General features: G+C 49.2%; 2 protein-coding genes across 4 annotated transcripts in view; both read left to right on the top strand.

Annotated features, from left to right (window-relative positions):
* LOC308128023 (protein FAM107B-like) overlaps nucleotides 1–9,926 on the top strand; it is a 14,696-nt gene extending 4,770 nt beyond the window's left edge. For 2 of the 3 annotated variants that reach the window (XM_080493697.1, XM_080493698.1), the window contains 4 exons: nucleotides 2,872–2,944; nucleotides 4,725–4,905; nucleotides 8,662–8,815; nucleotides 9,386–9,919. In XM_080493697.1, the coding sequence (XP_080349823.1) occupies nucleotides 2,872–2,944; nucleotides 4,725–4,905; nucleotides 8,662–8,815; nucleotides 9,386–9,487 (510 nt within the window). In that variant the 3' untranslated portion in view covers nucleotides 9,488–9,919. Of the gene's footprint in view, nucleotides 1–2,871; nucleotides 2,945–4,724; nucleotides 4,906–8,661; nucleotides 8,816–9,385 lie in introns of all 3 variants that reach the window. The other variant, XM_080493696.1, reaches the window with a different exon arrangement.
* A 6,524-nt stretch (nucleotides 9,927–16,450) lies between these two features.
* pik3c2b (phosphatidylinositol-4-phosphate 3-kinase, catalytic subunit type 2 beta) lies at nucleotides 16,451–57,475 on the top strand. Its single transcript, XM_080493694.1, has 34 exons — nucleotides 16,451–16,475; nucleotides 19,213–19,380; nucleotides 21,095–21,862; nucleotides 21,940–22,034; nucleotides 22,301–22,461; nucleotides 22,589–22,709; nucleotides 22,831–22,942; nucleotides 23,044–23,123; nucleotides 23,235–23,298; nucleotides 23,397–23,543; nucleotides 23,796–23,829; nucleotides 23,978–24,173; nucleotides 25,074–25,196; nucleotides 25,308–25,475; nucleotides 25,835–25,943; nucleotides 27,625–27,767; nucleotides 30,133–30,321; nucleotides 34,679–34,772; nucleotides 34,843–34,937; nucleotides 35,171–35,351; nucleotides 35,494–35,601; nucleotides 35,687–35,779; nucleotides 36,269–36,398; nucleotides 42,448–42,584; nucleotides 46,346–46,515; nucleotides 46,590–46,746; nucleotides 48,697–48,806; nucleotides 49,413–49,608; nucleotides 49,824–49,942; nucleotides 50,069–50,186; nucleotides 50,302–50,374; nucleotides 53,947–54,050; nucleotides 54,241–54,369; nucleotides 56,853–57,475. Exons 3-34 carry the CDS (start codon nucleotides 21,119–21,121, stop codon nucleotides 57,042–57,044), a joined length of 4,692 nt encoding a protein of 1,563 aa, XP_080349820.1. The 5' UTR covers nucleotides 16,451–16,475; nucleotides 19,213–19,380; nucleotides 21,095–21,118; the 3' UTR covers nucleotides 57,045–57,475.
* The last annotated feature ends 5,025 nt before the right edge of the window (nucleotides 57,476–62,500 follow it).

The following is a 62,500-nucleotide window of genomic DNA, read 5'->3' as shown; positions in this document are numbered from 1 at the left end:
CTTCATCCTTCATCCATCATCCATCATCCTTCATCCTTCATCCATCATCCTTCATCCTTCATCCTTCATCCATCATCCTTCACCCTTCATCTGTCATCCATCATCCTTCATCTGTCATCCTTCATCTGTCATCCATCATCCTTCATCCATCATCCTTCATCTGTCATCCATCATCCTTCATCCATCATCCTTCATCCTTCATCCTTCATCCATCATCCATCATCCTTCATCCTTCATCCATCATCCATCATCCTTCATCCTTCATCCTTCATCCATCATCCATCATCCTTCATCCATCATCCATCATCCTTCATCCATCATCCTTCATCCATCATCCTTCATCCTTCATCCATCATCCTTCATCCATCATCCATCATCCTTCATCCTTCATCCTTCATCCATCATCCTTCATCCATCATCCATCATCCTTCATCCGTCATCCATCATCCATCATCCTTCATCCGTCATCCATCATCCATCATCCTTCATCCATCATCCATCATCCTTCATCCATCATCCATCATCCATCATCCATCATCCTTCATCCATCATCCTTCATCCTTCATCCATCATCCTTCACCCTTCATCCATCATCCTTCATCCATCATCCTTCATCTGTCATCCATCATCCTTCATCCATCATCCTTCATCCTTCATCCTTCATCCATCATCCATCATCCTTCATCCTTCATCCATCATCCTTCATCCTTCATCCATCATCCATCATCCTTCATCCATCATCCTTCATCCATCATCCTTCATCCATCATCCATCATCCTTCATCCTTCATCCTTCATCCATCATCCATCATCCTTCATCCTTCATCCATCATCCTTCATCCTTCATCCTTCATCCATCATCCTTCACCCTTCATCTGTCATCCATCATCCTTCATCTGTCATCCTTCATCTGTCATCCATCATCCTTCATCCATCATCCTTCATCTGTCATCCATCATCCTTCATCCATCATCCTTCATCCTTCATCCATCATCCATCATCCTTCATCCATCATCCTTCATCCATCATCCATCATCCTTCATCCTTCATCCTTCATCCATCATCCATCATCCTTCATCCTTCATCCATCATCCTTCATCCTTCATCCTTCATCCATCATCCTTCACCCTTCATCTGTCATCCATCATCCTTCATCTGTCATCCTTCATCTGTCATCCATCATCCTTCATCCATCATCCTTCATCTGTCATCCATCATCCTTCATCCATCATCCTTCATCCTTCATCCTTCATCCATCATCCATCATCCTTCATCCTTCATCCATCATCCATCATCCTTCATCCTTCATCCTTCATCCATCATCCATCATCCTTCATCCATCATCCATCATCCTTCATCCATCATCCTTCATCCTTCATCCATCATCCTTCATCCATCATCCATCATCCATCATCCTTCATCCATCATCCTTCATCCTTCATCCATCATCCATCATCCTTCATCCATCATCCTTCATCCATCATCCTTCATCCATCATCCTTCATCCTTCATCCTTCATCCATCATCCATCATCCTTCATCCGTCATCCATCATCCATCATCCATCATCCATCATCCTTCATCCGTCACCCATCATCCATCATCCATCATCCATCATCCATCATCCTTCATCCATCATCCATCATCCTTCATCCATCATCCTTCATCCTTCATCCATCATCCTTCATCCATCATCCATCATCCATCATCCTTCATCCATCATCCTTCATCCTTCATCCATCATCCATCATCCTTCATCCATCATCCTTCATCCATCATCCTTCATCCATCATCCTTCATCCTTCATCCTTCATCCATCATCCATCATCCTTCATCCGTCATCCATCATCCATCATCCATCATCCTTCATCCATCATCCTTCATCCTTCATCCATCACCCTTCATCCATCATCCTTCATCCATCATCCTTCATCTGTCATCCATCATCCATCATCCATCATCCTTCATCCTTCATCCTTCATCCATCATCCTTCACCCTTCATCTGTCATCCATCATCCTTCATCCATCATCCATCATCCATCATCCTTCATCCATCATCCATCATCCATCATCCATCATCCATCATCCATCATCCTTCATCCTTCATCCATCATCCTTCATCTGTCATCCATCATCCTTCATCCTTCATCCATCATCCATCATCCTTCATCCATCATCCATCATCCTTCATCCGTCACCCATCATCCATCATCCATCATCCATCATCCATCATCCATCATCCATCATCCATCATCCATCATCCATCATCCCGCCCCACAAGTCCTGTGGCGACAGGCGAGCGGCGAAGCAACAGGTGTGGCTACACCGTCACCACCACCCTGCACACAGGCGGCCCGGGGTGGGTGCTCACTATCCACTGAAAGGAGCAGCTGTGTGTGCGACTGAGCAGAACCTCTTCAGGACCGCTGCTCACCTCCATGGCACGAGGGAGGGGCTAGCAAAGGTGCTCTAAACAGCGCCTGCTCCAGGTCACCCTGCCTAGCTTAGCGTGACTGGCGGGGACGCTACACACACAGTCAACAAGACAAACAAGGACACCTCTCAGTCTTCCTCTGTGGAACGTGGAAACACTCCTTGACACAATGGACTTGGGGAGACCACAGAGACGCACCGCACTCGGCCCAAATGAAGAACCTGAAGAGAGACACGAGTCGTTGATAGTGGTTGTCAATCATCGACAGTAGTAGTAGTAGTAGTTGACAGTTGGAGTTGACAGTTGGAGTTTACAGTCGGAGTTTACAGTCGGAGTTTACAGTCGGAGTTTACAGTCGGAGTTTACAGTCCCTGACAGTCATTGTAATTAATAACCATTGACAGTCATTAACAGTTGACGACTCGTTGTTCGTTCCAGAAGTCCTACAGCGTCGACCAGGAGCCTCAGAAGCAGCCGAGTGTGAAAACTGGGAAACAGCCAAGCATCAGACGTGAGTCTGTTGCAGACTGTGTGTGTGTGTGTGTGTGTGTGTGTGTGTGTGTGTGTGTGTGTGTGTGTGTGTGTGTGTGTGTGTGTGTGTGTGTGTGTGTGTGTGTGTGTGTGTGTGTGTGTGTGATACAGGTCAGATTCTTACATGTTTTAACTGGATTTCAGAAGCTTTAAATCAAACTGTTTGAAACCTGAGAGGACAGACTGAAGACAAACTGAGAGGACAGGCTGAAGATAGACTGAAGACAGATTGAAGACAGATTGAAGACAGACTGAAGACAATCTGAGAGGACAGACTGAAGACAGACTGAAGACAGATTGAAGACAGACTGAAGACAGACTGAAGACAGACTGAAGACAGACTGAAGATAGACTGAAGACAGACTGAAGACAGACTGAAGACAGACTGAAGACAGACTGAAGATAGACTGAAGACAGACTGAAGACAGACTGAGGTAAACAAGTCTAAGAGTTGAATGTGCAGGAAACCCAGGAAGGAGGGGCGGATCATTGTGTGTTGTTTTATACTGAGCTGAAAAGAGGAGCAGTGAGGAGGAGGAGGAGCAGTGAGGAGGAGGAGGAGTGAGGAGGAGGAGCAGTGAGGAGGAGGAGGAGTGAGGAGGAGGAGCAGTGAGGAGCAGTGAGGAGGACCAGTTAAGAGGAGCAGAGGAGGAGCAGTGAGGAGCAGAGAGGAGCAGTGAGGAGCAGTGAGGAGGAGCAGTCAGGAGGAGCAGTGAGGAGGAGCAGTCAGGAGGAGCAGTGAGGAGGAGCAGTGAGGAGGAGCAGTTAAGAGGAGCAGTGAGGAGCAGTGAGGAGGAGCAGTCAGGAGGAGCAGTGAGGAGGAGCAGTTAAGAGGAGCAGAGGAGGAGCAGAGAGGAGCAGTGAGGAGGAGCAGTCAGGAGGAGCAGTGAGGAGGAGCAGTTAAGAGGAGCAGAGGAGGAGCAGAGAGGAGCAGTGAGGAGCAGTGAGGAGCAGTGAGGAGGAGCAGTCAGGAGGAGCAGTGAGGAGGAGCAGTCAGGAGGAGCAGTGAGGAGGAGCAGTGAGGAGGACCAGTTAAGAGGAGCAGTGAGGAGCAGTGAGGAGGAGCAGTCAGGAGGAGCAGTGAGGAGGAGCAGTTAAGAGGAGCAGAGGAGGAGCAGAGAGGAGCAGTGAGGAGGAGCAGTCAGGAGGAGCAGTGAGGAGGAGCAGTCAGGAGGAGCAGTGAGGAGGAGCAGTTAAGAGGAGCAGAGGAGGAGCAGAGAGGAGCAGTGAGGAGGAGCAGTGAGGAGGAGCAGTTAAGAGGAGCAGTGAGGAGGAGCAGTCAGGAGGAGCAGTGAGGAGGAGCAGTTAAGAGGAGCAGAGGAGGAGCAGTGGGGAGGAGCAGTTAAGAGGAGCAGAGGAGGAGCAGTGGGGAGAAGGAGCAGATGGATTGGAAGAGGAGCAGCTCCTCATCCTGGAGCTCCAGTGTGACTCCTGCAGGAGGAGCAGGTGAGCTTGTGGCTCCTCCAGTTTTTACTTGCTTGAATGTTTCCCCCTGCCATGATGATGTCACCTGGTCTGGTTCTGGATCTGGTTCTGGTTCTGCTGAGGTTTGGGTGTGCTTCTTGTCTGATTCTGATTCTGATTCTGGTTCTGGTTCTGGTTCTGGTCTAGTTGTGGCGTGGTTCTGGTCTGGTTCTGGTTCTGCTCAGGTTCTTGTCTAGTTCTGGTTCTGGTCTGATTCTGATGTGGTTCTGGTCTGGTTCTGATCTGGGTCTTGTCTGGTTCTGGTCTGGACCTCACTCCGTCCTCTCTGTGTCCAGCAGACGTCCAGAAGCTCCGCCCCCACAGTGTCCACCGCAGGACTCCCCCTGCCTGTAGCTCCGCCCTTCAACCTGGGAGCCAATCAGAAGATGTCGACCTCATCAAACCCCGGAAGCTGGTGAACCCGGTGACGTCGTCCCGGAGCCACCAGGAGCTACACCGCGAGCTGCTGAACCGCCGGTAACACAACTACACTACACAACTACACAACACAGCTACACAACTACACAACACAGCTACACAACTACACTACACAACTACACAACACAGCTACACAACTACACTACACAACTACACAACACAGCTACACAACTACACTACACAACTACACAACACAGCTACACTCTACACAACTACACAACACAGCTACACAGCTACACTACATAACTACAAAACTACAAAACACAGCTACACAACTACACTACACAACTACACAACACAGCTACACAACTACACAACACAGCTACACAACTACACTACACAACTACACAACACAGCTACACAGCTACACTACATAACTACAAAACTACAAAACACAGCTACACAGCTACACAACTACACTACACAACTACACAACACAGCTACACAACTACACTACACAACTACACAACACAGCTACACTCTACACAACACAGCTACACAGCTACACTACATAACTACAAAACTACAAAACACAGCTACACTCTACACAACTACACTACACAACTACAAAACACAGCTACACAGCTACACAACTACACTACACAACTACACAACACAGCTACACTCTACACAACTACACAACACAGCTACACAGCTACACTACATAACTACAAAACTACAAAACACAGCCACACAGCTACACAACTACACTACACAACTACAAAACACAGCTACACAGCTACACAACTACACAACACAGCTACACAACTACACAACACAGCTACACTCTACAGCTACACAGCTACACTACACAACTACACAACTACAGTACAAAACACAACGACACTACATGGCTACACAACTACACAACACAGCTTCACAGCTACACAACTACGCAGCACAGCTACACTCTACAGCTACACAACTACACAACACAGCTTCACAGCTACACAACTACACAGCACAGCTACACTCTACAGCTACACAACTACACAACTACACAGCACAGCTACACTCTACAGCTACACAACTACACAACTACACAACACAGCTTCACAGCTACACAACTACACTACACAACTACACAACACAGCTACACAACTACACAACACAGCTTCACAGCTACACAACTACACTACACTAGACGACTACACTACACAGCTACACTCTACAGCTACACAACTACACAACTACACAACACAGCTTCACAGCTACACAACTACACTACACAACTACACAACTACACAACACAGCTACACAACTACACAACTACACAACACAGCTTCACAACTACACAACTACACTACACTAGACGACTACACTACACAGCTACACTACAAACCCACACAACAACTACACAACTACATTACTTACCTACAACTACACTACAGAACTACAACTACAGACCTACAACTACACAAATACAGTACACACCTACAACTACACACCTACAGTACTACACTACACACATCTAGACAACAAGCGACCAGGTTCCATTGACCAACCAGCTGAGCGTCTCTAAAGCGGAGCTGTGGTCCTCCAGGAGGGACCAGATTCCAGTCCTCCAGGAAGGACCAGGTTCCAGTCCTCCAGGAGGGACGAGGTTCCAGTCCTCCAGGAAGGACCAGGTTCCAGTCCTCCAGGAGGGACCAGGTTCCAGTCCTCCAGGAAGGACCAGGTTTCCGTCCTCCAGGAGGGACCAGGTTCCAGTCCTCCAGGAAGGACCAGGTTTCCGTCCTCCAGGAAGGACCGGGTTCCAGTCCTCCAGGAGGGACCAGGTTCCAGTCCTCCAGGAGGGACCAGGTTCCAGTCCTCCAGGAGGGACCAGGTTCCAGTCCTCCAGGAAGGACCAGGTTCCAGTCCTCCAGGAGGGACCAGGTTCCAGTCCTCGAGGAAGGACCAGGTTTCCGTCCTCCAGGAGGGACTCTTGATATGCAGGAGACATCTGAGGCAGGAGGATGGAGGTGTTTAGCTTCAACTGACTGGAGTACCTTGTACAGGTCTCACTGCCGTAGACATGGAGGGTGGAGGCCTGGTAGACATGCAGGGTGGAGACCTGGTAGACATGAAGGGTGGAGGCCTGGTGGACATAGAGGGTGGAGGGTCTACTTCTGTGGACCCAGTGAGCCTCTGGTCAGGTCAAGGTGCTGCTCTTCACTCTCAGGTGTGGACAGAGACACGGTACGGGATTCAAACCAACAAACAAGATAGTGGAACTGTTACAAAGAGGATGAGTAAGAGGACGGAGAAGGAAAGGAGGGGAGATGTGACTGAACCACGAGCAAACTAACAAACAAAACCTGCTGAACTAAGCAAAGAACTCCAAGACAGGACAACGTCCAAACTGATCCCAGGACGAGTAGAAAGACAGAAACACTTCTAAGGTCACTGCTGACCACCCTGCCTGCTGTGAGGTGGGCGTGGTCAGCAGTGAGGACGCTGGACGGTGGGCATATGCTGCAGCCTGATGGAGGAGGATCTGATGGAGGGTCTCCTGCAGGCCATGTCCCCATGTCCAGGGTCTCCTGCAGGTCATGTCCCCATGTCCAGGATCTCCTGCCGGTCATGTCCAGGGTCTCCTGCAGACCATGTCCAGGGTCTCCTTCAGGTCATGTCCAGCGTCTCCTGCAGGCCATGTCCCCATGTCCAGGGTCTCCTGCCGGTCATGTCCAGCGTCTCCTGCAGGCCATGTCCCCATGTCCAGGGTCTCCTGCAGGCCATGTCCACATCCGGTCTTGACAGTTCCCTGTCAAGGAAAGCGGTCTTGCAGGCGTTGCCGATCTGATATCATCTGTGAGGTCGAGGGACATGGTCTGGACATTCCAGCGAGCGGAGAGCTGGAGCCTTCCTGTTCCTTTCTTTTCTGCCGTGCAGATTTTCAGCTCGGTTGTCCAATGGTTGGTCCCTGAGCTCCACGCAGCCAGACGAGCTGTGGGGGGACAGCTCCTCCCCAGTTGGGGGCTGTCCAGCATCTGTCATCTGTCCCACCGCAGGAAGTGACCCCCGTCCGGTTTCCTTGGCCAATCAGAAGGAGTGTGTTGTGCCGGTGGTTTGGAATGTCACTGGAGTGTCCTCTCTCCTCGTTCTGAGCCTGGCCAGGCGTTATGGACTTATTACTGATGGAGTCCAAAGGATAGGAGGAACCAATAGAGTCTGGTACCAGAAACGCTCCAGGCCTTGCTGGTAGGAAGCATCAATCCAGAGTGGAGCCTCAGGGGCTCCACTCTGGATTTCTCCTGAAGCACATGCTGAGCGGCGGGACCAGTGGAGACCTGGGTGAGGACGATGGTGAGGATCAGGAGTGAGGACCTGGGTGAGGACCAGGGGTGAGGACCTGGGTGAGGACCTGGGTGAGGACCAGTGGAGACCTGGGTGAGGACCAGTGGAGACCTGGGTGAGGACCTGGGTGAGGACCAGTGAAGACCTGGGTGAGGACCAGTGGAGACCTGGGTGAGGACCAGGGTGAGGACCAGTGAAGACCTGGGTGAGGACCAGTGGAGACCTGGGTGAGGACCAGGGTGAGGACCAGTGAAGACCTGGGTGAGGACCAGTGGAGACCTGGGTGAGGACCAGGGTGAGGACCAGTGAAGACCTGGGTGAGGACCAGTGGAGACCTGGGTGAGGACCAGGGTGAGGACCAGTGAAGACCAGGGTGAGGACCAGTGGAGACCTGGGTGAGGACCAGTGGAGACCTGGGTGAGGACCAGGGGTACAACAATAAAAAGAACTACACAACAGACCGTGTGTGTGTGTGTGTGTGTGTGTGTGTGTGTGTGTGTGTGTGTGTGTGTGTAGGGAGTGTGTGGAGATGAAGCCGGAGCTCCAGAGAGTTTTAGAGTCGAGGAAACGAGAGCAGTTGATTCGTCAGAGAAAAGAGGAAGACGCTGCCAACAGGAAGCTCTCTCCTCTGGAGGCGGAGTTACAGAAGAGACATGACAAGCTGGAAGAGGTAACACAATTACTACACAACCACACAACTACACAACCACACAATTACTACACAACCACACAATTACTACACAACCACACAATTACTACACAACCACACAATTACTACACAACCACACAACTACGACACAACCACAAAACTACATAACCACACAACTTCTACACAACACTGTGTCGGTCTCTGTATATGTCTGTATGTCCCTGTGTCTGTCTCCTTTTCTGTTTCTATGTCTGTCCCTGTCTATGCCTGTCTGTGTATTTATTTGTCTGTGTCTGTCCCTGTGTATCTGTGTCCGTCTCTGTGTCTGTCCCTGTGTCCCCGTGTCTTTGTATCTGACCATGTGCCTGGCCCTGTGTCTATGTGTCTGTCTCTGTATCTGTACCTGTGTCCCCATGTCTCTGTGCCTGTCTCTGTATCTGACCCTTTGCCTGGCCCTGCGTTTATGTGTCTGTCTCTGACCCTGTGCCTGGCTCTGTCTCTCTGTGTCCCTGTGTCTGTCTCTGACCCTGTGCCTGGCTCTGTCTCTCTGTGTCCCTGTGTCTGTCCCTGTGTCTCTGTGTCTGTCATCAGCTGGAGCAGCAGCAGCAGCAGCAGGAAGTTGGAGCTCCAGAGTTCATCAAGGTGAAGGAGAGCCTACGACGGACATCCATCTGTAAAGGCGAGACGCTGTGAAGACTCCTCGTCTTCCATGGGACAAACACCTGCTGTCCTCGTCCTCCGGGGGACAAACTGAGGACACAATATGGAAGTTGTGGACACAACATGGACACTGTGGACACACTGGACTTATGTGGACACATTATATACACACTGTGGACACGATGGACACTGTAGACACAATGGAAACTGTGGACACTATGGACAAACACGATGTCTCAGCAGTTTATGATTGAAATGAAAATGAAAGCAGCAGCTAGCATGAGTGCTAACAAATGTTTAATGGACGATTAACTGCTAAATGATTGATTGATTGATTGATTGATTGATTGATTGATTGATTGATTGATTGATTGATTGATTGATAACTGTTTGTAACTTATTGATAATTGAGGATTAATTGATTACCTGTTCAATAATCACGGCGCCATTAAAAACTTCTGGATCAAAGTTGAAATGACGTCAATAGAAAATGACGTGACGACGACTGATCACCTGTATTGATCCATCCACTGTAACATCAACAAATATCAAACAAACAAACCATCGAGAAACCAAACTAACGACTTTAACAAGTATTTTATTGATCGCTGCGTCTTCATAACATCTCATCACGAAAAACTGTCATAACATCTCATCCTCTAGGGGGCGACCAGCCTCCCTCGCCATATAGAACATGAAGCTGAAGTGATGACGATCATCTCAGCTCTGAAAGGTTCTACAGCTAAACATCTTCATGGTATCGACACAAACTTTGTGTAAAACTTTGCTCATGCTCTTGTATGACCCTGCTGGTTCACCAGTTCATCACTCTCATGGTTTACCAGTCTCATGGTTCACCAATTCATCCATCTCATGGTTTACTAGTCTCATGGTTCACCAGTTCACCAATTCATCTGTCTCATGGTTCACCAGTCTCATGGTTTATTAGTCTCATGGTTCACCAGTTCACCAATTCATCTGTCTCATGGTTCACCAGTCTCATGGTTTATTAGTCTCATGGTTCACCAGTTCACCAATTCATCTGTCTCATGGTTCACCAGTCTCATGGTTTATTAGTCTCATGGTTCACCAGTTCACCAGTCTCATGGTTCACCAATTCATCAGTCTCAAAGTTTACCAGTCCCATGGTTCACCAGTCTCATGGTTTACTCGTCTCATGGTTCACCAGTTCATCAGTCTCATGGTTCACCTATTCACCAGTCTCAGGGTTTACCAGTCTCATGGTTCATCAATTCATCACTCTCATGGTTTTCCAGTCTCATGTTTTACCAGTTCACCAGTCTCATGGTTCACCTATTCACCAGTCTCATGGTTTACTAGTCTCACGGTTCACCAGTTCACCAGTCTCATGGTTCACCTATTCACTAGTCTCATGGTTTACCAGTCTCATGGTTCACCAATTCATCAGTCTCATGGTTCACCAATTCATCCGTCTCATGGTTTACTTCTCTCATGGTTTACTAGTCTCATGGTTCACCAATTCATCAGTCTCATGATTTACCAGTCTCATGGTTTATTAGTCTCATGGTTCACCAGTCTCATGGTTCACCAATTCATCAGTCTCATAGTTTACCAGTCCCATGGTTCACCAGTCTCATAGTTCACCAATTTATCAGTCTCATGGTTCACCAGTCTCATGGTTTACTCGTCTCATGGTTCACCAGTTCATCAGTCTCATGGTTCCCCTATTCACCAGTCTCAGGGTTTACCAGTCTCATGGTTCACCAATTCACCAGTCTCATAGTTCACATATTCACCAGTCTCATGGTTTACTAGTCTCATGGTTCACCTATTCACCAGTCTCATGGTTTATCAGTTCACCAGTCTCATGGTTCACCAGTTCATCACTCTCATGGTTTACCAGTCTCATGGTTCACTAATTCATCAGTCTCGTGGTTAACTAGTCTCATGGTTCACCAGTTCACCCGCCTCATGGTTCACCAATTCATCAGTCTCATGGTTCACTAATTCATCAGTCTCATGGTTTACTAGTCTCATGGTTCACCAGTCTCATGGTTCACCAATTCATCAGTCTCATGGTTCACTAATTCATCAGTCTCATGGTTTACTAGTCTCATGGTTCACCAGTTCATCACTCTCATGGTTTACCAGTCTCATGGTTCACCAGTCTCATGGTTTACTAGTCTCATGGTTCACCAGTTCACCAGTCTCATGTTTCACTAATTCATCAGTCTCATGGTTTACTAGTCTCATGGTTCACCAGTCTCATGGTTCACTAATTCACCAGTCTCATGGTTCACTAATTCACCAGTCTCATGGTTCACTAATTCATCAGTCTCATGGTTTACTAGTCTCATGGTTCACTAATTCATCAGTCTCATGGTTCACCAGTCTCATGGTTCACTAATTCATCAGTCTCATGGTTTACTAGTCTCATGGTTCACCAGTCTCATGGTTCACTAATTCATCAGTCTCATGGTTTACTAGTCTCATGGTTCACCAGTTCACCAGTCTCATGGTTCACTAATTCATCAGTCTCATGGTTCAGATGATGGGTTGATCTCCAGGAAGAGACTCGGTGTCCATCCTGTGAACGTCTTATTGAACTGCTCAGCACCAGAAGAAGCGTCTGCATGATGTTCAGCAGAGAACCTGTGAAGAACCGTCAGTAGAGAACCTGTGAAGAACCGTCAGTAGAGAACCTGTGAAGAACCGTCAGTAGAGAACCTGTGAAGAACCGTCAGCAGAGAACCTGTGAAGAACCGTCAGCAGAGAACCTGTGAAGAACCGTCAGTAGAGAACCTGTGAAGAACTGTCAGTAGAGAACCTGTGAAGAACCGTCAGCAGAGAACCTGTGAAGAACCGTCAGCAGAGAACCTGTGAAGAACCGTCTTGTGTTGGACTCCAGCATCAATTTTACAAAACACATCAAACAGGTGAGCAGAATAAAAACCTTCATTCCACCTGAAGCTGCTCCATCCTCTGTCCACTGCATGGTGGTCTCTCACCTGGTCCACTGCATGGTGGTCCCTCACCTGGTCCAACGCATGGTGGTCTCTCACCTGGTCCACTGCATAATGGTCCCTCACCCGGTCCACTGCATGGTGGTCCCTCACCTGGTCCACCGCATGGTGGTCTCTCACCTGGTCCACTGCATAATGGTCCCTCACCCGATCCACTGCATGGTGGTCTCTCACCTGGTCCACTGCATAATGGTCCCTCACCCGGTCCACTGCATAGTGGTCCCTCACCTGGTCCACTGCATGGTGATCTCTCACCTGGTCCACTGCATAATGGTCCCTCACCTGGTTCACTGCATGGTGGTCTCCCACCTGGTCCGCAACATAATGGTGTATCACCTGGTCCACTGCATAATGGTTTATCACCTGGTCCACTGCATGATGGTATCTCACCTGGTCCACTGCATGATGGTCTCTCACCTGGTCCACTGCACAATGATCACTCACCTGGTCCACTGCATGATGGTCCCTCACCTGGTCCACTGCATAATGGTATATCACCTGGTCCACTGCATGGTGATATCTCACCGGGTCCACCGCATAATGGTCCTTCACCTGGTCCACTGCATGGTGGTCTCTCACCTGGTCCACTGCATGGTGGTTTCTCACCCGGTCCACTGCATGGTGGTCTCTCACCTGGTCCCCTGCATGGTTGTCCCTCACCTGGTCCACTGCATGATGGTTTCTCATCTGGTCCACTGCATGATGGTCTCTCACCTGGTCCCCTGCATGGTTGTCGCTCACCTGGTCCACTGCACGATGGTCTCCCGCCTGGTCCACTGCATGATGGTCTCTCACCTGGTCCACTGCACGGTTGTCTCTCACCTGGTCCACGGCATGATGGTTTCCTCACCCGGTCCACTGCACGGTTGTCTCTCACCCGGTCCACTGCATGATGGTCTCTCACCTGGTCCACTGCACGGTTGTCTCTCACCCGGTCCACTGCATGATGGTCTCTCACCTGGTCCACTGCATGATTGCTTTGAGAATTTTACATTATTTAAAAGTGTCTTTCTATAATACAAATCCATGGTTGCGGTGGCCCCGGCGCCCCGGGTAGTAGTCTTACTGATACCAGATCAACCACCAGGGGGCGCCGTGAGATTACATATAGAAAGTCCCCTTTGGCTGCAGGAACTGGAAGACTAAATCTCCAGTTATCCAGAAAGCTCCATTTTTGTCACTTTTATAAAACAGTCCGATCTGGCTGATCAACAACCAGACGTGATTATTAGGACCATCACACACAAACAAACAAACAAACAAACAAACAAACAAACAAACAAACAAACAAACAAACAAACAAACAAGCACGTTACCGATGTCAGACTGATGAGTCAGCACTTTAATATTTGCATTTTATGCTAGGTTTTTAGGAAGAATTATTTTGTCATTCTTGTCGTTGTTTTAGGATATTATATGTATTTATAGTTTTTATATGTTTGTTACCTTAATATCAACACTCAAACTGTCCAGGAGGAAAGAGAGGAAAGATGAAGGTCTTTTAAGATGTTGTATTTGAGAGGAATCAATAGGTCCTGATGGTCCTGATCAGCAGTTCCCTGGTGACTCCAGCAGTGACTCCAGCAGTGACTCCAGCAGTGACTCCAGCAGTTCCCTGGTGACCCCAGCAGTGACTCCAGCAGTGACTCCAGCAGTGACTCCAGCAGTGACTCCAGCAGTTCCCTGGTGACCCCAGCAGTGACTCCAGCAGTGACCCCAGCAGTGACTCCAGCAGTGACCCCAGCAGTGACTCCAGCAGTGACTCCAGCAGTGACTCCAGCAGTGACTCCAGCAGTTCCCTGGTGACCCCAGCAGTGACTCCAGCAGTGACTCCAGCAGTGACTCCAGCAGTTCCCTGGTGACCCCAGCAGTGACTCCAGCAGTGACCCCAGCAGTGACTCCAGCAGTGACCCCAGCAGTGACTCCAGCAGTGACTCCAGCAGTGACTCCAGCAGTGACTCCAGCAGTTCCCTGGTGACTCCAGCAGTGACCCCAGCAGTGACTCCAGCAGTGACCCCAGCAGTGACCCCAGCAGTGACCCCAGCAGTGACCCCAGCAGTGACTCCAGCAGTGACTCCAGCAGTTCCCTGGTGACCCCAGCAGTGACCCCAGCAGTGACCCCAGCAGTGACCCCAGCAGTGACCCCAGCAGTTCCCTGGTGACCCCAGCAGTGACCCCAGCAGTGACCCCAGCAGTGACTCCAGCAGTGACCCCAGCAGTGACCCCAGCAGTGACCCCAGCAGTGACTCCAGCAGTGACCCCAGCAGTGACCCCAGCAGTGACCCCAGCAGTGACTCCAGCAGTGACCCCAGCAGTGACCCCAGCAGTGACCCCAGCAGTGACCCCAGCAGTGACCCCAGCAGTTCCCTGGTGACCCCAGCAGTGACCCCAGCAGTGACTCCAGCAGTGACTCCAGCAGTGACCCCAGCAGTGACCCCAGCAGTGACTCCAGCAGTGACTCCAGCAGTTCCCTGGTGACCCCAGCAGTGACCCCAGCAGTGACCCCAGCAGTGACCCCAGCAGTTCCCTGGTGACCCCAGCAGTGACCCCAGCAGTGACTCCAGCAGTGACCCCAGCAGTGACCCCAGCAGTGACCCCAGCAGTGACCCCAGCAGTTTCCTGGTGACCCCAGCAGTGACCCCAGCAGTGACCCCAGCAGTGACTCCAGCAGTTCCCTGGTGACCCCAGCAGTGACCCCAGCAGTGACTCCAGCAGTGACCCCAGCAGTGACTCCAGCAGTTCCCTGGTGACCCCAGCAGTGACTCCAGCAGTGACCCCAGCAGTGACCCCAGCAGTGACTCCAGCAGTGACTCCAGCAGTGACCCCAGCAGTGACTCCAGCAGTGACTCCAGCAGTGACCCCAGCAGTGACCCCAGCAGTGACTCCAGCAGTGACCCCAGCAGTGACCCCAGCAGTGACTCCAGCAGTGACCCCAGCAGTGACCCCAGCAGTTCCCTGGTGACCCCAGCAGTGACCCCAGCAGTGACCCCAGCAGTGACCCCAGCAGTTCCCTGGTGACCCCAGCAGTGACCCCAGCAGTGACTCCAGCAGTGACTCCAGCAGTGACCCCAGCAGTGACCCCAGCAGTGACTCCAGCAGTGACTCCAGCAGTTCCCTGGTGACCCCAGCAGTGACTCCAGCAGTGACCCCAGCAGTGACCCCAGCAGTGACCCCAGCAGTTCCCTGGTGACCCCAGCAGTGACCCCAGCAGTGACTCCAGCAGTGACTCCAGCAGTTCCCTGGTGACCCCAGCAGTGACCCCAGCAGTGACTCCAGCAGTGACCCCAGCAGTGACTCCAGCAGTGACTCCAGCAGTGACTCCAGCAGTGACTCCAGCAGTTCCCTGGTGACCCCAGCAGTGACTCCAGCAGTGACTCCAGCAGTGACTCCAGCAGTGACCCCAGCAGTGACTCCAGCAGTGACCCCAGCAGTTCCCTGGTGACCCCAGCAGTGACCCCAGCAGTGACCCCAGCAGTGACTCCAGCAGTGACCCCAGCAGTGACCCCAGCAGTGACCCCAGCAGTTCCCTGGTGACCCCAGCAGTGACCCCAGCAGTGACCCCAGCAGTGACTCCAGCAGTGACCCCAGCAGTGACCCCAGCAGTGACCCCAGCAGTGACCCCAGCAGTGACTCCCAGAAGCAGGAAGGATGATCAATAAGCTCCTCGGTACGGATCCATAGAAGAAACGTCACCGTCACATTGACGGAAGGAAAAAGGTTTCAAAAGAATCGAAGAGAGAAAACAGTCAAACCGGAAACTGTTTCAGTGGCTTTTCTTTTGAAAATCCCGCCGGAAGTGCTGCATGCTTCCATGGAGCTCTGACTGCGCATGTGCAGACGCAGACCGGAGCAGCTCGCGACAGATCGGAGCAGCCCGTTACAGACCCGGTCCAGAGAGCCGCACCGCGGGCCCAGCAAGCCGGACCGAGCCGAAACAGACCAGACCAGACCGGGCCGGACCGGGACGAGCCACGTGACGCTTCTTCCGGCGGCCCGAACCGGACCCGGACTCTCAGGTAAGATTGACCGCAGTGGGCCGGACCCCCCCCCCCCCCCCCCCCCACCACCACCACCACACACACACACACACACACACACACACACACACACACTCCAGATACAACTATAACCGGACCGGCACATCTGGGCTAAACGATCCGGTCCAGCCAAGTTCTGGTTCTGACGGTTCTGCTGCACCTGCTGGTTCCACCGTTTTTATTGGTTGAACTTTTATTCTGAAAAGTGAACAAAACAACCTGTATTAATTCACACAAACACACACACACACACACACACACACACACACACACACACACACACACTTATACACACAGTCACATCTATACACACACACATCAATATATACACACACATCTATACACACACACTCAAATCTACACACACACTCATCTATACACACACACCTATACACACACACACACACACACTTATACACACACTTATACACACAGTCACATCTATACACACACACACCTATACACACACACACATTACACACACACACATCTATACACACACACCTATACACACACACACATTACACACACACACATCTATACACACACACCTATACACACACATACACTCACATCTATACACACACACACACACACACACCCCTATACACACACACACACATCTATACACACGTATACGCGCACACACACCTATACACACACACACACACATCTATACGCACACACACACATCTATACGCACACACACATCTATATGCACACACACACATCTATACGCATACCCACACACACACACATCTATACGCACACGCACACACACACATCTATACACACACACACATCTATACACACACACACACACACACACATCTATACGCACACACACACATCTATACACACACACATCTATACACACACACATCTATGCACACACACATCTATACGCACACACATCTATACCCACACACACACACATCTATACGCACACACACATCTATACACACACATCTATACGCACACACACATCTATACGCACACACACACACATCTATACACACACATACACTCACATCTATACACACACACACACACACACACCCCTATACACACACACACATCTATACACACACACATCTATACACACACACACACACATCTATGCACACACACACATCTATACGCACACACACATCTATACGCACACACACACATCTATATACACACACACACATCTATACACACACACACATCTATACGCACACACACACATCTATACACACACACATCTATACACACACACACACATCTATACACACACACACACATCTATGCACACACATCTCTTCGCACACACATCTATACGCACACACGTCTATACGCACACACACACATCTATACACACACACACACATCTATACGCACACACACGTCTATACGCACACACACACATCTATACACACACACACACACACATCTATACGCACACACACACATCTATACACGCACACATCTATACACACACACATCTATACACACACACACATCTATACACACACACACACACACATCTATACGCACACACACATCTATACGCACACACACACATCTATACACACACACACATCTATACACACACACACACATACATCTATACGCACACACACACATCTATACACACACACATCTATACACACACACACACACACATCTATACGCACACACACACATCTATACACACACACATCTATACACACACACACATCTATACACACACACATCTATACACACACACATCTATACACACACACACATCTATACACACACACATCTATACACACACACACATCTATACACACACACACATCTATACACACACATCTATACACACACACACATCTATACACACACACACATCTATACACACACACATCTATACACACACACACATCTATACACACACATCTATACACACACACACATCTATACACACACACACATCTATACACACACACATCTATACACACACACATCTATACACACACACACATCTATACACACACACATCTATACACACACACATCTATACACGCACACATCTATACACACACACATCTATACACACACACACATCTATACACACACACACACACACATCTATACGCACACACACACATCTATACACACACACATCTATACACACACACATCTATACACACACACACACACACATCTATACGCACACACACACATCTATACACACACACATCTATACACACACACACATCTATACACACACACATCTATACACACACACATCTATACACACACACACATCTATACACACACACACACATCTATACACACACATCTATACACACACACACATCTATACACACACACACATCTATACACACACATCTATACACACACACACATCTATACACACACACATCTATACACACACACACATCTATACACACACACATCTATACACACACACACATCTATACACACACACACATCTATACACACACACATCTATACACACACACACATCTATGCACTCAGGAGCCTCCCTTAAAACATGACTTGGGAATTTATGGGGCTTCTCTAAAATATCATGCAGTTCCTGCCCTCACCATTGAAGTGTGGGGGCGCTAGTCTTAAACGTCACTTTAAATCAGACAGTCGCTCAATTTGAAACAAGGAAATGGTAAATGTTGGATTTCCTAATAAAAATAATGTGGAGGAGCAGGAGGAGCAGCAGGAGGAGCAGCAGGAGGAGCAGCAGGAGGAGCAGCAGGAGGAGCAGCAGGAGCAGGAGGAGCAGGAGGAGCAGGAGGAGCAGGAGGAGCAGCAGGAGGAGCAGCAGGAGGAGCAGCAGGAGGAGCTGATCCAGGTCTGTGGAGGGTTCTGTCTGAAGGTACAGTCCATAAGCTCTCCTCTTCACCTCCTCTTCACCTCCTCATCACCTCCTCATCACCTCCTCTTCCTCTCTTCTTCCTCCCCTCTTCACCTACTCTTCACCACCTCTTCACCTCCTCTTCCTCTCTTCTTCATCTCTTCTTCCCCTCCTCTTCACCTCCTCTTCCTCTCCTCATCACCTCCTCTTCACTTCCTCTTCCTCTCCTCTTCCTTTCCTCTTCCTCTCCTCTTCCTTTCCTCTTCCTCTCCTCTTCATTTCCTCTTCCTCTCCTCTTCCTCCCCTCTTCCTCTCCTCTTCACCTCCTCTTCCTCTCCTCTTCCTCTCCTCTTCATTTCCTCTTCCTCTCCTCTTCACCTCCTCTTCATCTCCTCTTCCTTTCCTCTTCCTCTCCTCTTCATTTCCTCTTCCTCTCCTCTTCCTCCCCTCTTCCTCTCCTCTTCACCTCCTCTTCCTCTCCTCATCACCTCCTCTTCACTTCCTCTTCCTCTCCTCTTCATTTCCTCTTCCTCTCCTCTTCACCTCCTCTTCCTCTCTGCTTCCTCTCTTCTTCATTTCCTCTTCCTCTTCTCTTCACCTCCTCTTCCTCTCCTCTTCCTCTCCTCTTCATCTGCTCTTCACTTCCTCTTCCTCTCCTCTTCCTCCCCTCTTCACCTCCTCTTCACTTCCTCTTCCTCTCCTCTTCATTTCCTCTTCCTCTTCTCTTCACCTCCTCTTCATCTCCTCTTCATCTCCTCTTCACCTCTTCTTCATCTCCTCTTCCTCTCCTCCTCATCTCCCCTTCCTTTCTTCTTCCTCTCTTCTTCATCTCCTCTTCCTCTTCACCTCCTCTTCACCTCCTCTTCATCTCCTCTTCATCTCCTCTTCCTCTCCTCTTCATCTCCTCTTCACCTCCTCTTCATCTCCTCTTCCTCTCCTCTTCATCTCCTCTTCCTCTCCTCTTCATCTCCTCCTCCTCTCCTCTTCATCTCCTCTTCCTCTCCTCATCACCTCCTCTTCACTTCCTCTTCCTCTCTTCTTCATTTCCTCTTCCTCTCCTCTTCAACTCCTCTTCCTCTCTTCTTCATCTCCTCTTCACTTCCTCTTCCTCTCCTCTTCATTTCCTCTTCCTCTTCTCTTCACCTCCTCTTCATCTCCTCTTCATCGCCTCTTCACCTCTTCTTCATCTCCTCTTCCTCTCCTCTTCCTCTCCTCTTCCTCTCCTCCTCATCTCCTCTTCCTCTCCTCCTCATCTCCTCTTCCTCTCCTCTTCCTCTCCTCCTCATCTCCTCTTCCATTCTTCTTCCTCTCTTCTTCACCTCCTCTTCATCTCCTCTTCACCTCTTCTTCATCTCCTCTTCACCTCCTCTTCATCTCCTCTTCACCTCTTCTTCATCTCCTCTTCACCTCCTCTTCATCTCCTCTTCATCTCCTCTTCACCTCTTCTTCATCTCCTCTTCATCTCCTCTTCCTCTCCTCTTCATTTCCTCTTCCTCTTCACCTCCTCTTCACCTCCTCTTCATCTCCTCTTCATCTCCTCTTCATCTCCTCTTCACCTCTTCTTCATCTCCTCTTCCTCTCCTCTTCATCTCCTCTTCCTCTCCTCTTCATCTCCTCTTCCTCTCCTCTTCATCTCCTCTTCCTCTCCTCTTCATCTCCTCCTCCTCTCCTCTTCATCTCCTCTTCCTCTCCTCAGTTAATCTTCAGCTCCATGAATCATTGTTTCTCCTCGCAGCAGCGACTCCTCTGAGGAGACGCCATGTTGGAACCTCCGCCCCAGGAGGAGGGGGTCCAGGAGGTCCAGGAGGTCCAGGAGGTCCAGGAAGTCCAGGAGGTCCAGGGGGTCCAGGATGGCCAGGGGGTCCAGGGGGTCTGGGATTGCATGGAGGGTCTGGGTCTCAGTCAGAAGGAGCTGGTCCTGGCCGAGGCCCTGCAGATGGAGTACGACGCCTTGTCCAAGCTGAGACTAGACAAGACCCCCACCCCTCTCAAGACAACAGCTGGAACCCCCAGACCCTTCATGGAGTCCCCCCCCTCGCCCGCCCCAGACAGTGGCTCACTGATGGGACTCTGTGGGACCAGAAGATCCCGGTCCCCCCCATCCGTCCCTGCCAGGGGGGGTCTGGGACCAGGGTCTCTGTACATCCTGGACGGTCCAGGGCTTGGCCTCGGGGACCCCCTCAGACCCGATCCTCCAGACCCCGTCCCCCCAGCCCTCCCACCAAGAAACCCTGCCCCTCCCCCATCAGGACCAGAGAATCCCCCCTTGCCCCCCCGAGGGTCCCGGGACCTCAACCTGTTCCGGCCTGACGTGGATCCGCCCAAAGTGGGTGGCGAGCTGAACTATGACATCATCAGCGACTCGCCCACTCGGAGGCTCGGCAGTGACCAATCAGGGAAGCCCGTGGCTCGGAGCAAGACCCTCCCCCCTCAGTTGCCTCCCCGGACCTACGTACCCGTTCCCAGGACCAAAAAGACCCAGAGACCAGCGTCCGCAGACCCGGTAAGACCCTCAGAGCCCGCCTTCCTCCACAGCACCAAGTCAGTCTGAGCTCTGATTGGCTGCTGTGTGGTTGGCAGGTGCGCTCCAGGAGAAAGGGGTGTGGCTACCAGTTGTTCCAAGTGTCGGAGGAGAGAGACGAGGAGGTCGCAGCGTTCTGTCACATGCTGGACGTGTAAGTGTCTCCATCAGGTCTCCCATCAGCTCCACCCTCCTGTGTGTCCACCACCTTGTCCTCCACCCTCAGCTCCACCCTCTCCTCCACTCTCCTCCACCCTGTCCTCCCCCCTCATCTCCACCGTCCTCCACCCTCAGCTCTACCATCATCTCTACTGTCCTCCACCCTGTCCTCCAACCTCAGCTCTATCCTCATCTCCACCGTCCTACACCCTCAGCTCCACCTTGTCCTCCACCCTCAGCTCCACCCTCCTGTGTCCATAGACTTCGGGTGTCGTACCCGTGTGCTGACGTAGTGAGGAACTCGGGGGTGGTGTGGTCACCTACGGTGGGCCATGATGAGCTCCACCAGGCGCTGGGCGTCAGCGTGAAGGTGACGGTGCTGAGCCAGCTCTTCAGAGAGCCAATCACCTTCACCTGTGATGGTAGGAAGCCCCGCCCCCAGCTGGACGCCTCTGGTGAGAGCTTGTTATCACTGTGTGTGTGTGTGTGCGTGTGTGTGTGTGTGTGTGTGTGTGTGTGTGTGTGTGTGTGTGTGTGTGTGTCTCACAGGCTCCTCCCCTGTCGACCTCCTCATCCACCAGACTCTCTGCTACGCTCCTGATCAGCTGCAGCTTCTGGACGTGGATCAATACCTGCTGAAGGTCTGTGGCCAGGAGGAGTTCCTCCACAGGTAGGAGGGGGGGTGGAGGGGTGGGGGGTGGCGCTGTGTGTGAGTGAGTGAGTGTGTCTAAACGTGTGTGTGTGTGTGTGTGTGTGTGTGTGTGTGTGTGTGTGTGTGTGTGTGTGTGTAGCTCTCAGACGTTGGCTGGTCTGGAGTTCGTTCAACAGAGTTTGAAGTTCGATACAGATATTCGATTGTTGCTCAGCAAGAGATCTGCAATTAACACGGAACTTTGTCGCACGGTAACACACACACACACACACACACACATACACTCACACACACACACAGAGCCATGTTTATCTGTTGTTACCATGACAACGATGATGCTCCTGACCTGCAGGAAGAGGATGACGACATGGCGTCCAGCTTGAACCACAGCATCCTGCTGCAGGAGCGGCCAATCAAACAGACTGTCACCAGGTGAGGGGGCCATAACCCCCCCCCCCCCCCACACACACACACACACACACACACACACACACACACAGACAGACAGTGCTGCTCTGTAATAACTGTGTTTGTGCTGTTCAGGGAGGCTCTGACGCTGCTGCTGGATACTTTCCACAACGAGGCGGAGTCCTTCCTGCTGTCAGAGGTCTCACACACACACACACACACACACACACACACACACACACACACACACACACACACACACACGTTTTGACCCTGACGTCTCGTCTTCTGCTGCAGGCGGAGCTGCCGCTGCACGTGGAGCGTCTCGTCCAATCAGTGAAGGCGCTGTGCAGCTCGCTGGCTGCTGTGGAGACGCCAGAAGTGACGCAGGCGCTGAGCCAGCTCCCAGCATGCCCCTGTCGTCTGCAGCCCAAAGTCCTGAAGGTGAGAGGTGTGAGGTGCGAGGACGCCTCGCACGTCTTGCATGGGAACGCCTCGCTCGGGAATGCCTCGCACGTCTTGCACGAGGACGCCTCACATGAGGACGCCTCACATGAGGACGCCTGGCACAAGGATGTCCCGCACGGGGACGTCTTGCACGGGAGCGCCTTGTACGAGGACGCCTCGCTCGAGGACGACTCACATGTCTTGCATAAGCACACCTGAATCATGTTTGTTTGTCTTCTGTCCTCCCAGGATGCATCAGTTCTGGCGGTCAGAGAGAACAGAGGTAAGCTCACACACACACACACACACACACACACACACACACACACACACACACACACACACACACAACGAGCTGAGACGATCCAGCAGTACGCTCCTCCTGCTGCGCTCTGATTGGCCGGTCCTCATGCCATGTGGTCTCTCTTCAGAGAAGGTGGTGGAGAAGCTGACGGCAGCCATATTGGACCTGGTGGAGCTCTATTGCTGCACCTTCAACGCCAACTTCCACCCAACACCTCAGACCCACTGCGCCACCGCGCCGCTGCAGGAAGCCGGCCTCGTCACCACCCTGTTGTCCTTCAATGTGTACGCCGCTCACCGCATCCCCATCACCTGGGCCGCCAGGTACGATAAACAAACACTCCCACCGTGAGTCTGGGAGGGAGGAGAGGAGAGGAGAGGAGGGGAGGGGAGGGGAGGGGAGGGGAGAGGAGAGGACAAGGAAGGGAGGGGAGGGGAGAGGAGAGGAGGGAAGGTGAGAGGAGGGGAGAGGAGAAGGAAGGGAGGGGAGAGGAGAAGGAGGGGAGGGGAGAGGAGAGGAGAGGAGGGGATGGGAGGAGAAGGAGGGGAGGGGAGGGGAGGGGAGGGGAGGGGAGAGGACAAGGAAGAGAGGGGAGAGGAGAGGAGGGAAGGGGAGAGGAGAGGAGAGGAGGGGAGGGGAGGGGAGAGGACAAGGAAGGGAGGGGAGAGGAGAGGAGGGGAGGGGATGGGAGAGGAGAGGAGAAGGAAGGGAGGGGAGAGGAGAAGGAGGGGAGGGGAGAGGAGAGGAGGGGATGGGAGGGGATGGGAGGAGAAGGAGGGGAGGGGATGGGAGGGAGAGGAGAGGAGAAGGAAGGGAGGGGAGAGGAGAAGGAGGGGAGGGGAGAGGAGAGGAGAGGAGGGGATGGGAGGAAGAGGAGAAGGAGGGGAGAGGAAAGGGAGGAAGAGGAGAGGAGATGGGAGGGGAGGGGAGAGGAGAAGGAAGAAGAGGAGGGGAGGGGGAGGAAGAGGAGAAGAGAGTGAGGAAGAGGAGAGGAGACCAGGGAGGAAGAGGAGATGGAGGAAGAGGTGGGGAGAGGCAGGTCGGGGCATTAGTCAGGGAGGGTTAAGGGGGAGGAGTCAGGGAGGGGCGTTGCAGTGCCCCCTGCAGGCTCCAGCTGTTTGGAGGTTTTTGGATTTTTGTTGTTGTTTTGGTTCGTTGACCATCAGTGACCCACATTTGAAATATGGTGATGTCACTCTGTGCCGTGCTCTGATTGGCTGCAGCTTCGAGGGCTTCTTCCTGTCTTGCTCTCTGACCCACGGGGGGGCGGAGCTCTGTGCACCACAACACACCTCCAAGCAGCCGGTCAGCAAGTTCCTGTTTCACCTGGTGATGTGGGACCAGAGGTGGGCGGAGCCACTGCACACACACACACACACACACACACACACACACACACACACACACACACACACACACACACACACACTCACACACAGTTTGGTCCCCTTCCCCAGGGTGTGCTTCCCGGTGCAGATCAACCAGTTGCCCCGAGAGTCTCAGCTGACTGTGACGCTGTACGCCAGCTCACTGCCGCCCCCCGGTGGAACGGAGGAGAAGAGCCGGCAACGGCGCAGCGTGGAGGCTCTGGGCTGGGTCACCATGCCCCTCTTCAACTTCAGACAGTGAGTGTGTGTGAGTGCGTGTGCGTGTGCGTGCGCGTGCGTATAAAGAACTTTCTCAGACCACAAGGTGATTTCCAGTGATAAAAACAGGTTAATGAACCATCAACTGTTCAACTGACTTCTAAGTGAACCTGTAAGAAACAGAACAGGAATGAACTGATCAATAACCTCTGATCAATAACCTCTGATCAATAACCTCTGATCAATAACCTCTGATCAGTAACCTCTGATCAATAACCTCTGATCAATAACCTCTGATCAGTAACCTCTGATCAATAACCTCTGATCAATAACCTCTGATCAATAACCTCTGATCAATAACCTCTGATCAATAACCTCTGATCAATAACCTCTTCCAGCATTCTGACCTGTGGCAGGAAGCTTCTGGGTCTTTGGCCTTCGACTGAGAAAAGTGGAACCAGAACAAGTTCGTCCAACTTCAACCAGCCGGACAGTGTGATGCTGCAGGTACACAACCTGGGACACACACTAACACACTGTAACACTGTAACACACTGTAACACACTGTAACACACTGTAACACTGTAACACACTAACACACTAACACACTGTAACACTGTAACACACTAGCACACTAACACACTGTAACACACTGTAACACACTAACACACTGTAACACACTAACACACTGTAACACACTGTAACACTGTAACACACTAACTCACTGTAACACACTAACACACTGTAACACACTAACACACTGTAACACACTGTAACACTGTAACACACTAACTCACTGTAACACACTAACACACTGTAACACACTAACACACTGTAACACACTGTAACACACTAACACACTGTAACACACTAACACACTGTAACACACTAACTCACTGTAACACACTAACACACTGTAACACTGTAACACACTAACTCACTGTAACACACTAACACACTAACACACTGTAACACTGTAACACACTAACTCACTGTAACACACTAACACACTGTAACACACTAACTCACTGTAACACACTCTTAACACACTAACTCACTGTAACTCATTGTAACACACTAACTCACTGTAACACACTCTTAACAGACTAACTCACTGTAACTCATTGTAACACACTAACTCACTGTAACACACTCTTAACAGACTAACTCACTGCAACACACTAACTCACTGTAACACACTCTTAACAGACTAACTCACTGCAACACACTAACTCACTGTAACACACTCTTAACAGAGTAACCCACTGTAACACACTAACTCACTGTAACACACTCTTAACAGACTAACTCATTGTAACACACTAACTCACTGTAACACACTCTTAACACACTAACTCACTGTAACACACTGTAACACACTAACTCACTGTAACACACTCTTAACAGACTAACTCACTGTTACACACTAACACTGTAACACACTATAATGCACTGACTCACTGTAACTCACTGTAACACACTAACACACTGTAACACACTAACACTGCAACACACTCTCACACTAACTCACTGTGACACACTAACACACTGTAACACACTAACACTGCAACACACTCTTAACACACTAACTCACTGTAACATATTGTCACACACTAACTCATTGTAACACACTAACTCACTGTAACCCACTAACACACTGTAACACACTAACTCACTGTAACACACTGTAACACACTATAACACACTAACTCACTGTGACACACTGTAACACACTAACTCACTGTAACCCACCAACACACTGTAACACACTAACTCACTGTAACCCACTAACACACTGTAACACATTGTCACACACTAACACACTAACTCACTGTAACAGACTAACTCTGTAACACACTGTAACACACTAACACACTAACTGACTGTAACACATTGTCACACACTAATACACTAACACACTGTAACACAATGGCACACTTTAACACACTATCACACTAGCACAATGACACAGACTGTAACTCACTGTAACACACAAACACACTGTAACACAATGACACACTGTAACACACTTTAACACAGTGAAACACAATTTTAACACTGTAACACCCTGAAACACACTGTAACAGTCTATGTGTGTGCGTGTGTCCGGTTTTGTGTGTGTGGTTGTGTGTCTGATTGTATGTGTGTGTACATGGTTTTGTGTCCCTGGTTGTGTGTCTGTGCGTAGGTGGACTTCCCGTCCTCGTCCTTCCAGGTTGTCTTCTCGTCTCCTCCAGCAGCAGAGTTCAGTTGTCATGACGACGTCCGGCTGCTGGACGATGTCACTCAGCTGCAGCTGCAGGACATCCTGAGCAAGAAGGCCCTGTTCTGGTAACACAGCTGTTACACACTGCACAACACTGCTACACAACACTGTTACACACTGCACAACACTGCTACACAACACTGCTACATACTGCACAACACTGCACAACACTGCACAACACTGCTACACAACACTGCTACATACTGCTACACAACACTGCTACACACTGCACAACACTGCTACATGCTACACAACACTGCTACATACTGCACAACACTGCACAACACTGCTACACAACACTGCTACATACTGCCACACAACACTGCTACACACTGCACAACACTGCTACATACTACACAACACTGCTGCACAACACTGCTACACAACACTGCTACACACTGCACAACACTGCTACATACTACACAACACTGCTACACAACACTGCTACATACTGCAGAACACTGCTACACACTGCAGAACACTGCTACACACTGCACAACACTGCTACATGCTACACAACACTGCTACATGCTACACAACGCTGCTACACACTGCTAAACAACACTGCTACATACTAAACAACACTGCTACATACTGCACAACACTGCTACACACTACACAACACTGCTACACACTGCAGAACACTGCTACATACTGCACAACACTGCTACACACTGCAGAACACTGCTACACACTGCTACACACTACACAACACTGCTACACACTGCTACACAACACTGCTACATACTGCACAACACTGCTACACACTGCTACACAACACTGCTACATACTGCACAACACTGCTACACACTGCAGAACACTGGTACACACTGCACAACACTGCTACATACTACACAACACTGCTACATACTGCTACACACTGCTACACACTACACAACACTGCTACACACTGCTACACAACACTGCTACATACTGCACAACACTGCTACACACTGCACAACACTGCTACACAACACTGCTACATACTGCACAACACTGCTACACACTGCTACACACTGCTACACAACACACAACACTGCTACACACTGCAGAACACTGTTACACACTGCACAACACTGCTATATACTACACAACACTGCTACATGCTACACAATGCTGCTACACACTGCTAAACAACACTTCTACACACTGCTACACAACACTGCTGCATACTACACAACACTGCTACACACTGCACAACACTGCTACACAACACTGCTACATACTGCACAACACTGCTACACACTGCAGAACACTGCTACACACTGCTACACACTGCTACACACTGCACAACACTGCTACACAGCACTGCTACACACTACACAACACTGCTACACACTGCTACACAACACTGCTACATACTGCACAACACTGCTACACACTGCACAACACTGCTACACAACACTGCTACACAACACTGCTACATACTGCACAACACTGCTACACACTGCACAACACTGCTACACACTGCACAACACTGCTACACACTGCACAACACTGCTACACAGCACTGCTACACACTGCACAACACTGCTACACACTGCACAACACTGCTACACAGCACTGCTACACACTACACAACACTGCTACACACTGCACAACACTGCTACACAACACTGCTACATACTGCACAACACTGCTACACACTGCACAACACTGCTACACACTGCACAACACTGCTACACAGCACTGCTACACACTACACAACACTGCTACATACTGCACAACACTGCTACACACTGCACAACACTGCTACACAGCACTGCTACACACTACACAACACTGCTACACACTGCAGAACACTGTTACATACTGCACAACACTGCTACACACTGCACAACACTGCTACATACTACACAACACTGCTACATGCTACACAATGCTGCTACACACTGCTAAACAACACTTCTACACACTGCTACACAACACTGCTGCATACTACACAACACTGCTACACACTGCACAACACTGCTACACACTGCACAACACTGCTACACAACACTGCTACACAACACTGCTACATACTGCACAACACTGCTACACACTGCAGAACACTGCTACACAACACTGCTACATACTGCACAACACTGCTACATACTGCACAACACTGCTACATACTGCACAACACTGTTACACACTGCACAACACTGCTACACAACACTGCTACATACTGCACAACACTGTTACACACTGCACAACACTGCTACACAACACTGCTACATACTGCACAACACTGCTACATACTGCACAACACTGTTACACACTGCACAACACTGCTACACAACATTGCTACATACTGCACAACACTGCTACATACTGCACAACACTGCTACATACTACACAACACTGCTACATGCTACACAACGCTGCTACACACTGCTAAACAACACTTCTACACACTGCTACACACTATTGTCCCTGTGTCTTTAGGTTGACGACGGAGGACAGACGCCTGCTGTGGGACAAGCGGTGGTTGTGTCAGGGGGACAGCGCAGCCCTGCCTCTGATTCTGTCCAGCGCCCCCTGCTGGCAGTGGGCGTGTCTTCCTGAGATCTACGCCCTGCTGAGACAGTGGACCTGCCTGGGACACCTGGACGCCCTGGGCCTGCTGCACGCCTCGTACGTACCTGTCCCTACCTGTCCTCACCTGTCCCTACCTGTCCCTACCCATCCTCATGTGTCCTCTGTGTGTTGATGACGTTTCATTCCAGAGGAACTTTCCGGAGCTGCTCTCAGTAGGTGTGTCTGGGTCTAATCCACCGATGAACTCCAACTTCTTCACTACCTGCTCTGTGGGGCTCCTCCTCTTCCTCCTCTTCCTCCTCTTCCTCCTCCTCCTCCTCCTCTTCTCTCAATAGCTGAACACCTAGTATTCACCAATGTGCAGGTTGTAGGTTAGTGGGTTTTCCAGGTGCTCATTGGATTTGTCACACCAGGTGTTATGGTTTGACTGGTCCCACATGTGGAATGTCTCCACATTAAGACTGAACGACTGACCCCTACCCAGGGCAATTTCATCACCACAGTTCTCATGCGATCCTTCCTCTCCTTTCATCCAGTTCATCTTCAGCTTCATTATCCAGCAGCTTCCAGTGACATGAACCTTACTGCAACATTCTGAAGGCTTCTCTCACTTCCTGTCTGCAAACTGAGGCTTGGCTGCACAGCAGGGGGTCAGGAGCCATGTGGCTGGCCTGCAATGGAGCCTTGTGTTAGGGTAACCCAAACCCTTGTGTTATAGAGCAGACGGTGTTATGGTGGAGAAGGTGTTATAGAGCAGACAGTGTTATGGTGGAGAAGGTGTTATAGAGCAGACGGTGTTATAGAGCAGACGGTGTTATAGAGCAGACGGTGTTATGGTGGAGAAGGTGTTATAGAGCAGACAGTGTTATGGTGGAGAAGGTGTTATAGAGCAGACAGTGTTATGGTGGAGAAGGTGTTATAGAGCAGACAGTGTTATAGAGCAGACGGTGTTATGGAGCAGACGGTGTTATGGTGCAGATGGTGTTATGGAGCAGTACGGTTGCAATCCAGTTCAGTACTGCACTGAACCGTAGGAGTTAGTGAAAGGTGTTAGGAGGCTTCCTAAAGGAGTTAGTAAAGGTGTTAGGAGGCTTCCTAAAGGAGTTAAGGAAAGGTGTTAGGACTATTAGGAGATAGGAGGACGCTCCCCTACAGTTGGTCCTTGGTGACTCCTCCTCCTCTGGACGCCAGCCAATCAACAGGAAGTCAGTCAAAGTCACTTCCTGTTGATTTGAAAGTCGCACAGTAGACCCAGTAGACCCAGTAGACTATGTAGACCATCTAGACCAGGGGTTCTCAATTCTGGGCCTCGAGGGCCGGTGTCCTGCACGTTTTAGCTCTCTCCCAGCTTCAGCATACCTCGATCTGATGACGATGTCATCGTCTAGCTCGTAAGAACGCCAAGTAACGAGCCCCTTATTGGATTCAGGTGTGTTGCAACCCGATAAACTGGAAATACCAAAATATCAGTCTGGTTTATAAAAGGTTCATTTAAGTTAGTTAATATTTCTGTGTAAAAATATAACAATCTCGTGTGTGTGTGTGTGTGTGTGTGTGTGTGTGTGTGTGTGTGTGTGTGTGTGTGTGTGTGTGTGTGTGTGTGTGCAGGGGAAGCACAGACTCGGGTCAGTGAAAGAGGGGGGGATGAGAGAGGGGGGATGAGAGAGGGGGGGATGAGAGAGGGGGGATGAGAGAGGGGGGGATGAGAGAGGGGGGATGAGAGAGGGGGGGATGAGAGAGGGGGGATGAGAGAGGGGGGAGAGAAGAGAAAGACAGAGAGTTGTGGCGAGGCTCGGTTCTGAACCCTGGTTCCTCCAGTGGGCCTGGAGCTCACTTGGACCTCTGGTTCTGAGGTGGAAAACCCGAGTCCTGGACTTGGTTGGTGTGCGTGAACACGCGTACACAAACATCTGGGCCGCGACGGCTTCATCAGCGGCACATTGAAACACATTGCATGTTAGCTTCACGCTAATCTAACGGTTGCTGCCCAGACAGAAGCTCTTACTGTCCTGCTGTGCTGGACAGCACCGTCCTGTGCTGGACAGCACCGTCCGCGGGGCCGTGCTGGACAGCACCGTCCGCGGGGCCGTGCTGGACAGCACCGTCCGCGGGGCCGTGCTGGACAGCACCGTCCGCGGGGCCGTGCTGGACAGCACCGTCCGCGGGGCCGTGCTGGACAAAGTCCCACAGCCACAAAACAGAAAACATAACGTGATTCAAGCCCGTATCTGCTCGTCCATGGAGGTTCTCTGAATGCTGAGCGCTCTGGAGGGTGTCCACTGTTCAGTAGCTGCTGGGAGAAGAACTGGGGGGGTGGAGTCATAGGGGGGTGGAGTCATGGGGGGTGGAGTCATGAGGGGGTGGAGTCATATACTGTATATATAGAAACCCAGTTGCTGACCTGACCTGTGTCCCCCCCGGTGGAACACCCGCCTCCACCAGACACACCTGAGACGTGGTTCTCATGTCCTCTGCTGCTCCTTCACAGATTGAGCCCTGGGCGGCTGCTCACGTCTCTCACAGCAGAACCCAGATCACCACCAGTGACCCAGAGCGTAGACCCAGAGGGTAGACCCAGAGCGTAGACCCAGAGCGTAGACACAGAGCGTAGACCCAGAGGGTAGACCCAGAGCGTAGACCCAGAGCGTAGACACAGAGCGTAGACCCAGAGGGTAGACCCAGAGCGTAGACCCAGAGGGTAGACACAGAGCGTAGACCCAGAGCGTAGACCCAGAGGGTAGACCCAGAGCGTAGACCCAGAGGGTAGACACAGAGCGTAGACACAGAGCGTAGACCCAGAGCGTAGACCCAGAGCGTAGACCCAGAGGTTAGACCCAGAGGGTAGACCCAGAGCGTAGACACAGAGCGTAGACCCAGAGCGTAGACCCAGAGCGTAGACCCAGAGGGTAGACACAGAGCGTAGACCCAGAGCGTAGACCCAGAGGGTAGACACAGAGCGTAGACCCAGAGCGTAGACCCAGAGGGTAGACACAGAGCGTAGACCCAGAGCGTAGACCCAGAGGGTAGACCCAGAGCGTAGACCCAGAGCGTAGACCCAGAGCGTAGACCCAGAGCGTAGACCCAGAGGGTAGACCCAGAGCGTAGACCCAGAGCGTAGACCCAGAGGGTAGACCCAGAGCGTAGACCCAGAGCGTAGACCCAGAGGGTAGACACAGAGCGTAGACCCAGAGCGTAGACCCAGAGCGTAGACCCAGAGGGTAGACCCAGAGCGTAGACCCAGAGCGTAGACCCAGAGGTTAGACCCAGAGCGTAGACCCAGAGCGTAGACCCAGAGCGTAGACCCAGAGGGTAGACCCAGAGAGTAGACACAGAGGGTAGACCCAGAGGGTAGACCCAGAGCGTAGACCCAGAGGGCTTGTATCACCTCATGTTCTCTGTTTTGTGACTGTGGGCCTTTGGAGGCTCGTTGGTATTAAAGCTGCTGCATGCAGAGAGTTGAAGTACTGATCCACTCTGCTGACCGCTCTGGTCTGCTGCAGATCAAGTCTGGGTCGGTTCTATAAACTAACCGGTTCAGTCCAGTCAGAGTTCAGCTGAAGCTAGTCTGGGTCGGTTCTATAAACTAACCGGTTCAGTCCAGTCAGAGTTCAGCTGAAGCTAGTATGGGTCGGTTCTATAAACTAACCCGTTCAGTCCAGTCAGAGTTCAGCTGAAGCTAGTCTGGGTCGGTTCTATAAACTAACCGGTTCAGTCCAGCTGAAGCTCTTCCTGCTGCAGCTCAGCTTGGTTCTTAGTTTAATGCTGACTCACTGCTGGGTGACGGAGGTTTGGAGGGTGGTGGAACTGAAATCTGAGCGGAGCAGCATTGACGTGATTACTTCAGCTGTGCTCAGACTCCAGCTCAGACTACGGTGTGGGATGAGGATTAAAAAGGTAGAGCAGCGTTTTTTATTACCATAAATTCCACTTGAGTTCATCTTGATGTGCAGCTGATGGGCGGCGGCCAGACAGGAGGCTCCGCCCACTGAGGACCTGTCATAGGGTCTTTTTAAGAGCTTATTGATTTTCATGGACCCTTTGCAATTACACCACGGACCACTAGGGGTCCGCGGACCCCCAGTTGAGGATCACAGCAGTAGACCATGTAGACCATGCAGACTACGTAGACCCAGTAGGCTATGTAGACCATATAGACCATGTTGACCATGTAGACCCCCAGTGGAGCATGCCGACTTTGTAGACCATGTAAGCCAGGGGTGGGCATTCCTGGTCCTCGAGGGCCGCAGTCCTCTATGTTTTCCACGTCTCCCTGCTCAAACACACCTGAGTCGTCATGATGAGGCTCTGCAGAAAGCTTGATAAGGAGCCAATAACTGCTGTCAGCTGTCTCGATGTGAGGACACACAGAAACCGTGCAGGACTGCGGCCCTCGAGGACCAGGAATGCCCACCCCTGATGTAAACCCTGCTTTGAGGTCCTGGTCTCTGTGCAGGTTCCCAGACCAGGAGCTAAGGGGGACCGCCGTCCAGTGGATGGACTCCATCTCGGACTCGGAGCTGCTGGACTTCCTGCCCCAGCTGGTTCAGGTAGACCAGTTCACTTCAGGCCCCTCATCATGGTGATCAATACACCTGATCAATAAATCTGATCACCCAGGCGGTGAAGTACGAGTGCTACCTGGACAGCTCCCTGGTTCGATTCCTGCTGCGTAGAGCCATGGCCGACGTCCAGACCGCCCACTTCCTGTTCTGGTGAGTTCTAGTCCTGGACTCCAGACCCCACAGACCTCCAGACACCCCAGACCCTCTAGACCTCCCAGACCTTTAGACCCCCCAGACCTCCAGACCCCCCACACCCTCTAGACCTCCCAGACCTTTAGACCCACCAGACCTCCAGACCCTCAAGACCCCCAGAACCTCCAGACTCCCCAGACCCTCTAGACCTCCAGGACCAGGTTCTTGACAAAGCCACCCCCCACCCCCAGGCTGCTGAAGGACAGCCTCCAGGACCGTCAGTTCAGTGCTCGCTACCACCACCTGCTGGCCGCTCTGCTGTGCTGCGTCGGCCGAGGTCAGAGGTCAGAGTTTGACCGGCAGAACTGGCTGGTCTCCGTCCTGACCCGTCTGTCACTCCGGGTCAGAGAGTCTGGACTGTCCAGCCGCCAGGTGAGAGGGGGGAGGGGCGGGGCCGTCCTGGTGGGTGGGTGGGGGGGTGGGGGACAGAACAGATTTGTGTGTCTGACTCTGTGTGTGTGTGTGTGTGTGTGTGTGTGTGTGTGTGTGTGTGTGTGTGTGTGTGTGTGTGCAGACGGTCCTCAGAGAAGGTCTGGAGGAAGTGACTCAGTTCTTCTCAGTAAACCGGAGCTGCAGGCTTCCTCTGAACCCGTCACTGGTCGTCACCGGGGTCAACATCCAGGTAGACACACACACACACACACACACACACACACACACACACACACACACACACACACAGAGCGTAACAGTGTGTGTCTCTTCAGTCCTGCTCCTTCTTCAACTCCAACGCCGTCCCCCTCAAGCTGTCTTTCCAGAACCTGGACCCCCTGGGTGACCCGGTTCAGGTCATCTTCAAGGTACCAGCTGCCCTCCCCGTTCCTCCACACACAATGACCTCTGTCACACTGTGACCTCTGACCTGTGTGACCTCTGTCACACTGTGACCTCTGTCACACTGTGACCTCTGACACTGTGACCTCTGTCACACTGTGACCTCTGACACACTGTGACCTCTGACCTGTGTGACCTCTGACCTGTGTGACCTCTGACACACTGTGACCTCTGACCTGTGTGACCTCTGACCTGTGTGACCTCTGACACTGTGACCTCTGACCTGTGTGACCTCTGACCTGTGTGACCTCTGTCACACTGTGACCTCTGACCTGTGTGACCTCTGTCACACTGTGACCTCTGACCTGCGTGACCTCTGACACACTGTGACCTCTGACCTGTGTGACCTCTGACACACTGTGACCTCTGACCTGTGTGACCTTTGACACACTGTGACCTCTGACACACTGTGACCTCTGACCTGTGTGACCTCTGACCTGTGTGACCCTATGCAGTCTGGAGACGACCTGAGGCAGGACATGCTGACCCTGCAGATGATCCGCATCATGAACAAGATCTGGATCCAGGAGGGTTTGGACATGAGGATGGTTCTATTCCGCTGCTTCTCCACCGGCCGGGGGCGAGGTGTGTGTTACTGTGTGTTACTGTGTTACTGTGTGTTACTGTGTTACTGTGTGTTACTGTGTTACTGTGTTACTGTGTGTTACTGTGTTACTGTGTGTTACTGTGTTACTGTGTGTTACTGTGTTACTGTGTGTTACTGTGTTATTGTGTTACTGTGTGTTACTGTGTTACTGTGTGTTACTGTGTTATTGTGTGTTACTGTGTGTTACTGTGTTACTGTGTGTTACTGTGTGTTATTGTGTTATTGTGTGTTACTGTGTGTTACTGTGTGTTACTGTGTTATTGTGTTATTGTGTGTTACTGTGTTATTGTGTGTTACTGTGTGTTACTGTGTTATTGTGTGTTACTGTGTTATTGTGTGTTACTGTGTTATTGTGTGTTACTGTGTGTTACTGTGTGTTACTGTGTGTTACTGTGTTATTGTGTGTTACTGTGTTATTGTGTGTTACTGTGTTATTGTGTGTTACTGTGTGTTACTGTGTTATTGTGTGTTATTGTGTGTTACTGTGTGTTACTGTGTCATTGTGTGTTACTGTGTTATTGTGTGTTACTGTGTGTTACTGTGTGTTATAGTGTGTTACTGTGTTATTGTGTTACTCTGTGTTATTGTGTTACTGTGTTATTGTGTTACTGTGTGTTACTGTGTGTTACTGTGTTATTGTGTTACTGTGTGTTATTGTGTTACTGTGTGTTACTGTGTGTTACTGTGTTATTGTGTTACTGTGTGTTATTGTGTTACTGTGTGTTATTGGGTGTTACTGTGTTATTGTGTGTTACTGTGTTACTCTGTGTTATTGTGTTACTGTGTTATTGTGTGTTATTGTGTGTTACTGTGTGTTACTGTGTGTTACTGTGTTATTGTGTGTTACTGTGTGTTATAGTGTGTTACTGTGTTACTGTGTTACTCTGTGTTATTGTGTGTTACTGTGTGTTATTGGGTGTTACTGTGTTATTGTGTGTTATTGTGTGTTACTGTGTTATTGTGTGTTACTGTGTTATTGTGTGTTACTGTGTGTTATTGTGTTACTGTGTGTTACTGTGTTATTGTGTGTTATTGGGTGTTACTGTGTTATTGTGTGTTATTGTGTGTTATTGTGTGTTACTGTGTTATTGTGTGTTATTGTGTGTTACTGTGTTATTGTGTGTTATTGTGTGTTACTGTGTGTTACTGTGTTATTGTGTGTTATTGTGTGTTACTGTGTGTTATTGTGTGTTATTGTGTGTTACTCTGTGTTATTGTGTTATTGTGTGTTACTGTGTGTTACTGTGTTATTGTGTTATTGTGTGTTACTGTGTGTTACTGTGTGTTACTGTGTGTTACTGTGTTATTGTGTGTTACTGTGTGTTACTGTGTTATTGTGTGTTATTGTGTGTTACTGTGTTATTGTGTGTTACTGTGTTATTGTGTGTTACTGTGTGTTACTGTGTTATTGTGTGTTATTGTGTGTTACTGTGTGTTACTGTGTCATTGTGTGTTACTGTGTTATTGTGTGTTACTGTGTTATTGTGTTACTGTGTTATTGTGTTACTCTGTGTTATTGTGTTACTGTGTTATTGTGTTACTGTGTGTTATTGTGTTACTGTGTGTTACTGTGTGTTACTGTGTTATTGTGTTACTGTGTGTTATTGTGTTACTGTGTGTTATTGGGTGTTACTGTGTTATTGTGTGTTACTGTGTGTTACTGTGTGTTACTGTGTTATTGTGTGTTACTGTGTTACTCTGTGTTACTGTGTTATTGTGTGTTATTGTGTGTTACTGTGTGTTACTGTGTTATTGTGTGTTACTGTGTTATTGTGTGTTACTGTGTTATTGTGTTACTGTGTGTTATTGTGTGTTACTGTGTTATTGTGTGTTACTGTGTGTTACTGTGTGTTATAGTGTGTTACTGTGTTACTCTGTGTTATTGTGTGTTACTGTGTGTTATTGGGTGTTACTGTGTTATTGTGTGTTATTGTGTGTTACTGTGTTATTGTGTGTTACTGTGTTATTGTGTGTTACTGTGTGTTATTGTGTTACTGTGTGTTATTGTGTGTTACTGTGTTATTGTGTGTTATTGGGTGTTACTGTGTTATTGTGTGTTATTGTGTGTTACTGTGTGTTACTGTGTTATTGTGTGTTACTGTGTTATTGTGTGTTACTGTGTGTTATTGTGTTACTGTGTGTTATTGTGTGTTACTGTGTTATTGTGTGTTATTGTGTGTTACTGTGTGTTACTGTGTTATTGTGTGTTATTGTGTGTTACTGTGTGTTATTGTGTGTTATTGTGTGTTACTGTGTGTTACTGTGTTATTGTGTGTTATTGTGTGTTACTGTGTGTTACTGTGTGTTACTGTGTGTTATTGTGTGTTACTGTGTGTTACTGTGTGTTATAGTGTGTTACTGTGTTATTGTGTTACTGTGTTACTCTGTGTTATTGTGTTACTGTGTGTTACTGTGTGTTACTGTGTTATTGTGTTATTGTGTGTTATTGTGTTACTGTGTGTTACTGTGTTATTGTGTGTTATTGTGTTACTGTGTGTTACTGTGTTATTGTGTTATTGTGTTACTGTGTGTTACTGTGTGTTACTGTGTTACTGTGTGTTATTGTGTGTTACTGTGTGTTACTGTGTGTTACTGTGTTATTGTGTGTTACTGTGTTATTGTGTGTTACTGTGTTATTGTGTGTTACTGTGTGTTACTGTGTTATTGTGTGTTATTGTGTGTTACTGTGTGTTACTGTGTCATTGTGTGTTACTGTGTTATTGTGTGTTACTGTGTGTTACTGTGTGTTATAGTGTGTTACTGTGTTATTGTGTTACTCTGTGTTATTGTGTTACTGTGTTATTGTGTTACTGTGTGTTATTGTGTGTTATTGTGTGTTACTGTGTTATTGTGTTACTGTGTGTTACTGTGTGTTACTGTGTTATTGTGTGTTATTGTGTGTTACTGTGTGTTACTGTGTCATTGTGTGTTACTGTGTTATTGTGTGTTACTGTGTGTTACTGTGTGTTATAGTGTGTTACTGTGTTATTGTGTTACTCTGTGTTATTGTGTTACTCTGTGTTATTGTGTGTTACTGTGTTATTGTGTTACTGTGTGTTACTGTGTGTTACTGTGTTATTGTGTTACTGTGTGTTATTGTGTTACTGTGTGTTACTGTGTGTTACTGTGTTATTGTGTTACTGTGTGTTATTGTGTTACTGTGTGTTATTGGGTGTTACTGTGTTATTGTGTGTTACTGTGTGTTACTGTGTTATTGTGTGTTACTGTGTTACTGTGTTATTGTGTGTTACTGTGTGTTACTGTGTTATAGTGTGTTACTGTGTTATTGTGTTACTGTGTTACTCTGTGTTATTGTGTTACTGTGTTATTGTGTGTTATTGTGTGTTACTGTGTGTTACTGTGTTATTGTGTGTTACTGTGTTATTGTGTGTTACTGTGTGTTATTGGGTGTTACTGTGTTATTGTGTGTTATTGTGTGTTACTGTGTTATTGTGTGTTACTGTGTGTTATTGTGTTACTGTGTGTTATTGTGTGTTACTGTGTTATTGTGTGTTATTGGGTGTTACTGTGTTATTGTGTGTTACTGTGTGTTACTGTGTTATTGTGTGTTACTGTGTTAATGTGTGTTACTGTGTGTTATTGTGTTACTGTGTGTTATTGTGTGTTATTGTGTGTTACTGTGTGTTACTGTGTTATTGTGTGTTATTGTGTGTTACTGTGTGTTACTGTGTGTTACTGTGTGTTATTGTGTGTTACTGTGTGTTACTGTGTGTTACTGTGTTATTGTGTTATTGTGTGTTATTGTGTTACTGTGTTATTGTGTTATTGTGTGTTATTGTGTTACTGTGTGTTACTGTGTGTTACTGTGTTATTGTGTTATTGTGTGTTATTGTGTTACTGTGTGTTACTGTGTGTTACTGTGTGTTACTGTGTTACTGTGTGTTACTGTGTGTTATTGTGTGTTACTGTGTGTTACTGTGTGTTACTGTGTGTTACTGTGTGTTACTGTGTTATTGTGTGTTATTGTGTTATTGTGTTACTGTGTGTTACTGTGTGTTACTGTGTTATTGTGTTATTGTGTGTTACTGTGTGTTACTGTGTGTTACTGTGTTATTGTGTTACTGTGTGTTACTGTGTGTTACTGTGTGTTACTGTGTGTTACTGTGTTATTGTGTGTTACTGTGTTATTGTGTGTTACTGTGTTATTGTGGTACTGTGTGTTATTGTGTGTTACTGTGTTATTGTGTTATTGTGTGTTACTGTGTGTTACTGTGTTTTATTGTGTGTTACTGTGTTATTGTGTGTTACTGTGTGTTACTGTGTTATTGTGTGTTACTGTGTGTTACTGTGATATTGTGTGTTACTGTGTTATTGTGTGTTACTGTGTTGTTGTGTTATTGTGTGTTACTGTGTGTTACTGTGTGTTACTGTGTTATTGTGTTATTGTGTGTTACTGTGTGTTACTGTGTTATTGTGTGTTACTGTGTTATTGTGTGTTACTGTGTGTTACTGTGTTACTGTGTTATTGTGTGTTACTGTGTGTTACTGTGTTACTGTGTTATTGTGTGTTACTGTGTGTTACTGTGTTATTTTGTGTTACTGTGTGTTACTGTGTGTTACTGTGTTATTGTGTGTTACTGTGTGTTACTGTGTGTTACTGTGTTATTGTGTGTTATTGTGTGTTACTGTGTGTTACTGTGTTATCGTGTGTTACTGTGTTATTGTGTGTTACTGTGTTATTGTGTGTTACTGTGTGTTACTGTGTGTTACTGTGTTATTGTGTGTTATTGTGTGTTACTGTGTGTTATTGTGTGTTACTGTGTGTTACTGTGTGTTATAGTGTGTTACTGTGTTATTGTGTTACTGTGTTATTGTGTTACTGTGTGTTACTGTGTGTTACTGTGTTATTGTGTTACTGTGTGTTATTGTGTTACTGTGTGTTATTGGGTGTTACTGTGTTACTGTGTGTTATTGTGTGTTACTGTGTTATTGTGTGTTATTGTGTTACTGTGTGTTATTGGGTGTTACTGTGTTATTGTGTGTTATTGTGTGTTACTGTGTTATTGTGTTACTGTGTTACTCTGTGTTATTGTGTTACTGTGTGTTACTGTGTGTTACTGTGTTATTGTGTTACTGTGTGTTATTGGGTGTTACTGTGTTATTGTGTGTTATTGTGTGTTACTGTGTGTTACTGTGTTATTGTGTGTTACTGTGTTATTGTGTGTTACTGTGTGTTATTGTGTTACTGTGTGTTATTGTGTGTTACTGTGTTATTGTGTGTTATTGTGTGTTACTGTGTGTTATAGTGTGTTACTGTGTGTTACTGTGTGTTACTGTGTTATTGTGTGTTACTGTGTTATTGTGTGTTACTGTGTGTTATTGTGTGTTACTGTGTGTTACTGTGTGTTATTGTGTGTTACTGTGTGTTACTGTGTTATTGTGTGTTACTGTGTGTTATTGTGTTATTGTGTGTTACTGTGTGTTATTGTGTGTTACTGTGTGTTACTGTGTGTTATTGTGTGTTACTGTGTGTTACTGTGTTATTGTGTGTTACTGTGTGTTATTGTGTGTTACTGTGTGTTACTGTGTTATTGTGTGTTACTGTGTGTTATTGTGTTACTGTGTGTTATTGTGTTACTGTGTGTTATTGTGTGTTACTGTGTTATTGTGTGTTACTGTGTGTTACTGTGTGTTACTGTGTGTTACTGTGTTATTGTGTGTTACTGTGTTATTGTGTGTTACTGTGTGTTATTGTGTGTTACTGTGTGTTACTGTGTTATTGTGTGTTACTGTGTTATTGTGTGTTACTGTGTGTTACTGTGTGTTACTGTGTGTTACTGTGTTACTGTGTGTTACTGTGTGTTATTGTGTGTTACTGTGTGTTACTGTGTTATTGTGTGTTACTGTGTGTTACTGTGTGTTACTGTGTGTTATTGTGTGTTATTGTGTGTTACTGTGTTATATTGTGTTATTGTGTGTGTGTGTGTGTGTGTGTGTGTGTGTGTGTGTGTGTGTGTGTGTGTGTGTGTGTGTGTGTGTGTGTGTGTGTGTGTGTGTGTGTGTCAGGGATGGTGGAGATGATTCCTCATGCTGACACTCTGAGGAGGATCCAGGTTGAACACGGAGTCACAGGATCGTTTAAAGATCGTCCGCTGGCCGACTGGCTGCAGAAACACAACCCCAGTGACGAGCAGTACGACAAGGTAACACACTACACAGGTAACACACTACACAGGTAACACACTACACAGGTAACACACTACACAGGTAACACACTGTAGACAGGTAACACACTGTAGACAGGTAACACACTACACAGGTAACACACTACACAGGTAACACACTCTAGACAGGTAACACACTACACAGGTAACACACTACACAGGTAACACACTACACAGGTAACACTGTAGACAGGTAACACACTACACAGGTAACACACTACACAGGTAACACACTCTAGACAGGTAACACACTACACAGGTAACACACTGTACACAGATAACACACTGTACACAGATAACACACTGTACACAGGTAACACACTGTACACAGGTAACACACTACACAGGTAACACTGTACACAGGTAACACACTGTAGACAGGGAACACACTACACAGGTAACACTGTACACAGGTAACACTGTAGACAGGTAACACACTACACAGGTAACACTGTACACAGGTAACACACTGTAGACAGGGAACACACTGTACACAGGCAACACACTGTAGACAGGTAACACACTACACAGGTAACACTGTAGACAGCTAACACACTGTACACAGGTAACACACTGTACACAGATAACACACTGTAGACAGGGAACACACTACACAGGTAACACACTGTAGACAGGTAACACACTGTAGACAGGTAACACTACACAGGTAACACACTGTACACAGATAACACTACACAGGTAACACACTACACAGGTAACACACTGTACACAGGTAACACACTACACAGGTAACACACTACACAGGTAACACACTGTACACAGGTAACACTACACAGGTAACACACTGTACACAGATAACACTGCACAGGTAACACACTGTAGACAGATAACACACTACACAGGTAACACGCTGTACACAGATAACACTACACAGGTAACACGCTGTAGACAGATAACACACTACACAGGTAACACACTACACAGGTAACACACTGTACACAGATAACACTGCACAGGTAACACACTGTAGACAGATAACACACTACACAGGTAACACACTACACAGGTAACACGCTGTACACAGATAACACTACACAGGTAACACGCTGTAGACAGATAACACACTACACAGGTAACACACTACACAGGTAACACACTGTACACAGGTAACACTACACAGGTAACACACTGTACACAGATAACACTGCACAGGTAACACACTGTAGACAGATAACACACTACACAGGTAACACGCTGTACACAGATAACACTGCACAGGTAACACACTGTAGACAGATAACACACTACACAGGTAACACGCTGTACACAGATAACACTACACAGGTAACACGCTGTAGACAGATAACACACTGTACACAGATAACACTACACAGGTAACACACTACACAGGTAACACACTGTACACAGGTAACACACTACACAGGTAACACACTGTACACAGATAACACTACACAGGTAACACACTACACAGGTAACACACTGTACACAGGTAACACACTACACAGGTAACACACTACACAGGTAACACACTGTACACAGATAACACTACACAGGTAACACACTACACAGGTAACACACTGTAGAAAGGTAACACACTACACAGGTAACACACTGTACACAGATAACACACTACACAGGTAACACTGTACACAGGTAACACACTGTACACAGGTAACACTACACAGGTAACACACTGTACACAGGTAACACACTGTAGACAGGTAACACTGTACACAGGTAACACACTGTACACAGGTAACACACTACACAGGTAACACTGTACACAGATAACACACTGTACACAGGCAACACACTGTAGACAGGTAACACACTGTACACAGATAACACTACACAGGTAACACTGTACACAGATAACACACTACACAGATAACACACTACACAGGTAACACACTGTACACAGGTAACACTGTACACAGATAACACACTACACAGGTAACACTGTACACAGATAACACACTACACAGGTAGCACACTGTACACAGGTAACACTGTACACAGATAACACACTACACAGGTAACACACTACACAGGTAACACACTGTACACAGGTAACACACTACACAGGTAACACACTACACAGATAACACACTACACAGGTTACACTGTACACAGATAACACACTACACAGGTTACACTGTACACAGATAACACACTACACAGATAACACACTACACAGGTAACACACTACACAGATAACACACTACACAGATAACACACTACACAGGTAACACACTACACAGGTAACACACTACACAGGTAACACACTACACAGGTAACACTGTACACAGGTAACACACTACACAGGTAACACTGTACACAGATAACACTGTACACAGATAACACACTACACAGGTAACACACTACACAGGTAACACTGTACACAGATAACACACTGTAGACAGGTAACACACTGTACACAGATAACACTACACAGGTAACACTGTACACAGGTAACACACTACACAGGTAACACTGTACACAGGTAACACACTGTACACAGATAACACACTGTAGACAGGTAACACACTGTACACAGGCAACACACTGTAGACAGGTAACACACTGTACACAGGCAACACACTGTAGACAGGTAACACACTGTACACAGGCAACACACTGTAGACAGGTAACACACTGTACACAGATAACACACTGTACACAGGTAACACACTGTAGACAGGTAACACACTGTACACAGATAACACTACACAGGTAACACTGTACACAGATAACACACTACACAGATAACACACTACACAGGTAACACACTGTACACAGGTAACACTGTACACAGATAACACACTACACAGGTAACACTGTACACAGATAACACACTACACAGGTAGCACACTGTACACAGGTAACACTGTACACAGATAACACACTACACAGGTAACACACTACACAGGTAACACACTGTACACAGGTAACACACTACACAGGTAACACACTACACAGATAACACACTACACAGGTTACACTGTACACAGATAACACACTACACAGGTTACACTGTACACAGATAACACACTACACAGATAACACACTACACAGGTAACACACTACACAGATAACACACTACACAGATAACACACTACACAGGTAACACACTACACAGGTAACACACTACACAGGTAACACACTACACAGGTAACACTGTACACAGGTAACACACTACACAGGTAACACTGTACACAGATAACACTGTACACAGATAACACACTACACAGGTAACACACTACACAGGTAACACTGTACACAGATAACACACTGTAGACAGGTAACACACTGTACACAGATAACACTACACAGGTAACACTGTACACAGGTAACACACTACACAGGTAACACTGTACACAGGTAACACACTGTACACAGATAACACACTGTACACAGGTAACACACTACACAGGTAACACTGTACACAGATAACACTGTACACAGATAACACACTGTACACAGGTAACACACTACACAGGTAACACTGTACACAGATAACACTGTACACAGATAACACACTACACAGATAACACTGTACACAGGTAACACACTACACAGATAACACTGTACACAGATAACACACTACACAGATAACACTGTACACAGATAACACACTACACAGATAACACTGTACACAGATAACACTGTACACAGGTAACACACCTGCCCTTGCTCCTCCTGGTATCAGATAAGTTGCCGTTACCTGTGTCTCAGTTGCAGTTGCCTGTGTGTCTCAGGCAGTGGAGAACTTCATCTACTCGTGCGCTGGTTGCTGCGTTGCCACCTACATCCTGGGAATCTGCGACCGCCACAACGACAACATCATGCTGAAGACGGGCGGCCACATGTTCCACATTGACTTCGGGAAGTTCCTCGGCCACGCCCAGATGTTCGGCAACATCAAGCGGTGAGCCACAGGGCGTCGGCTCTGATTGGCCGGTTCTGACCGGGGTTCTAACCGCATTGTCTGATTGGTCGCAGGGACCGCGCCCCCTTTGTCTTCACGTCCGACATGGCGTACGTCATCAACGGGGGGGACAAACCGTCCAGCCGCTTCCACGACTTCGTCGACCTCTGCTGCCACGCCTACAACCTGATCCGCAAACACACACACCTGTTCCTCAACCTGCTGGGCCTGGTATACACACACACACGCACACACGCACACACACACACACACACACACACAGTGTGACAGCCAGCCTGACCACACCCCCTGGAGTCATGACTGCTGTGCTGAGCATACTGATGCTGGGACGTGCTGCTTTTAAAATCTCTGCCTCACCTGGCGCCTCGCTTGGCGCCTCCCCTGGCGCCTCGCTTGTCGCCTCGCCTGGCGCCTCACATGGCGCCTCGCCTGGCGCCTCGCTTGTCACATCGCCTGTCGCCTCGCCTGGCGCCTCGCCTGGCGCCTCGCTTGTCGCCTCGCCTGGCGCCTCACATGCCGCCTCACATGGCACCTCACATGGTGCCGCACATGGCGCCTTACCTGGCGCCTCACATGGCGCCTTACCTGGCACCTCACATGGCGCCTTACATGGCGCCTTACCTGGCGCCTCACATGGCGCCACACATGGCGCCTCACATGGCGCCTTACCTGGCGCCTCACATGGCGCCACTCATGGCGCCTCACATGGCACCTTACCTGGCGCCTCACATGGCGCCTTACCTGGCGCCTCACATGGCGCCTTACCTGTCGCCTCACATGGCGCCACACATGGCGCCTCACATGGCGCCTTACCTGGCGCCTCACATGGCGCCTTACCTGTCGCCTCACATGGCACCTTACCTGGCGCCTCACATGGCACCTTACCTGGCGCCACACATGGCGCCTCACATGGCACCTTACCTGGCGCCTCACATGGCACCTTACCTGGCGCCACACATGGCGCCTCACATGGCGCCTTACCTGGCGCCTCACATGGCGCCTTACCTGTCGCCTCACATGGCGCCACACATGGCGCCTCACATGGCGCCTTACCTGGCGCCTCACATGGCGCCTTACCTGTCGCCTCACATGGCACCTTACCTGGCACCTCACATGGCGCCACACATGGCGCCTCACATGGCGCCTTACCTGGCGCCTCACATGGCACCTTACCTGGTGCCTCACATGGCGCCTTACCTGTCGCCTCACATGGCGCCTCACATGGCGCCTCACCTGGCGCCTCACCTGGCGCCTCACATGGCGCCTCACATGGCGCCACACATGGCGCCACACATGGCGCCTCACATGGCGCCTCACATGGCGCCTCACATGGCGGTGTTGAGGGAATGCAAGGAGAAGCACACGGTCCAAGCTAATATGCTCATTAATGCTCATTAACGAACACTAATGCTTGTTAACACTCAGTTATGCTCAGTTATGCTCATTAATGCTGGTTACTGCTGGTTACTGCTGGTTACTGCTGGTTACTGCTGGTTACTGCTGGTTAAGTGGAATGTACATCCTCATACGACGGACTGGCGTCTTTCCTGCCAACCCAGATTCCACCAACATGTCTTGCAGCGCCGCCATTAAAACACAGCGCCCCCTGCAGAGCGGTGTGGGGGGCAGGACAGGAGACTGACTGATTGTATTTCTGCTCTTCTTTTTTCTTTTGTGTCGTTGATGATGATGGTGATGATGATGATGATGATGATGACGATGATGTTGGTGATGATGATGGTGGTGATAGTGGTGGTGATGATGTTGGTGATGATGATGAAGATGGTGGTGATGATGTTGGTGGTGGTGATGATGATGAAGATGGTGGTGATGATGATGATGTTGGTGGTGATGATGATGAAGATGATGATGATGGTGATGATGATGATGTTGGTGGTGATGAAGATGGTGATGATGATGATGACGATGATGATCTTTCCTCAATGATTTCTTTTGCTCCTCAAGAGTTTTCCTTCTCTCGCTGGGAAAAACCTGGTTGGTACCCCCCCAAACATCACACCTCTGTGTGTGTGTGTGTGTGTGTGTGTGTGTGTGTGTGTGTGTGTGTGTGTGTGTGTGTGTGTGTGTGTGTGTGTGTGTGTGTGTGTGTGTGTGTGTGTGTGTGTGTGTGTGTGTGTGTGTGTGTGTGTGTGTGTCCAGATGTTGTCCTGTGGGATTCCTGGACTCTCTGATCTTGAAGATCTAAAGTACGTCTACGACGCTCTGAAGCCTCACGAGTCTGAAGCTGATGCCACCATGTACTTCACCAGGTACCACCGCCCCGCACCACCACCACCACCCTGCACCACCACCACAGCCCTGTACCACCACCACCCTGCACCACTACCACAGCCCTGTACCACCACCACCACCCTGCACCACCACCACCGCCCTGCTCCACCACCACCATGCACCGTGCACCACAGCCCTGTACCACCACCACCGTGCACCACTACCACAGCCCTGTACCACCACCCTGCACCACCACCACAGCCCTGTACCACCACCACCCTGCACCACCACCACAGCCCTGTACCACCACCACCGTGCACCACTACCACAGCCCTGTACCACCACCCTGCACCACCACCACAGCCCTGTACCACCACCACCACCCTGCACCACTACCACAGCCCTGTACCACCACCACCACCCTGCACCACCACCACCACCATGCACCACCACCACAGCCCTGTACCACCACCCTGCACCACTACCACCACCAGCCTGCACCACTACCACCACCGCCCTCCACCACCTCTTCTGCTGCTCTACTGCTGTTCTGCTGCCGTTCTACTGACTGCTGCTCTCCTGCTGCTCTCCTGCTGCTCTCCTGCTGCTCTCCTGCTGCTCTCCTCTCCTCTGTGTCTCTGCAGGTTGATCGAGTCGAGTCTCGGCAGCGTCGCCACCAAACTGAACTTCTTCCTCCACAATCTGGCTCAGATGAAGTTCACGTCGTCAGAGGATCGTCCAGCGCTGTCATTCGCTCCTCGTGTGCACACTGCCCAGAGCGGTGGACTGATCCGCAGCCTCTATGTCTGCAGACACATCCGCACGCCCAGCAAGGGCTACGTGAGTCCACCGCACCGAGCACGGTCCACTTCACATAGCACAGACCACTGTGCACTCAGCATACGGTATAGATCAATTAAAGTGTAAGGATGTGTGTGTGTGTGTGTGTGTGTGTGTGTGTGTGTGTGTGTGTGTGTGTGTGTGTGTGTGTGTGTGTGTGTGTGTGTGTGTGTGTGTGTGTGTGTGTGTGTGTGTGTGTGTGTGTGTGTGTGTAGTCCTTTGTGGTGAAGGTGCAGCATGACGATCATCAGGTTTTGGTTCAAAGGACGTTTGAAGAATTTCATGAACTTCACAGTAAACTGAGGCTCATCTTCCCCTCCAGCAAACTGCCCAGGTACACACACACACACACACACACACACACGCACGCACGCACACACACACGCACGCACACACACACGCACGCACACATTTCCATGTGATTCTGAAGTGATGACATCATCAAGTTGCCCCCGCCCAGTTTCCCCAGCCGTCTTGTGATTGGCCGTTCCCGCGGCGAGGCCACAGCTGATCGGAGGAAAGACGAACTGAACGGCTACGTGTGGCACCTGATGCACGCCGCCGCCGAGGTGGCTCAGGTGTGTGTGTGTCTGTGTGTGTGTGTGTGTGTCTGTCTGTGTGTGTGTGTGTGTGTGTGTGTGTGTGTGTGTCCAGTCACAGTCTGTTAAGCACTAAACTGTGTGTGTGTTTTAGAATGATTTAGTGTACACCTTCTTCCATCCGCTGCCCAGAGATGAGAGACCAGGAACCAGCAGCAAACCAGCAGGTACACACACACACACACACACACACACACACACACACACACACACACACACACACACACACACACACACACACACACACACACACACACACACACACACACACACACACACAATGAAGGTGGGGCATTTGGCTATTAGAGAAGGTGAAATAATCTTTTCTCATTGGACGGAGTTTCCTCGGCTTCACAGGAGAGCCAACGATGGTAATAACTGGACAGCATAGTGTGTCTACTTCACACTATGGCGGACGTCATTATGTCACTTCACACTATAGTGGACAGGCCGCGGGTTCTCACATGATTGTAGCCATACTACACTCTGGGTTCACTTCCATGTGCGTTCCATAATGTACCGACCCATAACATTCCATAACATAACATTCCATAATGTACCGATCCATGATATTCCATAACGAAACATTCCATAACATATCGTTCCATAACGCAACGTTCCATAACGGAACGTTCCATAACGGAACGATCCGTAACGTTCCATAACGGAACGATCCGTAACGTTCCATAACATTATGTTCCATAACGCAACGTAACGTTCCATAACATAACGTAACGTTCCATAACGTAACAATCCACAGCATTCCATAACGTAACCCAACAATCCATAATGTTCCATACCATAACGATCCATAACGTTCCATAACATAACAATCCATAATGTAACGTAACGATCCATAACGTTCCATAACATAACATTCCATAACGTAACGTTTCACAATATAACGATCCATAATGTTCCATAACATAATCATCCATAACGTTCCATAACGAAACGTTCCATAACGCAACGTAACGTTCCATAACATAACGTAACGTTCCATAACGTAACAATCCACAACATTCCATAACGTAACCCAACAATCCATAATGTTCCATACCATAACGATCCATAACGTTCCATAACATAACAATCCATAATGTAACGTAACGATCCATAACGTTCCATAACATAACGTTCCATAACATAACGTTCCATAACGTAACGTTTCATAATATAACGATCCATAATGTTCCATAACATAATCATCCATAACGTTCCATAACGAAACGTTCCATAACGTAACGTTCCATAACGAAACGTTCCATAACGTAACGTGCCATAATGTAATGATCCATAATGTTCCATAACATAATCATCCATAACGTTCCATAACGTAACGTTCCATAATGTAACGATCCATAACGTTCCACAACATAACGTAAAGATCCATAATATTCCATAACATAACGATTTGTGATGATCCATAACGTTCCATAACATTCCATAATGTAACGTAACAATCCATAACGTTCCATAACGTAACGTTACATAACGTTCCACAACGAAATGTAACATTCCAGAACGCTCCAGAGCGCTTCAGAACATAACGTTCCATAACGTAACAGAAAGATCCATAACGTTCCATAACATAATGATCCGTAACGTAATGATCCATAACGTAATGATCCATAACGTAACGATCCATAACGTTCCACAACATAACGTTTCATAACATAACGATCCATAACGCAACGTAAAGATCCATAATATTCCATAACATAACGATTTGTAATGATCCATAACGTTCCATAATGTAACGTAATGATCCATAACGTAACGTAACGTTCCATAACGTAACGATCCATAACATTCCATAACGTAACGTTCCATAACGTAACGCAACGATCCATAACGTTCCACAACATAACGTAAAGATCCATAATATTCCATAACATAACGATTTGTAATGATCCATAACGTTCCATTCCATTCCATAATGTAACGTAACGTTGCATAATGTTCCACAACGAAACGTAACATTCCAGAACGCTCCAGAGCGCTTCATAACATAACATAACATTCCATAACATTCCATAACGTTCCGTAACGTAACGGAAAGATCCATAACATTCCATAACATAACGATCCGTAATGATCCATAACGTAACGTTCCATAACGAAACGTTCCATAACGTAACGTTCCATAATGTAATGATCCATAATGTTCCATAACATAATCATCCATAACGATCCATAACGTAACGATCCATAACATAACGATCCATAACGTTCCACAACATAACGTAAAGATCCATAATATTCCATAACATAACGATTTGTGATGATCCATAACGTTCCATAACATTCCATAATGTAACGTAACAATCCATAACGTTCCATAACGTAACGTTACATAACGTTCCACAACGAAATGTAACATTCCAGAACGCTCCAGAGCGCTTCAGAACATAACGTTCCATAACGTTCCATAACGTAACGGAAAGATCCATAACGTTCCATAACATAATGATCCGTAACGTAATGATCCATAACGTAATGATCCATAACGTAACGATCCATAACGTTCCACAACATAACGTTTCATAACATAACGATCCATAACGCAACGTAAAGATCCATAATATTCCATAACATAACGATTTGTAATGATCCATAACGTTCCATAATGTAACGTAATGATCCATAACGTAACGTAACGTTCCATAACGTAACGATCCATAACATTCCATAACGTAACGTTCCATAACGTAACGCAACGATCCATAACGTTCCACAACATAACGTAAAGATCCATAATATTCCATAACATAACGATTTGTAATGATCCATAACGTTCCATTCCATTCCATAATGTAACGTAACGTTGCATAATGTTCCACAACGAAACATAACATTCCAGAACGCTCCAGAGCGCTTCATAACATAACATAACATTCCATAACGTTCCGTAACGTAACGGAAAGATCCATAACATTCCATAACATAACGATCCGTAATGATCCATAACGTAACGATCCATAACGTTCCATAATGTAACGCAACGATCCATAACGTTCCATAACATAATGATCTGTAATGATCCATAACGCCACGATCCATAACGCAACGATCCATAACATAGCGATCCATAACGTTCCATAACATAACGTTCCATAACATAATGATCTGTAATGATCCATAACGCAACGATCCATAACATAACGATCCATAACATAACGATCCATAACATAACGATCCATAACGTTCCATAACATAAAGATCCATAACATAACGATCCATAACATAACGATCGGTAACAATCCATAACATAACGATCCATAACATAAAGATACATAACATAACGATCCATAACATAACGATCCATAACATAAAGATCCATAACGTTCCATAACATAAAGATCCATAACATAACGATCCATAACATAAAGATCCATAACGTTCCATAACATAAAGATCCATAACATAACGATCCATAACGTAACGATCCATAACGTAACGATCCATAACATAACGATCCATAACGTAACGATCCATAACATAACGATCCATAACGTAACGATCCATAACGTAACGATCTCGTTCTCCACCATTCCTAAAGTTGTTTATGTTTCACTCTAGGAGTCTGATATGGAGGACTGAATGTGCTAAAATTAAATAAATAAATACACCATGAAATAATTAATCTAATGTGTCATTAATTTATTAATTTTGGAATCCCCCCCCCTCCCCCTCCCCCTCCCCCTCCCCCTCCCCCTCCCCCTCCCCCTCCCCCCAGAGGTCCAGTGGTTTCCAGGTCAGAGGTCACTCGGTGAGGTCAAACTATCGATCTGCTTCAGGAATGAGAAACTTTTCATCATGGTGATGCACATCAGAGGCCTGGTGAGACACACACACACACACACACACACACACACACACACACACACACACACACACACACACACACACACACACACACACACACACTAGAGTTATTGAATACCAAGGGTCTGTGTGTGTGTGTGTGTGTGTGTGTGTGTGTGTGTGTGTGTGTGTGTGTGTGTGTGTGTGTGTGTGTGTGTGTGTGTAGCTCCCCCTGCAGGACGGTTCTGACCCTGACCCCTACGTGAAGCTCTACCTGCTGCCAGACCCTCAGAAGACCAGTAAGAGGAAAACCAAGGCGGCAAGGCGCACCTGTAACCCTACCTACAACCAGATGGTACACACACACACACACACACACACACACACACACACACACACACACACACACACACACACACACACACACACACACAGGGAGGAACCACCAGGGGAACTGAACTAGAACTTTAAGACCATCAATCAGTTTGACTTTTAGATCCAGTGAGTTCCTGGAACCTGGTCCAGACTCCTCCTGCCTTTCCCTGGTCCAGACTCCTCCCAGCCACTGGTCCAGACTCCTCCCACCTTTCCCTGGTCCAGACTCCTCCCAGCCACTGGTCCAGACTCCTCCCACCTGCCCCTAGTCCAGACTCCTCCCAGTCACTGGTCCAGACTCCTCCCACCTGCCCCTAGTCCAGACTCATCCCAACTTTGCCTGGTCCAGACTCCTCCCAGTCACTGGTCCAGACTCCTCCCACCTGCCCCTAGTCCAGACTCCTCCCACCTGTCCCCGGATCAGACTCATCCTACCTTTGCCTGGTCCAGACTCCTCCCAGTCCCTGGTCCAGACTCCTCCCAATCCCTGGTCCAGACTCATCCCAGCTATCCCTGGTCCAGACTCATCCCAACTTTGCCTGGTCCAGACTCCTCCCAGCTATCCCTGGTCCAGACTCATCCCAACTTTGCCTGGTCCAGACTCCTCCCAGTCACTGGTCCAGACTCCTCCCACTTGCCCCTAGTCCAGACTCCTCCCACTTGCCCCTAGTCCAGACTCCTCCCAGCTATCCCTGGTCCAGACTCATCCCAACTTTGCCTGGTCCAGACTCCTCCCAGTCACTGGTCCAGACTCCTCCCACCTGTCCCTGGTCCAGACTCATCCTACCTTTGCCTGGTCCAGACTCCTCCCAGTCACTGGTCCAGACTCCTCCCACCTGTCCCTGGTCCAGACTCATCCTACCTTTCCCTGGTCCAGACTCATCCCAACTTTGCCTGGTCCAGACTCCTCCCAGTCACTGGTCCAGACTCCTCCCAGTCACTGGTCCAGACTCCTCCCACCTGCCCCTAGTCCAGACTCCTCCCACCTGTCCCCGGATCAGACTCATCCTACCTTTGCCTGGTCCAGACTCCTCCCAGTCCATGGTCCAGACTCATCCCAGCTATCCCTGGTCCAGACTCCTCCCAACTTTGCCTGGTCCAGACTCCTCCCACCTTTCCCTGGTCCAGACTCATCCCAACTTTGCCTGGTCCAGACTCCTCCCAGTCACTGGTCCAGACTCCTCCCAGTCACTGGTCCAGACTCCTCCCACTTGCCCCTAGTCCTGACTCCTCCCACTTGCCCCTAGTCCAGACTCCTCCCAGCTATCCCTGGTCCAGACTCATCCCAACTTTGCCTGGTCCAGACTCCTCCCTGGTCCAGACTCCTCCCAGCTATCCCTGGTCCAGACTCATCCCAACTTTGCCTGGTCCAGACTCCTCCCAGTCCCTGGTCCAGACTCCTCCCAGTCACTGGTCCAGACTCCTCCCACCTGCCCCTAGTCCAGACTCCTCCCAGCTATCCCTGGTCCAGACTCATCCCAACTTTGCCTGGTCCAGACTCCTCCCAGTCACTGGTCCAGACTCCTCCCACCTGTCCCTGGTCCAGACTCATCCTACCTTTGCCTGGTCCAGACTCCTCCCAGTCCCTGGTCCAGACTCTTCCTAGTCCCTGGTCCAGACTCCTCCCAGTCCCTGGTCCAGACTCCTCCCAGTCCCTGGTCCAGACTCCTCCCACCTGTCCCTGGTCCAGACTCTTCTCGCCTGTCCCTAGTCCAGACTCCTCCCAGTCACTGGTCCAGACTCCTCCCACCTGCCCCTAGTCCAGACTCCTCCCAGCTATCCCTGGTCCAGACTCATCCCAACTTTGCCTGGTCCAGACTCCTCCCAGTCACTGGTCCAGACTCCTCCCACCTGCCCCTAGTCCACACTCCTCCCACCTGTCCCTGGATCAGACTCATCCTACCTTTGCCTGGTCCAGACTCCTCCCAGTCCCTGGTCCAGACTCTTCCCAGTCCCTGGTCCAGACTCCTCCCAGTCCCTGGTCCAGACTCCTCCCACCTGTCCCTGGTCCAGACTCTTCTCGCCTGTCCCTAGTCCAGACTCCTCCCAGCTATCCCTGGTCCAGACTCATCCCACCTTTGCCTGGTCCAGACTCCTCCCAGTCCCTGGTCCAGACTCCTCCCAGTCCCTGGTCCAGACTCCTCCCACCTGCCCCTAGTCCAGACTCCTCCCAGTCCCTGGTCCAGACTCGTCCTACCTGTCCCTAGTCCAGACTCCTTCGACCTGCCCCTGGTCCAGACTCCTCCGACCTGCCCCTGGTCCAGGGATGAAGGAGCTACCTGGTTCCCTTCACACCAGGAAATCTGCGCTGAAGACCAGGAGGTGGAACCTGGAACCCAGTATGTCGAGCTTAGAGAGGTTCATGTTCTACATGGTCTTGGTCTACCTAGTCTGATTCTACCTGGTCTGGTTCTCCCTGGTCTGGCTCTACCTGGTCTGGTTCTACCTGGTTTCTGTCCTCAGCTGGTCTACGAGCGGATCCCCCGAGGAGACCTGGACCAGAGAGTGATCCACCTGCGGGTTCTGGGTGACGGAGCCTTCTGGGAGAACCCGGTTCTGGGGGAGACCTTCATCCCCCTGGGGGGCCTCATACCCGGGAAGCACTGGGTGGACTGGCACCAGCTGGGGGGGGCCGGGGAAGACCCCGCCCACTGAGGGGGACACTGACGGGGAATGACTCCGCCCAATGGGGAGAGACTCCGCCCACTTGAAGAGGAGGAAGCAGAAATGTATCAGACTGAGTTGAAACTGGGTTAGTTACTGAAGCGTAACCAGTAAGTGTCTAAGTAACTAACTAATGAGTAACTAACCTGCCCTGTCTGACAGCTTCCAGTGCTTCTCCTGGGGGGGGGTTCTGTTCTGAATGCAGTGACCTCCTCTAGGTTAGCCCCGCCCCCTGTATGTTAGCCCCGCCCCCTCTAGGTTAGCCCCGCCCCCTGTATGTTAGTCCGCCCCCTGTATGTTAGCCCCGCCCCCTCTAGGTTAGCCCCGCCCCCGATGGACTGAAATGTGACTGATTTGCTCTCAACTCACTTGTAACTGTTTTCTATCATTTGCACTAAATAATAAACTTGAACGGAGAAACTAAAAGCTGCTTTCACTTCCTGTTTCTTCACCAGTGACAGATGGAGTGATGAGATAAAGGAGTGATGAGATAATGGAGTGATGGAGAAATGAGATAGAGATGGAGAGATGAGATAAAGGAGTGATGGAGATATGAGATAGAGATGAGATAAATGAGTGATGGAGAGGTGAGATAGAGATTGAGAGATGAGGTAGAGATGAGATAAAGGAGTGATGGAGAGATGAGATAGAGATGTAGTGATGGAGAGATGAGATAAAGGAGTGATGGAGAGATGAGATAAAGGAGTGATGGAGAAATGAGATAAAGGAGTGATGGAGATATGAGATAGAGATGAGATAAATGAGTGATGGAGAGGTGAGATAGAGATTGAGAGATGAGGTAGAGATGAGATAAAGGAGTGATGGAGAGATGAGATAGAGATGTAGTGATGGAGAGATGAGATAAAGGAGTGATGGAGAGATGAGATAAAGGAGTGATGGAGAAATGAGATAAAGGGAGTGATGGAGATATGAGATAGAGATGAGATAAATGAGTGATGGAGAGGTGAGATAGAGATTGAGAGATGAGGTAGAGATGAGATAAAGGAGTGATGGAGAGATGAGATAGAGATGTAGTGATGGAGAGATGAGATAAAGGAGTGATGGAGAGATGAGATAAAGGAGTGATGGAGCGATGAGATAGAGATGAGATAAAGGAGTGATGGAGAGATGATATAGAGATGAGATAGATGAGAAAAAGGAGTGATGGATGGATGAGATAGAGATGAGATAAAGGAGTGATGGAGAGGTGAGATAGAGATGGAGAGATGAGGTAGAGATGAGATAAAGGAGTGATGGAGAGATGAGATAGAGATGGAGTGATGGAGAGATGAGATGGAGTGATGGAGAGATGAGATAGAGATGTGATGGAGTGATGGAGAGATGAGATGGAGAGATGAGATGGAGTGATGGAGAGATGAGATAAAGGAGTGATGGAGAGATAAGATGGAGTGATGGAGAGATGAGATAAAGGAGTGATGGAGAGATGAGATGGAGTGATGGAGAAATGAGATGGAGAGATGAGATAAAGGAGTGATGGAGAGATGAGATGTAGAGATGAGATGGAGAGATGAGATGTAGAGATGAGATGGAGTGATGGAGAGATGAGATGGAGTGATGGAGAGATGAGATAGAGATGAGATGGAGTGATGGAGAGATGAGATGGAGTGATGGAGAGATGAGATGGAGAGATGAGATGGAGTGATGGAGAGATGAGATAAAGGAGTGATGGAGAGATGAGATAAAGGAGTGATGGAGAGATGAGATAAAGGAGTGATGGAGAGATGAGATAAAGGAGTGATGAGAGATAAGGCGTGGTTCCACCTCTCCCCCTGTGCCGGAGCGTTGCTGGTTCTCTCCTGGTCCGACTGAAGAGTTCTAGAAGGTAGAGAAAGAACCCGCCACCGCCCGCTACGATTTCCCGCTGCCCCTCCGTTGAGGTTCCTAGCAGCGATGACGGGTCTGAGAGGAGGAGCTACAACGCAGCCGTCTGCTGATTGGTCGGGACGATCGTTACTCTGGACTGACTCACAATATTGAACTATTTCATCGCCGTAAGCCGCCGTTGTTGTTTACATTCTTCACTTTGCTCACTGGTTGATTAGTTAACTGGTTTATTGAAACGACGGCGCGACACAACATGGTGGTCTACAGACACTCCTCTTAGGAGGAGGAGGAGGAGGAGGAGGAGGAGGAGCTCCTCCTCTCAGGAACAGGAGGAGGAGGATGAGGAGGAGGAGGAGGAGGAGGAGGAGCTCCTCCTCTCAGGAACAGGAGGAGGAGGAGGAGGAGGAGGAGGAGCTCCTCCTCTCAGGAACAGGAGGAGGAGGAGGAGGAGGAGGAGGAGGAGGAGGAGGAGGAAGAGGAGCTCCTCCTCTCAGGAACAGGAGGAGGAGGAGGAGGAGGAGGAGGAGGAGGAAGAGGAGCTCCTCCTCTCAGGAACAGGAGGAGGAGGAGGAGGAGGAGGAGGAGGAAGAGGAGCTCCTCCTCTCAGGAACAGGAGGAGGAGGAAGAGGAGGAGGAGGAGGAGGAGGAAGAGGAGCTCCTCCTCTCAGGAACAGGAGGAGGAGGAGGAGGAGGAGGAGGAGGAGGAGGAGGAAGAGGAGGAGGAGGAGGAGGAAGAGGAGGAGGAGGAGGAGGAGGAGGAGGAGGAGGAGCTCCTCCTCTCAGGAACAGGAGGAGGAGGAGGAGGAGGAGGAGGAGGAGGAGGAGGAGCTCCTCCTCTCAGGAACAGGAGGAGGAGGAGGAGGAGGAGGAGGAGGAAGAGGAGCTCCTCCTCTCAGGAACAGGAGGAGGAGGAGGAGGAGGAGGAGGAGGAGCTCCTCCTCTCAGGAACAGGAGGAGGAGGAGGAGGAGGAGGAGGAAGAGGAGGAGGAGGAGGAGCTCCTCCTCTCAGGAACAGGAGGAGGAGGAGGAGGAGGAGGAGGAGGAGGAGGAGGAGGAGGAAGAGGAGCTCCTCCTCTCAGGAACAGGAGGAGGAGGAGGAGGAGGAGGAGGAGGAGGAAGAGGAGCTCCTCCTCTCAGGAACAGGAGGAGGAGGAGGAGGAGGAGGAGGAGGAAGAGGAGCTCCTCCTCTCAGGAACAGGAGGAGGAGGAAGAGGAGGAGGAGGAGGAGGAGGAAGAGGAGCTCCTCCTCTCAGGAACAGGAGGAGGAGGAGGAGGAGGAGGAGGAGGAGGAAGAGGAGGAGGAGGAGGAGGAAGAGGAGGAGGAGGAGGAGGAGGAGGAGGAGGAGCTCCTCCTCTCAGGAACAGGAGGAGGAGGAGGAGGAGGAGGAGGAGGAGGAGGAGGAGGAAGAGGAGGAGGAGGAGGAGGAAGAGGAGGAGGAGGAGCTCCTCCTCTCAGGAACAGGAAGAGGAGGAAGAGGAGGAGCTCCTCCTCTCAGGAACAGGAGGAGGAGGAGGAGGAGGAGGAGGAGGAGGAGGAAGAGGAGGAGGAGGAGGAGGAAGAGGAGGAGGAGGAGCTCCTCCTCTCAGGAACAGGAAGAGGAGGAAGAGGAGGAGCTCCTCCTCTCAGGAACAGGAGGAGGAGGAAGAGGAGGAGGAGGAGGAGGAGGAGCTCCTCCTCTCAGGAACAGGAGGAGGAGGAAGAGGAGGAGCTCCTCCTCTCAGGAACAGGAGGAGGAGGAGGAGGAGGAGGAGGAGGAGGAGGAAGAGGAGGAGCTCCTCCTCTCAGGAACAGGGGGAGGAGGAAGAGGAGGAGGAGGAGGAAGTGGAAGAGGAGGAGGAGCTCCTCCTCTCAGGAACAGGAGGAGGAGGAGGAGGAAGAGGAGGAGCTCCTCCTCTCAGGAACAGGAGGAGGAGGAGGAGGAGGAGGAGGAGGAGGAGGAGGAAGAGGAGGAGGAGGAGGAGGAAGAGGAGGAGGAGGAGGAGGAGGAGGAGGAGGAGGAGCTCCTCCTCTCAGGAACAGGAGGAGGAGGAGGAGGAGGAGGAGGAGGAGGAGGAGGAGCTCCTCCTCTCAGGAACAGGAGGAGGAGGAGGAGGAGGAGGAGGAGGAAGAGGAGCTCCTCCTCTCAGGAACAGGAGGAGGAGGAGGAGGAGGAGGAGGAGGAGCTCCAGCAGGATCTGGGCGCTGCTGTTCACAAAGAGAAAGTTTAACCTGAGTCACAGAGAACAACTAGGACGTTCTCCAGCAGCTTCCATGTTCTTCTCTGGACGTTCTTAGACGTCGTAGAGGAGAGATGGAGAGATAGAGAAGAGGAGAGATGGAGAGATGGAGAGATAGAGAAGAGGAGAGGTAGAGGAGAGATGGAGAGATAGAGAAGAGGAGAGGTAGAGGAGAGATGGAGCGATAGAGAGGGGAGAGGTAGAGGAGAGATGGAGAAGAGGAGAGGTAGAGGAGAGATGGAGCGATAGAGAGAGAGGAGAGATGGAGAGATAGAGAAGAGGAGAGGTAGAGGAGGAGAGGTAGAGGAGAGATGGAGAGATAGAGAGGGGAGAGGTAGAGGAGAGATGGAGAGATAGAGAGATGGAGAGATGGAGAGAGAGAGAGATGGAGAGATAGAGAGATGGAGAGATGGAGAGAGAGAGAGATGGAGAGAGAGAGAGATGGAGAGATAGAGAGATGGAGAGATAGAGAGATGGAGAGATGGAGAGAGAGAGAGAGAGAGAGATGGAGAGATGGAGAGAGAGAGATAGAGAGATAGAGAGAGGAGAGATAGAGGGAGGAGAGATAGAGAGAGGAGAGATAGAGAGATAGAGAGAGGAGAGATGGAGAGATAGAGGGAGGAGAGATAGAGAGATAGAGAGAGGAGAGATGGAGAGATAGAGGGAGGAGAGATAGAGGAGAGATAGAGGAGAGATAGAGAGATAGAGAGAGGAGATATAGAGGTAGAGGGAGGAGAGATAGAGAGAGGAGAGATGGAGAGATAGAGGGAGGAGAGATAGAGAGGAGAGATAGAGGAGAGATGGAGAGATAGAGGGAGGAGAGATAGAGGTAGAGGGAGGAGAGATAGAGAGATAGAGGAGAGATGGGGAGATAGAGAGATAGAGAGATAGAGGAGAGATGGAGAGATAGAGAGATAGAGGGAGGAGAGATGGAGAGATAGAGGAGAGATGGAGAGATAGAGATAGAGAGATAGAGGGAGGAGAGATGGAGAGATAGAGGGAGGAGAGATGGAGAGATAGAGGGAGGAGAGATGGAGAGAGAGAGGGAGGAGAGATAGAGAGATAGAGGAGAGATAGAGAGATAGAGGGAGGAGAGATGGAGAGATAGAGAGAGGAGATATAGGGGTAGAGGGAGGAGAGATAGAGAGAGGAGAGATAGAGAGAGGAGAGCTAGAGGAGAGATGGAGAGATAGAGGGAGGAGAGATAGAGGTAGAGGGAGGAGAGATAGAGAGATAGAGGAGAGATGGAGAGATAGAGAGAGGAGAGATAGAGGTAGAGGGAGGAGAGATAGAGAGATAGAGGAGAGATGGAGAGATAGAGAGAGGAGAGATAGAGGTAGAGGGAGGAGAGATAGAGAGATAGAGGAGAGATAGAGAGATAGAGG

This window comes from Lipophrys pholis, assembly GCF_963383615.2.
Source record: "Lipophrys pholis genome assembly, contig: SCAFFOLD_53, whole genome shotgun sequence".
In the NCBI taxonomy this organism is placed as follows: domain Eukaryota; kingdom Metazoa; phylum Chordata; class Actinopteri; order Blenniiformes; family Blenniidae; genus Lipophrys; species Lipophrys pholis.
Note: the sequence above shows the minus strand (reverse complement) of the source record. Positions and strands in the feature narration are given on the sequence as shown.

Bases quoted from the DNA above. Each gene is read 5' to 3' on its own strand.
- pik3c2b (XM_080493694.1), top strand. From the start codon at position 21,119: ATGTTGGAACCTCCGCCCCAGGAGGAGGGGGTCCAGGAGGTCCAGGAG. The intron at 22,035-22,300 runs GTAAGTGTCTCC...CTGTGTCCATAG, and splicing joins TTCTGTCACATGCTGGACGT to ACTTCGGGTGTCGTACCCGT. The intron at 23,830-23,977 runs GTAAGCTCACAC...GTCTCTCTTCAG, and splicing joins GGCGGTCAGAGAGAACAGAG to AGAAGGTGGTGGAGAAGCTG.